A 72089-nucleotide genomic window follows, 5' to 3' on the forward strand; every position below is an offset into this window, starting at 1 on the left:
CAAGGTAGAAGCCCATAGGATATAATTCCAATCCCTACTTTTTGGAGATGCTGAAGCTTTCTGACCCATTATGACTGGTTTAGAAACTGGAGTAGCCCTAGTCCTATGGAAGAAGCTCATTGATGAATAAATTGTGATAATGACATGATCATGGAAACTTTTAGAGCACTCATTATGTGTTGGCCTAATCTCACCTGGGGATGTCAAAGGGAAGGTGATAAAACAGGGACAAATATCTTCAGTCTAGGTGTCCATCATTTCACTCAGATACTTGTTTTGAATCTAAGTTGAAACAGATGGTATGGTAAAATGGAAAGTAGATTGCAATTAGAGCCTGGAGATTTGAGTTCTAATCTCATCTTAAATAGGCCAATTCTCATCTATAGTGATAATTAAGGGTAAAAGTTTATTTTTTTACTTTTATTCTTAATGTAAGATTTAGACTGGGTGATCTCCAAAAGTCCTCACAGATTTATCATCCCAGGATTGGATTGTACAATATCAAACATGTGCTGTCCCAGGCTATGTTGTTTTCTCTATAAAAACTTGAGAACTCTATATAAGAAAAAAATCTCCTCCCACTTTTCTTTATCACATTGCTTTTTTCAATACTCATCATGTAGAAGAACAATCAAGTCTTTATTGCCATATTTAGATTATCCTTTAACAACGTTTAATCTCAGACTTGCCTTTTCCCTAGCCTCACTAGAATCGATTGATAAACACTGGGGCATAACATCTCATGTTTAAATACAACCTTAGGCAAAGAATTCATCCTGCCAAATAATATCACAATGACTTTGGAAAAGAGTTTTCGAGTGATCTATGGAATTATTTATGAGCATTTATAACCATAGGTTGACCTGATATGATTCTTATGTTGACATTTTGTCATGTTTAGGAAGATACATTGTTTTTAAAATAGATTAATACAGAACAGAAGGGCCCTAATGTATTGTCTTAGTTTTCTATATAACAAAACTTTTCTTTTTCCATCTAGAGTCATAATTATCATAAACAGCACAAAAAAACATTCCTTATTAACATCCACCTTGAATTATGAAATAAAGACCTTGCCTGTATCCCAAGAGACCCAATGCTCATCATATTGAGCAATTAATTTTGCAAAAGTTCAACCATCACATAATGCTCTGCTCACTGAGGGACTGTCAAAGCCACCATGAAAAGATTCTCTTCAACCACCTTGTGTGATATCATTGTAATTAAACACCAGCAAAAACAGAACATGTAGACCAAAGTCTATATGGCGCGATCTAAGGATATGACATTTATCACAGCTTTTCTTCTAAATTGTTGTTCATTTCAGTCAAAAATGTAACCACATAGACATTCCACTTACACAGTTTTACCAAGGAAATTCTGCACTGTATTAATGACATGTCAACTGCATCTGCACCAGTGTGAGGTGAAAAACTTCAGATTTAACAATATTAGAGTCTTGTTATCCGCATGAGTTTCTTTGGATTCTGTAGACCTTTTCTTTTTCGTTTTAGAGTAATGGGAGATGCCCGGGACAAAAGCATGTGGGATATGAGAGAAACAGAAACAAATGTGACAGTTTTCAGGAATTGCCAGCCAGTTGCTTCCCTTCCCATTTTCTTCCCTTCCTGTTAACCTTTTACTTGACAACATCAAATAAAAACTTTTGCAAACAGCATTTCAGTAAACACTTAAAAAAATCTACTTCTTCCATAGCCCCTTCAATTGATTATGGTTTCTACTTCTGGTTCAATTTTTCTTATTACATGCTAGTACAAGTCAAAAAGTTTCTAGAATCTTGTGCCATAATTGAATCTCAGGGTTTAACACTCCAACATTCACAGTTTTTTACTCGTCTTCTTCTCAATGGTCTCTTTGAGAAAGCCACTCGCAAGGTGGTATTTTTTTTTTTTATTAAACTCCTGTTCATTGTTAATAAAGTGACTATTTCTAGGGTCAAAATGTTTTCTTTTACTACTTGAAGAGATTTTTTTTTTTTTACTAGTTATATCTTTTATTTTTTATTTAAAGTTTTTATTTAAATTCCAGTTAGTTAACACACAGTGTAATATTTTTTTCAGGTGCCCAATACAGTGATTCCACACTTCCATATGTCACCTGGTGCTCATCACAACACATGCTCTCCTTCATCCCCATCATCTGTTTCACCCGACCATGCCCACTTCCCTTCTGGTAACCATCAGTTTGTTCTCTACAGCTAAGAGCCTGTCTATGGCTTGCCTCTCTTTTTTCCACTTTTCTCATTTGTTTTGTTTCTTAAATTCCACAGATGAGTAAAATCATATGGTATTTGTCTTTCTCTGACTGATTTAGTTTGCTTAGCATTATACTCTCTAGCTCCATCCATGTTCTTGCAAATGGCAAGATTTCATTCTTTTTATGAATATACCATACATCTCACATCTTCTTTATCCATTCAGCAATCAATGGACACTTGGGCTGTTTCCATAACTTGGCTATTGTAGATAATACAATATTGCTGGAATGCAGGAAAATTCTATTTTTAACTTCTTGAGGAAACTCCATAGTGTTTTCCACAGTGGCCACACAGCTTGCATTTCCACCAGCAGTATAAGAGAGTTCCCCTTTCTCCACATCTTCACCCACACCTGTTGTTTTTTGTGTTGTTGATTTTAGCCATTCTGACAGGTGTGAAGTGATATCTTATTGTAGTTTTGATTTGCATTTCCCTGATCATAAGTGATGTTGAACATTTTTCATGTGTCTATTGGCCATCTCTTTGTCTTCTTTGGGAAAATGTCTATTCATGTCTTCTCATTTATTTTTAAATGGATTGTTTTTTGGATGTTGAGTTTTAAGAGTTCTTTATATATCAAAGATACTAATACTAATCAACTAAGATACTAATCTTTTATCAGATATATCATTTGCAAGTATCTTCTCCCATTCTGTAGTTTGCCTATGAGTTTTGCTGATTATTTCCTTCATTGTGCAAAAGCCTGTTATTTTGATGTAGTCCTAATACTTTTGCTTTTGTTTCCCTTGCCTCAGGACACATATCTAGAAAAAAGTTGCTAAGGCCAATGTCAAAGAAGTTACTGCCTGTGTTCTCTTCTAGGATTTTTATGTTTTCAGGTCTTACATATAGGTCTTTAACCCAGTTTGAATTTCCTTTTGTGTATGGTATAAGAACGTAGTCCAGTTTCATTCCTTCACATGTTGCTGTCCAGTTTTCCCAACATCATTTGTTAAAGATACTGCCTTTTTCTCAGTGGATTTTCTTTCCTGCTTTGTCAAAGATTAATTGACCATATAATTGTGGGTTCTTTTCTGAGTTTTCTATTCTGTTCCATTGATCTATGTGTCTGTTTTTGTGCCAGTACCATACTGTTTTGATTACTACAGGTCTGTAATATAACCTGAAGTCTAGAATTGTGATGCCTCCAGCTTTGCTCTTCTTTTTCAAGATTGCTTTGATTATTTGGGGTCTTTGTGGTTCCATACAAATTTTAGGATTGTTTGTTCTAGCTCTGTGAAAAATGCTGTGGATATTTTGATAGAGATTGCATTAAATGTGTAGATTACTTTGGGTTGTATAGACATTTTAACACTATTTTTTCATCCAATCCATGAGCATGGAATGTATTTACATTTCTTTGTGTCATCTTCATTATTAATTTTTTCAAAGAACGAGCTCCTGTTTTCATTGATCTGTTCTATTCTTTTTTTCAGTTTCTATATTACTTATTTCTGCTCTAATCTTTACTATTTCCATCTTTCTGCTGGCTCTAGGCTTTGTTTGTTGTTCTTTTACGAACTCCTTTAGGTGTAAGGTCAGGTTGTGCATTTGAGACTTTTCTTCCTTCTTGAGGTAGGCCTGTATTGCTGTATATTTCCCTCTTAGGACCATTTTTGCTGCATCCCAAAGGTTTTGGACCATTGTGTTTTCATTTTCATTTGTTTCCATGTATTTTTTTATTTCTTCTTTGATTTCTGACCCATTCATTATTTAGTAGCATGTTCTTTAACCTCCATATATTTGTGATCTTTCCAGATTTTTTCTTGTGGTTGATTTCCAGTTTCATAGCTTTGTGGTCAGAAAAGATGCGTGGTATGCCTTCAATCTTTTTGTATTTGTTGAGACCTATTTTGTGACCTAATATGTGATCTACTCTGGAGAATGTTCCATGTGAATTTGAAAAGAATGTGTATTCTTCTGTATTATGATGGAATGTTCTGAATATATCTGTTAAGTCCATCTGGTCCCATGTGTCACTCAAAGCCATCGTTGCCTTATTTTCTGTTTAGATGATCTGTCCACTGATGTGAGTGGAGTGTTAAAGTCCCCTATTATTATTGTATCACTATCAATTAGTTCCTTTATGTTTGTTATTATTTCATATATTTAGGTACTCCCATGATGATGAATAAATATTTATAATTGTTATATCTCCTTTTTGGATTGTCTCCTTTCTTTCTATTATATAGTGCCATTCTTTGTCTCTTGTTAGATTTTGTTTTAAAGTCTAGTTTGTCCACTGTAAGTATTGCTACTCTGGCTTTCTTTTGACATCCTTTTTCCTGATAAATGTTTCTCTGTCCCCTCATTTTCAATCTGCAGGTGTCTTTAGGTCTAAAACGAGTCTCTTATAGGGAGTATTTAGATGCATCTTATTTTTTTTATACATTCTGACACCTTTGTCTTTTGATTGGAAAGTAAATATTGATAGATTTGTATTTATTGCCACTTTATTACTTGTTTTGTGGTTGTTTCTGGAGATTTTCTCTGATTCTTTCTTGTCTTCTCTCTTTCAAGTTATGCTGATGTTCTTTAGTGATATATTTGGATTTCTTTGTCTTTATTCTTTGCATGTTTATTAGTGGTTTTTGATATATGGTTACCATCATTTGTATATAACATCTTCTGCAAATAGCAGTCTATATTGATGGTTGTTCAAGTTTGAATACATTTTTTTCTCCTCTCCTCCCCATGTTTTAGGTACATGTTATTATATTGTATATCCTTTTTTGTGAGTTCATTGACTGATTTTTACAGAAATACTCATTTTTACTGTTTTTGTGCTTCCTACCTTTATACTGTCACTTTTGGTCTCTCCTTTCCACTCAAATTGTCCCCTTTAATATTTCTTGCATGGCTGGTTTAGTGGTCACGAACTGCTTTAGTTTTTGTTTGTCTGGGAAACTCTTATCTTTCCTTCTATTCTGAATAATAGCCTTGCTGGGTAGAATATTCTTGGCTGCAATTTTTTTTCCCATTCAGCACTTTGAATATATCATGCCACTCTCTTCTGGCTTGCCAAGTTTCTGTTGAGAAATCTTCAGCTAGCCTTATGGGTTTTCCCTTGTAAGTTAAGGACTTCTTTTGTCTTGCTGCTTTTAAGGTTTTTCATTTCTCACTACATTTTGCAAATTTAATTACAATATGTCTTGGCATTGGCCTGCTTTTGTTGATTTTGATGGGTGTTCTCTGTGCCTCCTTGATCTGGATGTCTGTTTCCTTCCCCAGATTAGAGAAATTTTCTGCTATTATTTCTTGAAATAAATTTTCTTTCTCTTCTTCTTCTGGGACTCCTTTAATATGAATGTTATTATGTTTGATGGAGTCATTGAGTTATCTAAGTCTATTCTCATGTTGCACAATTTTTCTTTCTCTCTTTTGTTCAGCTTCATTGCTTTCCATTACTTTGTCTTCTAGGTCATTAATTCATTCCTATGCTTCTTCTAGCATGCTGTTCATTGCATCAAGAGTGTTTCCAGTCTCATATATTGCACTCTTCATCTCTGATTCTTTTTTAACTCTTTTATCTCTGTGGTAAGGATCTCATTGATATCTTCTATTCTTTTCTCAAGCCCAGTGAGTATTCTTATAATTTTTGCTTTTTAAGTTCTCCATCAGACATGGTACTTTTATCTGTTTTGCTTAGATTTCTGGCCATGGCCTTATCTTGTTCTTTCATTTGTGATACATTCCTCCATCTTGGCATTTCATCTGAGTCTCTGCCTTCTTCTCTGTGTTAAAAAACCAGTTATGTCTCCTGATCCTGATATTAATGGCCTTCTGAAGAAAAGATCACGTAATCCCAAAGCCTGGTGCTTCAGGGAGTGTCTCTGGTGTGTGCTACATGTGCTCTGCTGTTGTGTTTTGGCTGTTCTATCCTTTAGGCAAGTCATCAGCAGAGGCTCTCCTTGCCTGCTGTGTGCAATATTTGGTCCCTGGCCTGATTGTGGCAAGTTTTAGCTAGGTGTGCTCTGGTCTGCTTGTGAAATTAGATCTGTCATCACCTCCACCAGAACTGAGGCTCTGGTCTGGAGACATGGGGTGGGCGGAGGTTTGTGCTAGTCTTCTGGGGGAAGGGCCTGCCACTCTTGGACTGAAGCATGCATGATGGAGAAGGGCATTTCCACCAGCCACAGGGGAGGGGGCTTGGTGTAAGCAACTTAGGCAGCCAGTGTAGACATTGCACTGCTTCTTGCAGGTGGTTGTGTGTTTATGCTGAGGGTTGGGGGAGGGAAATGGCATAGGCCAGCTACTTTGTTCCCAGAGAGGTGTCTCCATGCATGCTGCCTGTCAGAAATGCACTCTGAGCAAATAATCTCCCCACTGTGTGCCTCAGGGGCTCTTCAGATCACTGTTTCCATGCTGTCTGCCCCTGGGTCGCCTGCCTTCTCTCTAGGAGCAGTGCAGTGTCCTGTGGGCTCTATTCTATCCAAGCCCGCTGATCTTTAAAACTCCTGGCTTTAAGGGGCACTTGGGTGGCTCAGCTGGTTAGGTGGCTGCCTTCGGCTTGGGTCATGAACCCAGAGTCCTGGGATCAAGCCCCACATCATGCTCCCTGCTCAGTGGGGAGCTTGCTTCTCCCTCTCCCTCAGCCTGCTGCTCCCCTTGCATGTGCACACTCTCTCTGTCAAATAAATAAATAAAATCTTTTTTTTAAAAAATAAAACTCCTGGCTTTAAGCCCCTCTGGTAACAAGAATTCATGAAATTCAGCCCCTTTCCTTTTCCAAGCCAATAGCTTTGGGAAAACATTCTCCTTAGGCAGTCCCCTGTGTGTTCCCCTCTCTCACCCTTTTCTATAACCACAGCTTCATCCCCTCCACAGAAGCTGCAATTTGTGTCTCCCCTAAACCATGTCTCTGCACTTCCTCCCTTCTTTGATGTGGCCTCTTGTCTCCCTTTACACCTGTCAGTCTTCAGGTTGATTTCTGGGGTATTTAGGAGGATTTGATAGTTATCTGTTTGTATTCACGGGATGACCTGAGCCTAGGGTCCTCCTACTCCACCACTATATTCCTGCTCCACTACTTGAATATTTTACTTCTCATTTATTGTAAGAGGGTGAACTAAAGAATATCATGTGGGAACACAGTGATTAAAAAATTCTTAGTTGGAGAAAAGAAGAATAAATTCAATTTCCAAAACAGATTTTAAGCCAGTCATTTAACACAATTAAATCTGCAGTTTTGAATGTATTGAGAATTAAGAGCTTATGAAAATTACAGATCTTTATAGGTCTGCTAAATATTGCCTAATTTGAAAATGCCTTCTGGAAATGAATAAATAAATAAAACCAAATCAAACAAACAAATATCCCTCAAATCCTAGTTCTGTCAGTGTAGGTCAGCAACATTTATTTTTTTATTTCTATTTATTATTTTATTTTTGAGAGAGAGAGAGAGAGAGCGAGAGAGCGAGCATGTGAGTGCAGGGCAGGGGCTTAGGGAGAAGGAGAGAGAATCTTATGCAGTTTCCATGCTCATCATGGAGGCTGATGTGGGACTTCATCTCACAGCCCTAAAATCATGACCTAAGCTGAAATCAAGAGTCAGATGCTTTATCAACTGAGCCACCCAGGCACCCTGGTCAGCAGCATTTAGTGAATAGGTCATAGAAATTATAAAGTGGTTTTGACCAAGACAGCCTTAATATGTCCCCCAGCTTGACTAAAATTTTGACAGATTTCTTCCTGACACTGGACTCTTGGTCTCCTTTTTCTTAAAGCATTAACTTAAGAGAACTTACAACCGTAAGTTCTTTCCTCTTTTGAGTATCAGTCCTCTCTCAGCTTATTGCCAGCTTCTCAACCCCATAATTGCCTTTCTCAAGGACCTGGACATTCTTCCTTTGAGCTGTAATCATCAAGAAAGATAGTGACCCTATTAACCAGTCTAGGGGAGGATAGGAGCCCAACTTCTGTCAGCATCATTTAGCAAACACAGATGACCTAATCACAATGACCAACTTCCTTCCTTCCCAGTGCTTACAAGTTTTCCCACCTTTCATTTTAGCAGAGTTGCATTCAATCTCCCTTCCCTATTACAATAGACCTGAATAAAGTCTTCCTTGTCTGTTTTAACTCGTTTGTTGCAATTTTTCTTCAAGAGTTTGGGTGGCTATGTTGCATTTTCCTCTGTTTTGGCTTTCATTACTCCCCCTCCCCCCACATTCATTCCATTTTCGATTAATAATGAGAGAAAGGGAGAAACAATTCAGATTTGGCAAGATAAGCAAAGAGAAAAATATTCATGGTATGCTATAAAAATAAAATTGAGAACACTTCTAAAATCTTTATATAGTAGAAAGCAGGACAATCTTCCCCTAGAACTATGTTTGATCAGTCCTTTCCTGACCAAACACTTTCTTTCTACCTTAACATTTCATTTAAAACTTCTTATACTTCCTCAACTCTCACTGCAGTTATTTATTCTTCCATGTGAAGGCAGTGTAGTTCTTTTTTTTAATTATTATTAAAAATGTAACCAATCATCAATGTGTAAATTTCAATTAGTTATTTATACAATCAAGGTTGTTAGGAAATGATTTACAACACAAAAAGATTTTGATCATTCTAGTTGACCACTTTTTCGTTAGATACCAAGAGGGTTGATATGGTTCTAATTTGCTAAAAGGGAAGATGGTAAGTGAGCAGGATATTAATCCCACAAAATATTCTAAAGAACCTATTAAAAGCATGGTTGGTAGGCACAAGAAGTATCTCTCTCCTCTAGAAGGAATGGGGAAAAATTGTTACCTGATCGTTTTACAGGCAAAATTTATCAAATCTGTGAGGAACGGGTAATTCTTGTGCCATTTAAATTGGTGAATAGAATAGAAAAGAGAAAAAGCTCTTGTACTCATCTACTAAATTAGCACAACCACACCCCAAATCTGATAAGGCAGAAGAAAAAAGAAAGCCAGAGATCTGCATTTATAAGATAAATAAAGCATGAATAAAAATGGCAGAATGTTTTTAAAAATACCCATAACTAAATTCGTTTAAGAAATCCAAACATGATTAAACTTTAGAAAAAGTTGAGGTGATTTTTTCCGCCTTGTCATTTTGTCCAGAGGAGAATAGATTAATGAGAGAACAAAATGCTAACAGGGTAACAACGTCCCCAGAAAATATTCTCTAAACAAATCAGAAAAGACCTGAAGCAGGGGGAAAAGAAAGGGAAAGAGAAAAAAGAAAAAGAAAAAGTAAAAGATAAAGATAAAAACCAACAAAAACAGAACAAAAGAAACAAAAAAGATTATGATCAAGTATGATCAGGCTGGTACATATATCAATGCCACACACTAGATTTTGGGTGTATTTTGGTCTGTTAGAAGAAAGTGCCTCCCAAAATTTTAAAGAAAGAAAAACTTATATATGTACAAAAATAAAGGTTGATATGATGAAGGGATGGAATATGACTGTAAAGATGAAAATTATAAAAATTTTTTTTAAAGGAATTGATAAGAAGTTGTTTGAAAAAAGAAAAAAGAGGATTTTTAAAAAAAAGGAAAAAAAGGAAAGAATGTGATCAGGCAGGAGAGTAGAAAAAAAAGTACACTAGAAATTTAGGGTATATTTCAATCTGTTGGAAGGAACTATCTTAAAATTTAAAATGAGAACAACTTATATATATATGCCAAAAATATGGGTAACTACTATGAAGGGATAGAATATGACTCTAAATATGAAAAATAAAATTTTTTTTAATAAGGGGATTGATGGGGCGCCTGGGTGGCTCAGTTGGTTAAACGACTGCCTTCGGCTCAGGTCATGATCCCGGAGTCCTGGGATCGAGTCCCACATCGGGCTCCTGGCTCGGCGGAGAGCCTGCTTCTCCCTCTGGCCCTATCCCCTCTCATGCTGTTTCTCTCTTTCTCTCTCTCTCCCTCAAATAAATAAATAAATAAAATATTTTAAAAAAAGGGGGGGATTGATAAGATGTTGGTTGAAAAAGGGAAAAAGAAAAATTAAAAAAAAAAACAGTTAAAAAAAATTAACTTTGAAAGACTATAGAATCACAGTAAAAAAGCCATAGATTCTATGTCCATTATTCCCCTAGTGCTGGAGTTCTGCCGTTCTCATTGATGGGTAAACTTGGTCTTGGCTGGCTGTTTTCGTTGATCTTCTGGTGGAGGGGCCTGTTGCCATGGTTCCCAAATGTCTTTGCCGGAGGCATAATTGCCCCGCCCTTGCCCCCTCCCGGCTAAGTAATCTGCTCGGGTTTGCTCTCCGGAGCTTTTGTTCCCTGGGAGCTTTTGGTACAGCTTTGGAGGTGGAGAGTGAAAATGGTGGCCCCCCAATCTCCGCCCCCCCCCAGGAGCCAAGAACTCGGGGCCCCACTCCTCAGTGCACCCCCAGAGAAAAGCAGTCAGTCACTCCCGTCTCCCCAGTCTCCAGACACACTCCATGCTCACCCGGCCTGTGACTGAGCATTACTATCTCTGGCACCCGACCCTGCGTGGAGTCTCCAAATCCAGCAGATCCCTGCGGTGCGCTCCCGCACCGCTCCTCCCGGGGGAGAAAGGTGAGTCTCCCCGGATCTGCCGCTTGTTGGGTCCCTGCTGGAGGAGCAGGGGCCCGACTGTGCCGCGGATCACGGCTTATGTCAACCCCGAGCTGAGAGCCCGCGCCTGGACTCCGCCTCTGCAGCCGGCTTCCCTGCTCCGATACCTGGGAGTTCTGCCACACTCAGGCACCCCCGGTTTTTCTGTGACCCCGAGGGTCCTGAGACCACACTGTCCCACGAGGGTTCCACCCCCCACTCAGCCACCAGAGTGACGTCCCTCAGCGGAGTGGACTTCTAAAAGTTCCAATTTTGTGCTCCACTGCTCTATCACTTGCCAGAAGCGGCCAATGGAGGCCCCTCCCCCACCGTCTATCTTCCCGAATATTGCCCCGATTCACTTCTCCGCACGTCCTACCTTCCAGAGAGTGGTCGCTTTTCTGTTCAGAGAGTTGTTGCTATTCTTTTCTTCGATCTCCTATTGAGTTTGTAGGTGTTCAGAATGGTTTGATCCCTATCCAGCTGAATTCCTGAGACCAGAGGAAATCCAGGTCTCCTACTCCTCTGCCATCTTGCTCTGCCCCCAGAGTGAACATTCTTAACAGCACCTCATTAGAGGAATTCTCTTTATTTTTGACCCATTGCTCACTAAATTGGACTGGAAAAGGGCCAAACTGAGCAGAATAATGCTCATCTAGATTTCAGGTCAACCACATATTTCTCTCCTTTGGGAACAACTATCTATTTGTACCATTTTTAAGAATTATTGACTTAAAAATCCATATTTCTGGCTAGTTTTCACTAGTTAGAAAGATCATATAAAACACCCTTGCTGTTTCTAGACCTGCTCCAGAACCTTCAGACCAGTGACTAACTCTTGTGATTTTATATATGAATATTTTATATCTGTTTTTCTATTAAAAAGTATTTTGGTTTTAAATTTATTGTAGGCAATACAACAACAACCCTAAATATAAAAATATCAACTGTAGTTACTATGGTGATAATGAAAATCAGTGCCTTTCTGGACCTTTTTTGCCATTTATGTTCAATATGAATAAGGAAACTCTTCAAGTTCTTTTGCCCTAAATAACTACATACTTTACAAATGCCACCTGGGGATGTATGGACAAGTGAACAAACAGTTCATGTGATAAGAGTTTAAATTCTTAGACATCTGTTGTTATTTAAAGGCCCTGAGATTTAATTGTTTCCTTGAATTCTCTTAACTTTCAAATACTTCTAGATATTGCATGAATATACTGTTACAAAGTTTGACACCACATGTACATTTGGGAAACAAATATGGTGATATTTTGCCGTATGTGAACTCATAAGACCACAAGAGGAAAAAAAAAGTTTTGGAAACATACATTTAATTTTTAGGAATAAAACTTTTAGTGCTACAGAAGAGGGTGGTTCATCATTTTAATTTGACTCCACCTCTGTCTTTCTCATCTGAGAATATAGATTAGTTTTGAAGTTTTAATCAGGTACATTCCTTACCTCGGTTTCATTACCCTCCCTGCCCTGAGATTTTTGTCTAGTTTTTTTCATTTGGAACATATTCCTCTGTTTCTTCATTTTGTTTGACTTTGTCTTAGTTTCTATGCATTAGATGAAATAGCCACCTCCCCCAGTCTTGAAGGAATGGCCCTCCTGTAGGAGATGAATCTTAACTTTCAATCCTTCTCTAGTTCTTGGTTATTTCTCAAACCTTTGTGATTGTCCAAGCAGCCTAGGTTATTTTTAGTGACTCCCAGTAGTGGAGGGTGTGCCAAGACTGGTCAGTCTCACAGGGGAGGATCTCAGTCAGCACCTACATTCAGTCTAATTAGAAGCTAGACTTTCAAGCAGCAGCTTTTAAAAAAATGTAAATATATAGAGTCCAGTGGGACTACATGTTTAAGCCCTGTGGACTACAAGAGCCAGGCTATCTGGAGGTGCCCCTGGACAGTAGTCACAAAACTTGGGGCTCCAGATGAGTGTATAAGTTTCCTTTTGGGAGACATTGGTGAGCTATACTTGGTGGCCCTTGGCCTATGTTATTTGAGAGCCCTTCTATAGCTTTTAGATGTGTCCCAAACCTGAAACCTGCCCTTTAGGCCAGAGCTCTGGGACATGTTAATAGCCTCTTTCTCGGAAAAACTGGAAGGTGTATATCAGTCTGTTGTCTGTACAGTGACATGAGGGCGGTAGCCTGCCACAAACAACCTGTCCTGTTGTTATAGTCCCATGGAACCCAGGAACACAAGACCCCCGATCACTAGAGCCAGTCAATCAAGGGACATCCCCTGGGGGCACAGATGAAAACGGGGTCACCGGATATAAAAACTAGGACACTAGACGCGTGTAGGACTTCCCTCTGACACACTCCCCCAGAGACACTGGTGCTCTAGAGCCCAACAGAGCATACAGTGCAAATATGGCACCCTCTGGAAAAGAAAAAAAAAAAAAGAAGAAAGTAAAGAAAAACAAACTCACCAGCTTTAGCAATGCAGAGAAATAGCAGGAACATAGCACCCACCAGCCTTTGTCCTGAAGAATATCCCAGACCAGTGTTTTAAAATTAGCAAATGAGTCTCTTTCACATAAAATCAGGCACTTTTCAAAGGGTGGTTTCTGCCCTGGGCCCTGAGGTGAGTGAGAGAGTCTGCACACTAGCCCTTTATGAGCTGGTTCTCAATTTGCCACAGCCTTGCAGGTCTTGTGGAGCAGCCCTGTTGTTTTTTAAAGTCAGATGTTTTGTAGGCTCCTCTCAGGAGCAGCTCTTAAAAGCTGATGATGCTCAATGTGTGGTTCAATGCTTTCTGCCCTCGGGGGAATAAGTCCTGGTTTTGACTTCCTTCTTACTTGTGGATTGCTATGCTGTTGTGGTGTTTAAGGTGACATTGTGTCCCAACCTCTTCTGCCCACTTTGATATGGTCTTCTTCTCATTTGAATGATGTGAATGTGTCACTCTCCTGGTTTTTAGTTTTTTGTTCTTGTGTTGCTGTTTTCAGAGAAAATTTTTCCATCTATAGCTGTAGATTCCATGTGTCTATGGGAGGAAGTGAGGTCAAGATCTTCCTAGTCATCATCTTAAACTGGAACCAAATATAGATTAAAGTATAATTAGCAGAAGTATAATTGTTATTCCTATCAGAATATCTGGTTTATTGGTTTGAAACCTTGGGAGATTCCTGGGTGAAAACAAACTGGCCCCCATACACAGAGGGCAGGGAGAGACTGAAGAAAAAAGACCACTCTGGATTGTAGGTGGCAGATTTAACAAGCAAGAGAACTTAACATAGGAAGTTTGATTTGTGGCTGAAAGAAGAGTAGATCTCTGTACTTGCCTGCTTGAATTTTAAGTTTATACAGAGACTTTGAATAGGTTCACTCACATATACCTCAAATGTTCTCAACAACACATTACTATCGCAAAGCTGCATCCTGGGCCAACTTCTAGCGCAGGGCAAGCACTGGTGTACACATTATAAGGACAGGGGAGTGGGTGAGGAGCCTCTGATTGACTGGGTTCTGCCCACGGGTCACCCAGCATCACAGGTTTCCATGATCTCCTCCAATGTCATAAAATATTACAAGTATTTTTTGTGTATTTGTTTTCTTCTCTCAGGCTATCGGAACTCTGGAAATGGAGAATGTGCCTTATTCGTATTTTTATAGTTCAATACATTTAACTGCAGCTCTTGCTTTCCAAACATTTTTTTTTTTTATTCATGAGAGACAGAGCGAGAGAGAAAGGCAGAGGGAGAAACAGGCTCCCAAGGAGCAGGGAGCCCGATGCGGGACTCGATCCCAGGACCCTGAGATCATGACCCGAGCCGAAGGCAGACGCTTAACCATCTGAGCCACCCAGGCGCCCACAAACATTTTTTATATAGTTTCCAAATTAAAACTTAGTATGGGAGTTGCTACAGAACAGGTACACATTAACACTTATTGAATGACTAAAATTAGAATGCAAGCCAACAGTTATTGAGTACTAATTTGTGCCCCTCAATGAATGGTTATGAGATTTAAATATCTCATTCTAGACATTAAAGAATACATTATCTTTCTAGTAGTCCCCTAAAATATGAACTAGACTCTAAGAATTCCCACTTTTATCAAGAGGAAGAAGAAAATGTGACATGAGTTTCTCAAGGTACAGAAAATTTCCTGATAGGAAATTTCAAAAATGAAAATAAGTTATTTTAAGGTAAGAATCTTCTTCTTTAATAGGGATATTCATTCAATCATTAAATATGATTGTGTCAAGGTAGATACATGAACATTTTCTCTCACTGTCCTTTTTATCCTTTCATTCTGTTATTGCCATTCAATACTTTCTACTTAGTTTTCACTCTAGCATGTTAGCGATGAGAAGCTGATGTTTCCCATGACTTGCAGTGTGGATTGTCTCATTGAAATGTAATCCTTTGCACGTATGCAAAAAAATTGAAAAGCAAGATCTATACTCAGATGTACTGTATAAATTCCATTCAACATATAATTTCTATTACAGTAGTCCCCTCTTATCTGTGGTTTTGCTTCCTGTAGATACAGTTACCATGGTCAAAACTGGTCTGGAATTAGATGATCCTCCTCCTGCTGTATCATCAGAAGGTCTGCAGTAGTTGTCTTTTTTTTTTTTAGAATTCCATTTATTTATTTGACAGAGAAAAAGAGCACAAGCAGGGGGAGAAGCAGAGGGAGAGGGAGAAGCAGGCTCCCTGCCAAGGACTCTGGGATCATGACCTGAGCTGAAGGTAGATGTTTAGCCGACTGAGCCACCCAGGTGCCCAGGTGGTCTAATGCTACACCACAGTTGCTACATCCTTCGCCTCAGTTCATCTCATCACATAGGCATTTTATCCTCATACATCATCACAGGAAGAAGGTTGAGTATAGTACAGTAAGATATTTTGACAGACAGACCACATTTACATAACTATTATTACAGTATATTGTTAAAGCTGTTCTATTGTATTATTAGTTATTATTGTTAATCTCTTGATGTACCTAATTTATAAATGAAACTTTATCATAGGTATGCATGTATAGGAAAAAAATATGGTATATGTATCAAAAGAGGGGCTACTGTATTGACAATCTCTGTATTGACTTTCCCCAAGCAGGGCTCAAATTAAGTGAATCTGTCTTACTTATAAAATGATTATTGAACTCATTTTAAAACAGTTTTGTTGTCACATGCATTTGTACAATAGTCATAACAAATATCTTATTGCAGTATAATTACGGGCTATATCTGATAACAATTATTCCTGTATCTTTAATCAATCTTAAAAAAATAATCAAACACACACACACACACACACAAATCCAGGTTGTTTTATTCTCCAGGATAAAGGCTAAGTCAATTCCTGCTTCTTCCCTGAATTCCCCTTGCATATTCTCTCCTCTATTGCCCTCTCTTTACTTGCTGTACCCCAGCTGGTCATAGCATGGTATTTACTACTTTGCAATAGTTTATGTCATTTTAATTCTTTCCTGAAGAACCAGATATGGGATCAAGTTTAATCTTGCTAGAGATTTAGACAGAATTGAGTGGCATGGTTTAAAATTTCTTAGTAAAATAGGTAAGAAATATGCTCACTTGCTGGATGGTTGAATATGTTTGTCTGTGTATGTGAAACATCCTAAACAACAATCAGTCTCTAGTACTATGACCAATTTTACCCACAATATATATTTTAATTTTATTTTAAATACATTTCAAAGGGACATACCAATTACTTCTTTCTAACATGTGATGTTGACTGCATGTATGGCAGTGAGATAATTTTCAGGATATTCTGGAATCCTGAGAACAGTAATAATGCCACTTTTTAAAATAAAGATTTTGGTCAGTGTAAAAAATAAAGGACTAAATGCAAACAACATTCCTCCAAGGTTATCCATTGATGCATTATTTTTAATAGTAGAATAGTGGAAAAATCTAAATGCCTTTCTGTTGAAAGCTGGTCAAGTAAGCCATGATATGACATGCAGTAGAACATTGGGCAGCCATAAATGAAGAGTAAGGATGATCTGATAAGGAGTGATTCCCATTACATAATATTAAATAACAAAGTAAGAGTAAAATGCAAAGAAGTATATAGAGTAAGCTACCTTCTGTGGAAAAAAGAGAGAAGGTGACCATACACACACACACACACACACACACACACGTATATACATATATATTATGTGTGATATAATAAATACATAAATATATATTTTTACATATATACAATCATATTTATTATGTGTGTTTATATGTGTTTGTGTAGCTATACACACCCATTACCTATTTTATAAAGAAACACAGAAATGAAAACACAAAATCTATTTTAATAGTTACCTCTAGGTGGGTCAGTGGGAACAATGTAGAAGGAATAGAAATGGAAATGAAGCTTTAAAGAGTTTACCTTTTTATATTGTGTTGACTTTAGGATCAGGTAAATGTTTTACGTATTCAAAAACAAAATAAGGGCACCTGGGTGGCTCAGTTGGTTGAGCGACTGACTGCCTTCGGCTCAGGTCATGATCCTGGAGTCCCTGGATCGAGTCCCGCATCGGGCTCCCTGCTCGGCAGGGAGTCTGCTTCTCCCTCTGACCCTCCCCCCTCTCATGTGCTCTTCTCATTCTCTCTCTCTCAAATAAATAAAATAAAATAAAATCTTTAAAAAAAAATAAAAAATAAAATCAAGACAAATGCAAAAAAGGGAGCTCCTAAAATTGAACACAAACAAAAGTAAATGAGTATATATATGCATAGTATATATGCAGGAAAAAAAAATATTTCAAGTTACATTTCACCAGAGTACAGCCTTAGGTTCTTTGAAAAGAAATTTTGAACTTTATGGGGGAGGTTTGTTGTGAGTAGAGAGAATGAATATATTAATTTTGAAAATACTTTATATGAATTAAGTGATAGAGCAAATGAATAAATACATCATTTTGCTTTGGAACCAGTTTTTTTTTTTCAATATTAGGAAAGAGGAGAAAAACCTGTGCTGTTAGAATTGAATTTGCTGTGATATATAAATTTGTGTTTTTTTTAAAATAGAAGTACTTTGTAATCTTTACCCTGAAATGTCTAGGCGAAATGAAATTCAATAACAATAAGGACACCTAGTTTCCAGAACTTGATTTCTAATGTTATTCCCTGTGGTGAGGGGAAAGGGGCTGGGGATGGAAAGCATGAACCAAACCTTTTAGGGAAAGTGGTGGTTTTGTGTCTTGGACACAGAAATTACACACTGAGTCTGAATTTAGGGTCAATTGAGACATGTTCTGAGAACATAAGATCTCATTAAAAGTTACCATTACAAAAATGAATAGAAAAGCCACAGATGGGGAAGAAGTTCCTAATACATATATCTGACAAAGGACTCCACTCCAGTCCATCTATCTGACAAAGGAATATTTATATATCTAAGAAACTCCTTCAAAATAACAATAAAAAGAAGAAGAACAACTCAATTTAAAAAAATGAGAAAAGAACAGTTCAAAAGAGAAGATACAGGAATGATCAATAAGCTCAAAAAAAGAGTTCAATATCATTAGTCAGTAAGGACATGCAAAGTAAAACCACAAAAAGGTACTCCCTCATATCTACTGGAATAGCTAAAAAATTTTAAAAAAACACAGAAAACAAAAAAAAAATCCTGATAATATCATATTTGGGGAAGTTGAGAAGGAACTTGGCTCTCATGCATCGCAGGGATGAAACCATTGTTTGATAGCTTAACATGGAAAGCATCTATCTGTCCTATCCTGTGACACAGAAATTCAACTCTGAGGTATTCACCCAAGAGAAATGAAAATATTTGCCAATAAAAAGATTTGTAGAGGAATGTTCATGACAGCTTATTTATAATAATTAAAAATTAGAGTAAATACATATGTCTAACAGTAGGATAATGGATTAAAAGTTATGTTATATTGACATAATAGAACACTACACAACAATAAAAAGGAGCAATATATTGATACATGTAACTGACATGGATACATCTCAAAAACCACTATGTTGAGTAAAAGAAGCAGACACAAACAAGTACATGCTGTATGGTTCCATTTTGATGATATCCAAGAACAGGCAAATTAATCTATAGTGGTAGAAGTCTCCTCCCAGGGGAAGTGATTAGATTCAGCTCATTTAAATAGATGTACCTAGTGTTGGTTTGTTCTCTTGTTGGTGATGCTAAGTTTGTTCATTTGAATAAGTTGGTGTCTGCCAGATGTATGAATTGTAAAAGTATCTTTCCTCCTTTGTAAATGTAGTAGAATATTCAGAAAGTATGAGTTTTGAGTAATTACTTTCATTTTTTTCTGTAACGTATTCATAAATTAATATAATATTTAGTAATGATCATGTTCAACCACTCACAAAATTCCTGATAATTTTTTTTTAAAGATTTTATTTATTTGACAGAGAAAGACACAGCAAGAGAGGGAACACAAGCAGGGGGATCATGACCTGAGCCGAAGGCAGACGCTTAACGACTGAGCCACCCAGGAGCCCACAGAATTCCTGATAATTAACAACTGGGTCTCATGAGATAGTATGAACTGGCTCCAGCATACTCCTGTGCCTATCCCAATGTTGTCCCAAATAGGTAAATGAATTATATAAGAACATTGAGAAAGACAAAATCAGTAATTATAGTTCAATGGTTTAATGAATCCCACTTGGAACCTGATAAAATCAAATAGACTGAAATATGCAAAGATAGAATGTATGTCTAACATGACAAATTATGTCAGCTAATATGTGGCTACCATTCTTGATAAGTAGTCAGAAAGAGAGAGAGAGATCATTACATACAATAGTGAAAACACATTATGCCTGTAGGGACTGTGGCCCATTCACAAAAAGGCAGGCATTTAAATTTAACTCAACCACATAGAAAGTCTCAGTCAATTCTAAAAACTCAAACACAGTCATATTAAAGGTATCAAGCCCTACCTAAGATTTTTCTTTTATTTCCTATAGTAACTCTTAATAGTTCACTCACAAAAGTTTATCACTTAAAGGACTGGCCCATGAAAAAAGAATATAAAAGAGTGGTTGGGTTTGTTCCAAGAAATCATTAGTGCTAAATGTAAGAACAAGATTTACAGAATATAGTTTGTCTTTGGAAAGCATATATTTCAATAATATTATTAATAATATGATAATGATTATTATTACTAAAATTTAACCCTCCTAAACTACCAGTTTTATAGTGCTTCCTACATTTCAGAAACAGCTTTGTTTGCTATTCACATTATACATGAGAACATTGGAACTTAGTCAGATAAGGACCTTGTTCAAGATCAGCTGACTAGTTAGTGGCAGAGCGAAAATTTAGATTTATCCAGACCTTCTTAACACCACACATACTCTTTACTATTAAATAATGAGCTCTAAAGTATTATTGGACATACAAGTTACTTACTCTGGATAGACTATAAAGTTACCAATATAAATTCATAGTTCTAACATTGATTCATCTTCACCCATTTTATACTTCTTGTATTCTCTTGTTTTTCTCAGAAGGCTCAGACAATTTTGAAAATGAAATCTGAGAATTTAACATTTTTTCTCCTTAGGTTAAAAGTGTATATACTTTTAGAGAGTGATTCCTTACATAAGAATGTATAATAAAGAAATAACGATGAATATTAAAGAAAGATAATGCACACATTCTTTTAAATATTGTAAAATATAGCAAAAACATGATAAATAACAAATGTCTTAGAAGGTAGAATTAACTACAGTATTTAAATACAGTCAGTGGGATACTATGAAAGCATTAAAACTGATATTGTAGGACATAGGTAACAACATGGAAAGATACCGATAAACAACCAGGTAAATGTTTTTGTTTAAAAATATTTTTCAATAAAGTAAAATCTTTAAAAAAAAAAAAAGGTGCTCATAGCTCAGTTGGTTAAGTGACTGCCTTCGGCTCAGGTCATGATCCTGGAGTCCCAGGATCAAGTCCTGCATCGGGCTCCCTGTTTGGCAGGGAGTCTGCCTCTCCCTCTGACCCTACCCCCTCTTGTGTTCTCTTGCTCACTTTCTCTCTCTCAAATAGATAAAATAAAATCTTTAAAAATATTTTTCACTGAAATGTACACTTTAAAAGGGTGACTTTTATGGTATGTGACTAAATTTTTGATTAAAAATTCATTCTCCTATGGCACAAATTAAAATAAGGGATCATTGGTTGAAGTATATCTTTTCTTTACCTCTAAGAATCAAATATATCCTTCTCTTTACTTACACATTTTGAATTAAACATCACACAATTTCTCAAGCATTTTTGTGCATGAAACATATGCTATCCATGAAATAATGAAATACCCCAATAATGACATTGGCTGCCTGTTTGTAACCTCTACCCATGATGTCTGCTTTTATATTTCCACTTAAATGTACCTTCTAATTTTTCCGCCTTAAGTGTTGCCTTGCTTTTTAAAGTACAACCTAAAAAATTCTATTCTTTACCTAACTGCCAATCCTTCTCCCCAGAGTGCTAGTTGAGAGCAAGAGTTCTCAGCGACGGTTATTGTTTGTTTATTTTAAACTTATTTCTCCTGCTTTGCATAAAATAATAGGCAACGCTTGCTTATTTTTATTAGTGGACTCTTAATTGGCTGGTTGGTTGAGGCTCTGCTAAATGCGGTGCATGGAGGTGGAAGGTATAAGTGTGGGTGGATATGGGCAGGGCCAAGGGTGGATTCTCATAAATTGTAACAATGCATTTTCAAAATTGCCAGGCAGAGGTGCACCATTTGGCTTTCCCTTTCCGTTTGACACGTTGAAATAAAGGGCAGTGAGGCAAATTATTTCTTATTCCTGCTTGAAATTAATCAAATACACCTTTCTCCTGGTCTACAAAATGGTAATTAAGTAATATCAACACTGGACTGCTGTGAAGGTTTTATAAGATAATGCATATATGAGACACTTCTATAATTTTTCAGCATTTATGATAGAAACCTAAAATGAATATTCTGTAGATCTGAAAAGATACTCTTAAATATTTTTCTGTGAAAAACTTGGCTAGTCCTTAATGGAGTAAACATCACTTAAACCTCAGTCAGAAATGATTTGTGTCTTTATAAATTGAAATGTTTATCTACTGACCTGGTAATACTGATGCCCAGAAAATCTGGATTGGGTATGGCAGTGAGTGTTAGGATCAACTATCCGGAAGTAAACTTATTAGCTAGGTGGCCAATGCTTTCCAGGTTGCCTGAGCTAATCTGGATTCCCAAGCCTACTCCGCAATGACTGAATCAGAATCAGTGGGGAAGATTTTTTTTTATATCAGGAAAATTTAGGAAACAACTTATTCAGGGATTAAAGAGATTGACGCTGGAGTCAGATGAACAGGCTGAATGAGACTCCTTTACCACCCTTTTAATGTCTTTGGGTCTCAGATTGTTCATCTCTAAAATGAAAATTGCAAAGAATCTAGATGATTAGATAGTTATGAGGATGGAATTAATCTACATAAAGCACTTAAGATAGTACCTATACAAACAATAATTCGATCAGTATTTGCTACATCGATTACTGTTATTATTACTTTTTTAGTGTGTAAAGGCAGATTATTGTACGATTTTCTCTTTCTCAGTAGGTGTTCGGTATGGAACATGCCATAGTAACAATGGCAGTTAAAGTTATCCCATCTATGGGTGGACTTTCATTTAAGACACCCCATCAATGACTCCCCCACAGATTAACTCTTTCATGCTTATATCTTTAAAAGTTCCTGCAATTAATGTGTGCTAGGGCTGGTCCCTAAATTATATTTTAAGAATGCTTTATTGTATCTCAACTTCATCTGCAGAATCATTTAAAATTCACAAAGCCTTGCTTTATCACACATCAAATGTCACAGTCTGGCAGTTAATCTTATTGAAAGGTTAGTTATGTGTAGCACCTGCAAAGGTGTCTGAACTGAAGATTCCCAGGATTTGATGCTAAATGGGGATGAAGGTAAAATTAAATTGGGGATAGGAATGGCAGCTGCATATTAACTGACTTTTGGGTACCTCACTGTCTTAAAACTTCCAGCATATTTTTCATTGGTTATTGATGACAAAACCAACAACAAATACATAACAAATATTAACCTTCTTTCTAAAAACGAGGTAGTTTGGGGGTTTGCCTCTTTCTGTAGATTACCAGAATAAGGTTGAAAATTCTTTTAAATGTATTTGTTAATAGAATATTTGGTTCCTGTTCATCCACTAACCTAAGAATTTTGTAAAGGATGTCTAATGCCATAAATACTCAATTAGAGATATGTAAATTGTCTCCAGTGTACAGACAGATTTAAATATTAGTCTATTTCCACTATGCAGAGCATCTGTAACCAGTTTTTGCAAGGATATGTGCTCAGGGAATGTACTCTTTAATATCTAACTCAATCCAAATATAATTATGAAGGACAAACTGCTGGGAAAATGAAGTGAAAATGCAGCCTCTTTTGGATTACACACTTTTGATTACTTCTTGGACACAGATATCTAGAAGGACAGGCAAGGCAGTTAACATAAATGAGTGTAATGGGCCAGCTCAGATGTGTGTGTTCAATTCAATGGCACTGGCTGCCCCCTTTGCCACTTCTATTCATGGTCACCTAGCGGGAATGTTAGACCAGCATTACTAGTACTCCTTGATGTGACTCATTCCTTAAAAACATACCAGGGTATGTGCTATGGTGAGTGCTGTGAATTGTGTAAGACTGTTGATTCACAGACCTATACCTCTGAAACAAATAATACAGTGTATGTTAAAAAAAAAAAAAAAAAGAGAGAGAGAGAGTAGGAGGGGGGTGGAAGTCGGAGGGGGAGACGAACCATGAGAGAATATGGACTCTGAGAAACAAACTGAGGGTTCTAGAGGGGAGGAGGTGGGGGGATGGGTTAGCCTGGTGATGGGTATTAAAGAGGGCACATACTGCATGGAGCACTGGGTGTTATACGCAAACAATGAATCATGGAACACTACATCAAAAACTAATGATGTAATGTATGGTGATTAACATAACATAATAAAAAGAAAGAAAGAAAGAAAAAGAAGCGAAAAAAAAACATACCAGGAGGGCCAAACCAAAGCTATCTGAAGACTGAATGTGGCCCCGAGGCCATTCATTTATTACTTCTGGCACAGATTGTGAGGGCTAACCATTGGGCAGATGCTTGATTTTAGTGAAAAATACACTCAGAGTCTGTAGAAAATTATTGTTCTATGAATATGACCATAGCACTGTGTTCTCTGGGGGGCTATTTGCCATAAAAATAATTTTATTCCTTCATAACAATGCTTCTTATGTCTTTATGTGACAGCAAGTGGTCACTAATGGCAACATGTGTATAACAGATATTCAGAAATTGGGGGTTTGGCTTACCACTTTCTAAGGGACTCACCAATGAAAGAGAGGAATGTCAAAGCATTCCTTGTTCAATTCCACCAAGGTAAAGGGTTTATTTCAGAGGAGATGTATTTTCCTTTCATGCCAATTCTCCTCCCACCCCACACCAAACCCATGAGTCTAAAGTCCTTTATGGCAGGGTGCCTGGGTGGCTCAATTGGTTAAGTGTCTGACTTACGATTTTGGCTCAGGTCATGATCTCTTGGGTTGTGAGATCAAGCCCCATATCAGGGTCCGTGCTCAGTGGGGAGTCTGCTTGGAATTCTCTCTCTCTCTCTGCGCACCCCCCCTCAGATAAATAAATCTTTTTTTTTTTAAGTCCTTTTTTGCAAGTGTCCTAGGTCATTGAGTAGGGAGGTTGCCTAATATTTTGGTGTTGTAGACTCTGTAAACATACTACAGGGGCAGCATTTTTACTAAAAAATAAAAAAATCAGGTGCTATTACAGGGATTCCCTTCTCAGAAACCAAGGTCAGGTGTGGCCAACAGAGCTCCTCTGCTGGGACAATGTATAGAATTCACTAAAATTGTGATGGGCAGATTTTTACAGTAGGATCAGGTCCCACTGTCATCACTGACCCCAGTTTTGCTCTCTCAAGTTTCAACTTGGTTTCTCCAGATCTAAGAAGTCCTACAAGTACCGTCTTTATATTCCCCCTTCTCTTAATTCATCTAGCAAGAAATGTTCTCTTCAATCCGTTTTTCAATGTAGTGGTTATGAATAATCTTGGTGTCCTGCTACCTCAGAGTTTTCCGATTTGGACAAAAGTGTGTGTGTGGGGGGGTGTTGTGTGGGAAAGAGCACGTGTGTTGAGGAAGCCATGGATTGTGCCGCTCTGATCTCTCTGACGAGAACCGCTGTGGGGAGCACAGTAGACTGTGAGCTTGAGGCTCGCTTCAGAGAGGGCGGACACCTAGGCTTCTGGGGGTGGGTTGCTGCTGCCAGACAGCGACTGGGGAGGGCAAGGGTTCAAGTGTCAGCCTACTTCTGCTAAGCAGAAGATTCTGCTCTCAGGCAACTTGCTTAAGGACTCCCCATTGCTCTGGCAAAGAATGTCTCAGACCTCAGCTGTGGTCTGAGGCTCTTTCTACTCAATGCTTCCTCCACTTTCTGCTTCACAGAAGCCAGACCTGCTCAGTGATTGAAAGACTCTTTCTGCCTCCTTCTCCCTTTCTCCCGTAAATCTCTTGAATGAGGCATCTGCTTCTTGTAGGACATGTGTGACTGACATATGTGTATACTGTATATGTAGGTATGTGTTTATGTATGTGTACATGTGTCTTTCCGTTACAATGTATGTTTCTATAACATATGCTAGATCACATACAATTGGCATATAGCAGAAAAAAAATAACAGTAAGATGCGGAAATTGCATTCGTGTATATTTGATATTCCCAGCGTGGGGATATTTTGAAGCATCTGGGATTTGCTTTCCCAGAATTAAAGAAGTAACCAGGAAATAGGAAATGCCACATAAGTGCTTTCTGTTATGGTGGCTGGTCGAGTGGCTTCGAGAACCATTAAGGTTTCCACAATTTCTCTGCTGAAACTGCAAACACAAGTGAATCTGCAAAGATATTTCCCATGTATTTAGGAAAAAAAAACAACAACCCGATTTACCCAGAAGTCTACACAGCACATCACATTTTTAATTTTGATCAAACGGGTCTCAACTGGGAGTATATCCCTCTACCATGAAAGGAGAGGCACGAGCCTTGGGAAAAATTGATTATCATCTCAGGTGCCAAAGCCAGTCAAGATTTAACTATGTTAATATTTATATTAGGATTTTTATTGTTTTTTTATTCATACTTTGGTTACAAAGTTTAGATAGATTTTAGTATTTTGCCTTTTCTTCTTTTCCAGTATTAGATCATCTTGCTGTGTGATTCTGTAGAACACAAGGTTTCCCCACATTATATATTTACTCTATATCAGTATAGATATATATTTATTCATTTGTTTTAGAGAGCCAGGGTTTGGCAAATTAAAATCTTTGTTTTGCTAAGATTGTCCCCCACATGAGCTTGAGGGCCTATTTTGGAATTCGAAAGCTGAACACTGAATTTTTCTCTCTCATTTGTGCTCTAGCAATCCTCTTTCCATGTACACAATGGATAATCCAACTGAATTTAGGAAAGTCTGGCATTAAATTACAAGGGAGAAGCGAATAAATATATTCAAAGATAAGCCTTTACGTAAGTTTATTGGCGATGTTGACTAGTCACTATTCCACCCTTACTTACCCTTGAGCTCACAGAAATCAAGTTCACAGAGCAGAAGGGGAGAATATATACCAGTTATGGAATCAGGATCACTTGGTAAGTTGACATAAGTGAGCACCAGTAGTCTCCTGTTTTAAGCAAAGAACAGGAGGAGGGGGGAAAAAAAAACACTTGGAAAAGTGAGAATGTATTTTATCAAATGTTCCTCACTACATTTTCACAGATGCAAAATATTTTCTCCTCCAGCCACTTAAATGATGATCTTTCTCTAGGAAATTTTCATTCTGATTACCTGAGAAGTATCAAAACATAAATGTATTCTCAGGATTGCAGAAAAAAATAAATCTCATATACGGATTCTTATATCCTCAGATAAATTGCATGTCGTCTCTAGGAGGGAAGTCGGAGGTGCAACTTCATTAAAGTAAAATCTAGTAGTGAAAAATAGCTTTTCTCCTGCTCCAGTGATGACAAGAGAAATAAGAGGCATATATCATGACATGAGGGATCTGGAGAAAATATAAGGAAGCCTTTCTTGATGGGGCAGTCCTGAAATACTACAATATTAAAAAGGATTACCAAGAAACAAAGTCAGACATTACAGTCTTTAGAGCAATATGTCCTAAATGAAGATGGAAGGAAAAGAGAATGGTCATGGCTCACATGGCCCTAGCACATAATAAGTCTTATCTATCTTATCTGACTTTAATGATAGGTTAACGTTCTCAAGACCTCTGCTGTCTCATTCTGTTCATGAAATATTTGTTTCGTGATTTTATATTTTCTTATCCACATGATTAAGAAAAGAGAAAAATTAAAGGTGAAATTAATCTCCAACAGTTAATCTGTTAACAGTGGCTCTGAGACAATGGTAGACAGTAGAATCACTTGAAGGAAAAAAATAAACATATGTATAGGATGGGACCTTACCCAACACTTAATAAATCCAGTTTTCTGGGTTTGAGCCCAAGCCTCTATCTTTGTTTTTAAGGTTTAAAATTCTGTATTTTCTCCCCAAAGATTGACTTGAAATGCCTATCAAGAACAAAACAGTCATTTTAATTCCTTTATGCAAAATTAAAGAGAAACCACACTATGAAAATTCAAGGCCATCTGGAGCTTGTAAGTTGCATGATGGTCACCTAAAATCCTTAGTGGAAGAGTTAGGGCCTGAATCAAATAAAACGAATTTAAAAGTCACCTTGGTCTTTGTAAAAAAACAGACATGACAATGGAAATGTCACGAACAGATATCTTAGGAAGAAATATGTTTTTAAAGCTGTGATTTATATTCAATTAGGAGTAGGCTTCAGCAGAAGTAGTCACATCTCTTCATGAAATAGGTGAAACTAAGTGTTACATTACAAAGTACCTCGTGACTGAGTAAACTGAGGATCTCTAGTGTACTAGCAAGAATTTACAAGGTCAGTTGGAAGGCGGGGTGCGGCCGCTAATGAGAAGTCTCAGGCTCCAAACATTGTCCACCAGACTATAAACTACTTCTTCCCGCCCCCGCCACGACCTCCTCAAAATAATTCTTGAGTCACTGAGGACGATAAAGGAAGACTTTGGGATTACAAATATTTAAGTAAATGATCATCTGCTTTGCATTTCGAACGTTAGCTAGAGGTGAAATAATTCCCAACAGGTCATCGGAGGTAAACGGTACCCTAATGTATTTTTCATTTGCAGGAGGTAAACGGTACCCTAATGTATTTTTCATTTGCAGGAAAACCACTTCTGCATTCGAGAGCCGCAAGGAAGGACAAAAATCAATAAAATGTGGGATGACAAAAATCATTAACTGTCGATGGTTTTCCCATACAGGTGTCTCGTACAAAAGCAAGTGTCCGCATCGCCTTTGGTCTGGTTATGGGAAGTGCCGCCCTGCGGCCGGAGCTCGGCGGTCTCTGGCCCGCTCTCCTGAACTTCGAAAGGCGTTTGTGAAGATGCACAGTTGCCAGTTTGCAGCCTGCTTCCATCCTCCTTTAATACCAGCTTAACAACTGGACGGATCAGGCTGTTTAAATGTGAAGCACATGTCCAGTTATTAAAGAGTTAACATTCTCCTCCTGATTATTAAACCTGCATAGAAAGAGCACGAGCGCTAATGTGCAGTCAGCGCGGCCAGTTCCGCAGACGCGGATGTCACATATGCTAAATTGTTTCTATACCGTCTCGGGCATCAAAACAAGGCTCAGGAACAACAAAATCTAATGAACATGCAATTAAAACTACTGCTCAAAGTTTCCAGTGGGCACAATGGATCATTTCCAGGAGGGATGTTCAGATTATTGCTCAAGGCAAAACGACTACAGATTGTTATTTTGCCATTGATCTAACAGGAAAGCATTCCCAGCTAATGAACCCCAGGAAAGAGATTAATTAAAGGAATAAAAGGTGGAACCCACCCCCGCCCTTTTCAAAATGTGAGTGAGTCTAATAATAGGATGTGAGATTCATTAAAATTTGACAGTAAGGAAAAATAAATGTGATAAATACTGAATTTCTGTATGAGTAACAGTGTTCCATAAATACTAAGTCAATTAGCTAATGAAGTTCAATACTTTATAACCTTCATGAAATTTAAATATTCAAAGACTTTAATTAATGAGTCTTAAAATTCATTTAGTAATGAGGACTACCTCCTTGCGGTCGTTCGTTTGAGTAATTTTAGGGGTCCACCCCCCTTCCTGAACAGCTGATTGTGATCAGTGTAGTTTACCTTTTTGCTTTATTCTCTTCTTCTAGAAACTGGGAAGGGATAATAGAAAGGATATGTGGTAGAACTAGATTTAGAAATAAAATTCCTTGATGTTGCTGCCCAGCATCCAGCATTTCCTATACACAGGAGCATTCAGCTACCTGACTAAATTACTACATATATATTTTCTTAAAATAAACATTGTAAGGCCAGTAATAAATAAACTGAAGTAAGTCCAATAAAATAAACTGAGGTAAGTCCAGCAAACATGACATAAATTCGCAAATATTAATTAATGACTTATTACCTTCAAAACATACCCCTAGTCATTGCTTTAGTTATTACATGATGACTTCCTATTTGCTGTGTTTCATGATTACCGTTAGGCTGGGCCATGACATACAAAAAGTATCAACCTGAGAAATGACATCCACCTGTCGGGAGACTGTATATATAGTTTTGGGTGGGATAGTCATGTACTGGAGGCCGGTGATTCCTGCTTCAGTCCTTCTGCTGGTGTTATGTGTCTCTGGACAAACCCTGTCACCTCACTTACAAAATGAAGAACTGGACTAAATGCTCTCTATTGCTCCTTTTCACACTAAAATTTTATAATCTATAAATTAATAAAGGGGAATGTGGCTGAGATAATGCACATACCTGGAAAATAATAAGTCATTGACATATAGCCTTGGGATGTAGCACTTACAGGAAATTACTTGCATATTTATATTTTGTTTGGGTTAGTGTTAAAACCAGTCTCCATTCCCAAGTCACATCACATGAAGTCAGATGATTCAGCTTTATGCTAGGAGAAAGGGTGAGCCAATCTAGGAATAATTCACAAGGCAGGTAATGAGGTAAGTTAGAGATGGTGTTTTATGGGTAAAGAACATGAATTCCCATGTACAAAGTGGAGACTAAGATATAATCTATAAAACAAACATTCATTGAGTGCCTATTTTTTTCCTACCAATTGTGTTTGAAACTGTGCGACCCAAAACAGAAATTAAAACTTACAGTCCTTGCCTTAAGCACATTTACAAATTAGTTGAAAACACTCCAAATGTCAATACCCCATGTTATTCAAACACTAACACTACAGTTAATTAAGCAATAGTTAAATTGATAAGCCGGACAGTAAGCTCATGTTTCTTAATGAACCTATAAAACAAATACACCAAGAGAAAGTAGGAGTCATCCTATCACTATCCAAAAGGAAATATCTTGTAATACAATGAAAAATTAAGCAATTAACTGAAAATCTCAGGAAACTTGAAATGGTTGAGGATGTTCAGATATTAGGATCACAGATCTCTAGTAAGGGATAGAATCAAAGTGCCTGATTCAATTTAAAACTTACCTCTTAAAATAATTTCTTTATGTGGACTGTGGTATGAATTTGATAGAAATAGGAAGAGGCATAGTATAACCTCTACCAGAAATGGAAATGTTACAATGTCTATAAAGAACATAAACTTACATGACAAAAATCCTCAAATATTAATTAATGACTTGCTTACATTCATGTCATACCCCAGTCATTGCTTCAGTTAATACCTGATGAATTCTTACTTCATCCCCGCATTGGTCAGAATAAATTTGTTTTTGCTATGGCAACAAAACCTTAAACCTAAAATGATAGAGGTGTCTTATTTGCTTCATATCCACTTACTCTGGGACCCAGGCTAATAGGGCAACCTTAGGGTAGAACATCACTACATGTCATGACAGAAGAGAAAGAATGGCAACCACATGTTGGTTCTGAAATATTCATCTGTCAAAGCAAGTATCATGCTCAAATTTAGGGTCAAAAGCACAGGGAGGTGAAGCAAATATTTATAAACAATAGTACTTTTTACCAAAACCTTCCACTGATTTCTTCTTATACAAGCACGTCTTAATTAAAATTTTCTTCATGAAAGTAATGCATGCATGTACTTCAAAAGAGCAATGCTATGAGAGATTTTTAATGGTAAAAATAAAACAAATAAAAAAACAAGGGTTTCCTGGGACCCCTGGGTGGCTCAGTCAGTTAATTGGCTCCGTTTGGCTCAGGTCATGATCCCAGGGCCCTGGGATCGAGTCCCACATCAGGCTCCTTGTTCAGCGGGGAGTATGCTTCTTCCCTGCCTGCTGCTCCCCCTGCTTGTCCTTGCTCTCTCCCTCTCTCTCTGTGTCAAATAAATAAATAAAATCTTAAAAAAACAAACAAAACAAAACAAAAAAACCACAAGGGTTTCCTGCCCAAACTTCCCTTCACTGAGCCATTTCTCAGAGGCGAATATCTTGTTCTTTCTACCCACTTGTTCTAATCTATGTCTACATCTATATCTTTATCTATATATCTCTCCACATTTCTAAATAGTGAACATCTTAATATGTTCATTTTTAAATTGATTTATTTTATATTAAAGGTAGTGTATTTGCCTTCTATTTCACAGGCAAAGATTTATCACTTTTAAACCAGCCTGCCCGCTTTCTCTCCCCAGTCTTCCCAATCTAAGTTTACATCACAAGTATCTACTCAACTGTCAGTGCATTTTTGCATCTACAGAATTAGCATTCACTGTTGGACAAATCAGGGACCTATTATTATGTTTGTTTTTTATTTGATAATTTTTGTTTTAAACTGGAATTAATAATCACATCTTTTTTTAATTTGCTTGATGTACTATGCATTAATTGATGACTCTCCCACCCCTAAATTCTCCAGAAGATATGTTATATGATTACCAATAATTCTTTTCAAATATTCAAGACAATCAAATAATGTTTTCATTCCCTTTCTGGAGACTTTCCTCCTGGATATCCACTTATAGATGCTTCAGTTTGAATAGTTTTCCACACTGAGGCAATTCTTGAATTGTTACTTTGGGACTTGTCTTTGTTTCTCTCTTATGATGGATTGCATGTTTCCTGTGTCCCATGTTCTTCCTTCTCTTGATTTATTCTTTTGTTTTTCTGACACTCACCTTTCAGTTGTTTCCTAAAAGGGGGAGATGGGCACATGAGATTTTCCTGGTTTCTCTTCTTGCATGTCTGCAATATTTATGTAAAATGTCCAAACAATTGATTAATAATTTAGCTGGCAATATGATTCTAGGTTCAAAGTCATTTTGATCTACTGTCTTCTGCCATCCATTGTTACTCTTGGAAAGTCCAGTGCAATTCTGATTCTGGTCCTACGTATGTGATTTTTCCCTCTATGAAAGTGTATTTGAATGTTCAGGCTGCTAAACAAAATACTGTAGGCTGAGTGGATAAACAACAGAAACTTCTCTCTCACTGCTCTGCAGCCTGCAAAGTCTAAAATCAAGGTCCCCACCATTGTGGTTTCTGGTGAGAGCTTTCTTCTTGGCTTGCAGACAGCTGTCTTCTTGTTGTGTCTTCACATAGCAGACAGAGAGAAAAAGTGAGCTTTCTGGTAACTCTTACTGTAAGGATGCTAATCCTGTGAGGTCAGAACCCCACACTTAGAACCTCATTTAACCTTACTTATTGTTTTAATCCAAAGAGAGTCAAATTGGGAGTTAGGACTTTAACATATAAATTTTGAGGGTACATAATTCAGTCCATAGCAGAAAATATTTAGAATCTTTCCTTTATCCCTGGAATTATGAAAATTTCATGATGTGGGCTTATTTTTGGCTAATCCAATCAGTCCTTTTGTTCTGGAGCATTCCTATTTTATATATATATATATAAAATTTACATATATATACTTTCCTTTCTCTCATTTCCTCTACTATAATTTCTGTCCCTCAAATGCTGCATCTCTTGAACTCATCTTTCTCATATTTTTTATTCTCTGACTCTGTCTTTCTTTCTCTGCCTCACTCTATCTCATTTTGACTTTTCCTTACTTATGTGAGGATGTTAATTTTAGCTTTTGAAAACATCTTGTCTCACGTAATTATGTTTGTTTTTGCCCTCCTTTTTTTCTGGTAGTTTGTCCTTAACTCTATTCTTTTTCACATTGGAGATTTTTATTAATTATCTGGACATTATTGTAGACCTGTGAATATTTAAGAATGAAACAAGGAAAACATGATTAAAACATTGGAGGTTAGTGTGCATAGGGGAGTTTATGGTTGGTGGACTTCACAACTGAATTACTGCATGATCTGCTGGCCCTCAGTGATAGTATAGGAAGGTTGTTTTTCTAAGACTATGAAGTCCTTCCAGAGAAACATTTTGTAATTTTCAATTATGTTAATGCTTATATTAAGAGGAGGACTGTTAGCTTTTTTCCAGTATCCTGGGAGCAGGGTCCTACAGTTTGGCATTGAGACTTCTCAGGATCCTACCATCCTTGCTCTTTTGATCCCCTACTTCACTCTGGACTTCCATTGTACATTGTGTCCTCAGACCAGGAGTCTCTGTTAGTTATCTCTAGAAACTATACATCCTGCTTGCTGTTGGGCAGAGATAAGATGGATCATCATAACCTGTGGCACACAGAGTGTGGAGAAGATCACATGGTCCATCACTGGTGTAACACTCTTGAAACCAATTCTCTCCTGGCTTTACCATATCCTGTAGGCTTTGGGCTGTTACTTATTTCACCTTGCTAATTCAGGTATCACCCTCCCATTTATTTTCTTTCTTTCACAAATTTGTTTGCATTTCTTATCCATTGTTTTCTCTTTTCTCCATCCTTCTTGTAGGTTTGTTTGTCACAAAGTATTCACATAGGTTGTGGCTTTTGGAAAAGTTTTCTTCAGTGATACCAAATGAAGATATTTTCATTGTGTGTGTTACCTGAAAATGTACTGTTAGAACTAATTATTTCAATGGTCATAAAGAGCCTATCATAAAATAATCCTCTATCTGTTGAGTAATATGACTTCTCAGTATTATGCTTGTCCCTTCCTTTTCAGTGAGCAATTAACAATCTTACAAAAGAGTTACCTACTTTCATATAATATTTGACTCTTAATATATCTTAGTTATTGCATTGTTTTCAGAGATAAAAGAATTTATAACTAAATAAATTAAGGGAACCAAATAAAAGTAAATATATTTTATATTAGCTAATATTTGTGTGGTATTTTACTATCTAATTTTCTTTATTTTTAAAGATTTCATTTATTAATTTGAGAGAAAGAGAGTGAGCAAGAGAGAGAGCACAAGCCAGGGGGGGAGAGGCAGAGAGAGAAGCAGACTACCCCCTCTGAGCAGGGAGCCTGATGCAGGGCTCAATCCCAGGACCCTGGGACCATGACCTAACCTGAAGGCAGATGCTTAACCAACTGAGCCACCAGGCAATACTACTATCTAATTTTCAAGATAAGATTGATATCATATACATTGTTGATAAGTTCTTAATTATTATATGGAAATATATTTTTCATGTATTTGGAAGAAAATTGAACTTGAATACATCAGTAGGGGGAATGATTAGGAAAGTGAATTTTGGAATTAGACAATCCTGGGCTTGAGTGCTTTGCAAGATGAGTGACCTTGGACATGATACTTAAGTACCCTTTCTTTGTCTCAGTTTTCTTCTGTCTAAAATGGGGATAAATACAATAAAGTATTTTCATCATAGAATTATATTGAGAATTACCAGAGATAATTCAGGTTCATCTCAAAGCATAGTGATTGACATTAAATAAATGCCCAATAAATTTTTCTAACATTTTTCTAAGTTATTGTAATTAATATTAATGAGCTATTGATTAGTGTAAGACTCCTGGATTTTGAAAAGAAGATCCAGAGAAAGCTTAAAACAGTCAAGGGGTTCTGCAGAGTAAAACATGAAATAGAATTTTACAATAGAATGAGGGTCTGATTCTAGAGATATGTGGGCTGAAGATATACTAGATATATAATAGGAATGTCAGGACACCAAAGAAAATTCAAGAAGAAAGCAAGCCCTAAAGACAAAGTAACTTAAATTATCCACATTTTGCAATTTGTTAAAAATTTTTGAGGTCTTAATACATTCATCACTTCACAGATGTTTTCCATCTACATGGTTATTTGAGGTAAACCAATGTTAGGAGTAAGATTCAACTTTATATTAAAAAAGGAGGGCATCTGGGTGGCTCAGATGGTTAAGCATTGCTTTTGGCTCAGGTCATGATCCCGGGGTCCTGGGATCGAGTCCCGCATCAGGCTCCCTGCTCCTTGCGGAGCCTGCTTCTCCCTCTGCCTCTCTTTCTCTCTCTGTCTGTCTGTCTCTCATGAATAAATAAATAAAATCTTAAAAAAAAAAAAGTGAGGGTACCTGGGTGGCTCAGTCATTAAGCATCTGCCTTTGGCTCAGGTCATCATCTCAGGGTCCTGGGATCGAGTCCCACATTGGGCTCCCTGCTCAGTGGGAAGCCTGCTTCTCCTTCTCCCACTCCCCCTGTTTGTATTCCTGCTCTCGCTCTCTCTCTGTGTCAAATAAATAAATAAAGTCTTTAAATAAAATAAAATTTAATTTAAAAAAAGTGAATACCCACATTTCCAGCAGAACACCAGGCCTATGCAGAGTTATAACTCAAATATATATTATGTGAATAGAGCACCCTCATTGACTATGTAAAAAGGGAGGCATTTTCTTTGTTTAGTTGACACTTTCATTTATATGGAAAATTCAGTGCTAAGCTTCCATCTATTCATGTTGTGTCACCTTTTGATTCATCTCTTGTAAAAGTCAATATGTCACTATTCTCTGTATGTCAGTGGAGACTGATTGGAGTGCTGACTTTAAAGACAGGTCAGAAAGTCATTGCAAAAAAAAGGCAACAACCTTTACTGGAACAGAATAATGCTAAATGTCAAGAATAAAAGATTTAGATGCAATTTAAAGACTGACATGCAAAATGTTAAACTGTATTGCTGGGATATTAGGTTCCAAATGATGTAAAATTAACAGAAGCTCATGGGACAGCTATGCGGAGTCACTCTGGAATACCACTTCCTTCCAACTTTCTCCGGAAGGGGAAGAGGAAGGAGAAATAACTGGGTATCATTTTATGGAAGGAGCACCTATCTACCCTAAGGCAGGTGAGAAATCTCAACACAAAGGGAAAAAAAACAATTCCAAGTTCAAATTCTGGGCTTTCCATTCTGTCATCAAGTTTTATTTTTTTAATTTTTATTTTATTATGTTACATTAGTCATCATACAATACAAGTTTTAAATGAAAAATAATCCTTTCTCTAGAGGAGTGGGGTCATCGTCATCATCTTCTTCTTTTTGTGGATACTATACCCATCAAAGATTCATATAAAAGAGACATAATATCTCTAATGTGGGTAAAATTATTATGTACCATTTATGACACTTTGAAGAAGCCTACAGAAATTCATGAAAATTTCCTCATGATTCCTGGAAAAGGTGTTCAACTTAGATCATCCTTGAACCTTGACCCATTTTGTAGACTTGCCCCGTGTTGAGTAGGTAAGAATATTGGAGAACCAAAGTGAAAATGGACTGAGACTGAAGGATAATGTTGGAAGTGAGTTAATGTTATGTTGATACTAAAGCAGACTAGCCAAAAGTCAGATATATCTATTACTTACAATAATTTTATTTATTTTTTAAAAGATTTTATTTATTTGACAGAGAGAGACACAGTGAGAGAGGGAATACAAGCAGGAGGAGTGGGAGAGGGAGAAGCAGGCTTCCCGCTGAGCAGGGAACCCGATGATGGGCTCGATCCCAGGACCACGGGATCATGATCTGAGCCGAAGGCAGACGCTTAATGACTGAGCCACCCAAGCGCCCCTATTACTTACATTAATTTTAAAATTTGAAATGGGTATTCTGTTTAACAAAGTCAAGAGGATTGCCTTGACTCTTTACATGATTTATTACATTTTAACAAATATGTATTAGTGTCCATCTTACATGCCACATATTGTGCTCGGTGCTGAGAGAAAAACAAAGAACCAGACCTTTGAATTCAAAGTTAACTGTCGCATAGGAAGTCAGGCACAAACCAGGTAATAGTATCATTGTGTGGTAAGGTACAAGTAGGCATAGAATGTCTTAAAAACACTCAGCTGAACACCAGAGTTCAAAGTTGCCTTTCTCAGGAAGGCAACATCTTAGCTGGGTCTTAAAGAATGTGTAGTGGTTATTATCTAGGGTGACGTGAAGAGCATTCCAGGCAGAAGAATTACAATGAGCAAAGCTACAGAGGCATGAATATGCATGATTCACTCAGATACTAAAAGTGATGCAGCATTATTGTGAGAAAACAGTTGGATAGTAAACAGACACAAGACCACAGAACAGCAATGTTTTATGTTCTATTAGAATTTTCTACAATGATGAAAACATTCTATATTTGTACCATCTGACACATAACCACTAGCCACATGTGGCTACTGAGCACTTGAAATGTGGTTAGCAAGCTGAAGAAATGAATTTTTAATTTTATTTAATTTTAATTAATTCCGATTTAAATTATCACGTGTAGCTGGTAGCTACAATTTCATGCAGCAAAATTAGAGAAGGGCATGCTATCCATGTACAGCAGGCAAAGGCCCTTGGATATTATTCTGACAGCATTTGAAGAACCCTTGATGATTTTAAAACAAGGAGGTGGTATGGCAGAATTTATGTTTTAAACAGATTACACTGACAAGAGCATAGAGAATGGATTGAAAGGGAGAAGCCACGAGTCAGGGAGAATAATTATAACACCATTGTTTTTACCTAAATGAGAAACCAGGAACAGAGATAAATGGATTGATGTGAAAAATGTGTAAGAAGTAAGGGGCTTGGTGGGAAGGAGGGAAGACACCAAGATTCCGAGCTGGGGGACAATGTTTATCCTAGTACCAATGGCATGAAAGAACTCCATGGTGACAGTGGTAAGATGGTAGAAAGGCATTTATTTTACAGCGAGTTTGCTGAGAAGGGGAGGGGCTCCAACACTGATAACCACGGATCCCCCAAAGAAAACTCATCAGTCAAAAAATCATGGCACACTAGCATTTGCTGTTTCATCCTACCTTCTTTTGGTCAAAATATTATTTTCCTAGGGGTGATGTTATTCCTCGATTCCATGGAGAATGTTCTGAAAATAAAACTAATGTAGACAGAAGTACGGTTGAAGGAGATTTCTAATGACATTTTTTTTTTTAAATATCTGGATCTAGTATTGCCTAAAATCCGACACTTACAGAATTTTTAGTTACATGACTCAAAAAAATTCCTTTTTTTTTTTTTTTTTTTTTTGGTTTTTGGTGTCTACTTTTGGTTAGATAATCTGTGTTGGGTTTATGACACTCATCAATGAAATAATCCTGTCTAAATTCTGAACCTCAGCCAGTTGACAGCACTATTTTGTTGCCCCCATTCCCTTCAATGCAGGAAATGATGCTTTGGACACTGTAAATTGCTTCCCAATCTTTTCCATTTCTCTTTGGTGTAGGGCATTTTTGGAGCACTTAGAGATGTTATCATTTTTGATCAGGATTAGATGCCCATGCAGAAAGTTTCGAGCAAGTTTATTTCACCAACAATTGCTCAGTAACTGAGACAACCTTTGCAAATGGAGGCAGGTAATTCTCCATTGTAATGAAATTCAGCATTTTCTGTCATACTAAAGAAGAGAGTAACTACAATGAAATCTTTCTTCCTTCTTCATCTACTTTCGAAAAAGGCTCATGGGTCTTAGGGTAATGTTTTTCACACACAAAATTTAGACCTGAACAAATAAGTTCTTTTACACAGCAGCATTGATATTGTCTTAATATAAAATGGATTCTATTCATGCTTTCAAAACTGTTAACAGTTTTTTAAAGTTATTAAATGGCCAAATGAATGTTTGAGATACGTTGGTATTTCAAACGTTTAACTGTCGTGTTATCACTCATTGCTAGGTTCGGAAGGTGGGATCTGGAGTCCTAGTGCCTAGATTCACATTTCAGATCCACTACTTACTGTGTGATATTGGGCAGGTTACTTAACCACTCTGCGAACTATTTGTTAGATGAATAGTTTTGAATAGTGCCTGACAAATAGAAAGTACTCAAGACATACTGGTTCTTATACTAGGTATATTACAGAGGTTTGTCAACTAAATATAAGTTTTTATAACTATGCAAGTTGGAAGTATGTAGGTATTACTGATTTGACTACTTTGGGAGATAACAGGTAGAGGGCAAATCATTTCAGTTCCAATGATCAAATAATGTGTCTAGAGAGTTAAAAATATCGGGAAAAAATCCTACCTTGAAGTAAAAGAAGCTAAAAGGATAAAAATCTCACCGCTCATTCAGCAATTAATTTAAAAATTCATTCTATGAGTTATGGTTATAATGTGACTAATGAAATCAAAAGGAAGAGAAGATTCTAGTATACCAGTAGGTAACAGGGGGACAAAACGAGGCCTTGCCCCAACTCAGCGGGTCTAGTTTTCTGTTTCTTTTTTGTCAGAAAGCATTAGCATCTGATGATCTATGTGATGATTACTCACTGGTAATCTCAGTGAAATGTGTTTGCCGGCTTACTCTGGTTTTAATTGATTGATGTTCCTGTTATAGAAAACTCGGCTGCACTCCATCCGAAGTGATGTACTGCTGGCAATGTTTGAACAAAGGCCAATGAGTGAATGGACCACGGAGATAGCCTTTTAGTCCAGACGTTGCTCCATTCTTCTTGGGCAGGAACAGGTTCACAGATGAAGAAACAGAACACATCTGGCTGCTGCGGCTGCCTTTGATGTTTATTTTGTATTGGCAAATTTCAAATACAATCAGTGATTAAAATACTTGCTAGTGTTGCCGTTCTGTCATTACTTGGCAGGTTCCAATGGTATTCCTGGATGCCCTTTGTTCACATGTTATATACAGAAAATATGGACCTACTGAATCATTTGAAAGCAGGTTTTTTTATAATGCAATTCCTAAGTAGTTGGGCTCAGGACAAGGACTTTGAAACCTGACTCCTGGTTAGCCGGAGCATACTGGTTAATTAATTTAACCTCCTTGAGCCTCACGGAGCTAGATCATTTTTTTAAATTTAAGATTTTATTTGTTTATTTGATAGAGAGAGCGCACAAGCAGGGAAGAAGGGGGGCGGCAGGTAGAGTGAGAGGGAGAAGCAGGCTCTTTGCTGAGCAGGGAGACCGATGCGGGGCTCCATCCCAGGACCCCAGGACCGTGGGACCATGACCTGAGCTTGAAGCAGACGCTTAATGGACTGAGCCACCCAGGCACCCCCAGCTAGCTCATTTGTAAACAAGTCAAAACTACAATACCTATTTCCTAGAGTGATTGTAGAATTAAATTAGATAAGACATACAGATGACTGGCACATAGTATAGCTTAATAAATGGGAGGAAATAATAGTATCATCATAATAAATTACAGTTTTGTAAATAAAACACAGTTTTGTAAAAGAATTATTATGTATTTCAATTTGGCAGGAGTCAAATAATCTCCTTTTCTTAATGACATGGCTCAGAATTTGCCATTTTCCTTGTCCTGTTTCAGAGAGAGAATGATGTAAAAAATTAGTAAAAAGGAGAAAAGGAAGAAAAAGAAGAAGATATGACTTGGTAATTTTTTCCCAATGTTTTATTATAAAAAATTTCAAAATTCAGTGAAGTTGAATTTCTCAATGAACGTCAAAAACCACTACCCATCTGTTTTGTTAGAACTGAAGTATTTTAAAAGGTATTGGGGGAGCACCTGGATGGCTCAGTCGTTAAGCATCTGCTTTCAGCTCAGGTTCTGGGATCGAGCCCCGCATCGGGCTCCCTGCTCAGCGGGAAGCCTGCTTCTCCCTCTCCCACTCCCCCTGCTTGTGTTCCCTCTCTTGCAGCCTCTCTCTCTGTCAAATAAATAAATAAAATCTTTAAAAAAAAATTAAAGGGTATTGGGATTGGAAGGCTCATTCTAGTCAAGGAAGAGCTAAGTCTTGCAAGTTAGAAAAGTCAATGCCAAAACTGCCTGGCCAAGTCCAGGTTGAAGAGCATGCGGTGGCAGAACCTTGGGCATCCACGTTGTTAAATGTGGGGGACTTGCCATGTTATATCAAACCCAGATCCCCGAGACCACCAATGGAGGGGGACTTCCAGCTGTGTGGGTGTGGAGAGTGAGGGTCACCTACATGCACACTGGAATAATGCAGTATTTATTTGTCTCTGGCAGGAAATAACAGATGAGTGAACAAGAGAGGGCAAATCACAGTCACTTTGAAGAATGAGAGAGCAATCAGTCTTACTTTTTATTTGTATTTTTGGAGGCATCTTCTCCTTATACTTCTCAACTCCTGCTTACTCAATTCCTGGTTACTGCCACTACTTCCTCCAAGTGGACATGCTACTTAACCTTTGAAATTCTTGTCCAACCATAAATAAGCCCTGTCCCTTACTACTTTCTAAAATAGGTTGGTATTTTCATGTCTATATTTATATCTGTCTATATCTATATATGCATATGTGTGTACGTATGTATCTACATAGCTATTTAATCTATCTAGACACACACAGTTGTTGTTTTTTAAATTAAATACTAAGGGAGAAAATTAAAAATGCAAAGAGCTCATATGCAACAAAATAGTTGCATTAAGTATGAGCGCTGGTCCTACAATAGTAACCAAGTGCCAGGATAAATCACAGTCATTCCTGCTCTGAGTTTCCTAAAATAATTACTCTCCCAGATCAAAACCTTAGTATGTTTACAGCTTACCTCCTTCTACCTTTCCTTCCTGTTAACCATGAGAGACCACCGCTTTCTTACCACTTGTGATGGTCTAAATTGTTTAAAGGACACACATTTTTTTTGGACATGCTAGAGGATTAACTTTGTAGAAGATGTCACTTACAGATTTTCTTTAATTTTCAATTTCAATTTTGAAAACTGAGTAAATTTCTTTAAAAATTTTTTTTAAGATTTATTTATTTTAGAGAGAGAGAGTTTGGTGGGGAGGGGCAGAGGGAAAGGGAGAGAGAGAATCTCAAGCAGACTCCCCGCTGGCGTGGCGCCCGACATGGGGCTCTATTTCATGACCCTGAGATCATGACCTGAGCCAAGATCAGGAGTTGGACACTTAAATGACTGAGCCACTCAGGTGCCCTGAAAATTGAGTAAATTTCTAACAGTGACAAAGAGCAAGTACAATAATGAGTTATATTTCACCATTTGTATAATTTATTTCATACCCTTTTAGCAGTTCTATGTCATTTTTCTGAGCCTGCACTTGTTTCCCTTGAAAGGTGCTGGTGAGTGGTACCCTAGACCTTATGCATGGACAACAACCTATTTGTTCCTTCACTGACAACTTCAAAAGACCACATTTCAGCTCAGTCACGCTGCAGAACCTTTAGCTGAGTGTGGGTTTCTTGGCACCATTAGAATTTGCACAGTAATTGAAGTGGCATTTCAAGTTCTCCACCTTAATCATTCTATATATAGGAGAGCAGCTTTCTCTTTAACATGTCCCAAATATCTGTCTCCATCACCAACACAAGGATAGTACAGCCAAAACACATGCTTCCTGAGTGCATAAATGTGTGTGTAACAATAGCTTCAGCATGACCTTTGTAAATCCATGTAGTTCATGCTATCACAGATTGACATGAGGTCATCTATTCAAAATACTACTTGGGGCATCCCAGATTTCTTTACCTTTTTCACTTTTACCACCTTCCTCTTCTCCTTTTCTTTTACCTTTTTTTCTGCTGTGTGGTAAATATGTCTCCCTGGTGGTTCTGTGGAACCCCTCACTCTCCTTCCCCAATCCTGCAGCAACACTCCACCCAACCGTTCTTTCTACTCTCTAAGATTTCATAAGCGGTACCTGTGATCTTTGTGCCCTTGAGCTCCTCAAAGTGCATCATGGTGTTAGCAGCATTATCTCCACCTCAGTCCTGTGTGTGAAAATGAGGAAACAATACTTGCTGTCATCCCTAGACAGATGATGGACTCAGGGTAAACAACAGCCACTTTGTACCCAAACCATGATAAACCGGCACTAGTCTAATTGGTCCTCTCCTCTGACCTTAATTCTCATCGATTTTTCTCTTGCTTTTACAAATAACTGAAAGGACTTCAAGTAGTCTTGAAGATAAGGGGCATGATCTGGACATGGTTTCTCTTTTTCCTTTTTTTATCTTTGATCTTTTTCTGAGCCTGACTGAATATCCTGATATACAATTAAGTGGATTGGAGGAGAGTGTCACTATTTTCTACATTGCAAAGTCAAACTAGATAATGGACACAGACCCCTCCTGCATGGGGTTAATAGAGGAACAGAGGGACACGCGTGCCTTTTATATCCTCATGTGTATTCTGTAGCCTCATGTCAGATAAATTTTAGCAGACTATAGCTTTTAGGACAAGGTAAGAAGCAAAACTTGAAAAACTAAAATTTAGTCAAACTAGACCAAAGGAGTTGGTTAGATGTACTCTATAATCTACCTCTTTCCCATCTTAATCGTGTTGAATGAATAGTTTATTCTGATGATTCGTTAGTTAACAGTTATTGAGTAAATGTCTTATATTAGTTATTTCAGTGGATTTCAAGGTACAGAAGACTTAACTTGAATCACCTTATATTATATAATTAGAAGGTCCAGAGGTACATCTAGCTTTAAGCCAATCTGGAGAAAATGGTTCCAGATATGTCCCTCATATACAACATTTCTTCATCTCTTAGTGTTACTTGAGACAGTTTTTCAGTCATGATTGCAGGATGCTTACCAGGTCTACATCTACATCTAAATTCCTAAGATTTAGCTTATGAACAGCTGAGGTCATGCACCCAACCTAGAGCCAATCACCATGGCTCAGAGAATGGGACACACAGGATGACTTAGACGGAGTCACATGCTCCATCTTTAGGGTTTAGGCCTCCTAAAACCATGTGGATTAAGACTGGGTGGCAGATTTTCTCAGGGGAGAAGGCAACATTGAAATATTCATACCATTACTTACTGTGTTTTGAGATGTGTGGGATGTAAAGATGAATCCAAAATAGTCCCTGCCCTTAAACATAATGTAAGTTACAAAAAGAAAAACTCCATCAGAGAGATTAGAAAAATGTGCTATGGAGATCTGGGAGGGAGACATTGAGAGGAGAAAGGCATCAGTGAAAGCTTTGGGGGATTGTATTTCAATGGCCTTGGTAGGATTTCTACATTCAGGAATAAATAGCAAAGATAGGAAAAACAGAACACAGCTTGGACTTAATCACAAAGTAAATGGAACACCCACATAGCGAGGTGAAAGGCATAAGCAAAACCACAAAGGATGAAAGCAGCCAACTTTCAGAAAACTATGGAGTTGTAAGTCTCTTTAAAGCATGTAAAATGAGGGTGGGTTCGTCAGAGGTAAGTTTAGGAATGTTGCTGCAGACTTAGTTATAGAGGTCTTGGTAGCTCTGGATACAGGGTACTTAACCTTAGTCTGTAGGCAGCGAGGATCACTGAAGCTCTTAACACAAGAATAGCATGATCAGAGCGGTCAGTGAGACTAATCTAAAAGTGGAATGTAATAGCTTAGAGGAGGAGACAAGCCAGATAAGAAATAAGAAATCAGTGAAGAATTAATGAAGGCTTGAGAGGATTATTTCTAGTTTTTTTTTTTCTTTTTTTCATAGCTACTAGTGTATATTTGAGACAGAGTATGCCAAAAATATTAGAAAGTATTGGGTAAAGAAGTGGGAGCTAGAGGGGCACCTGGGTGTCTCAGTCAGTTAAGCGTCAGCCTTTGGCTTGGGTCATGATCCCAGGGTCCTGGGATTGAACCCCACATCAGGCTCCCTGCTCAGAAGAGAGCCTGCTTCTCCCTCTCCTGCTTCCGCTCCCCCTGCTTGTGCTCTCTCCCTTTGTCAAATAAATAAAATATTTTTTTTAAATTAAAAAAATAAAAGAAAGAAGTGGGAGCTAGAAACAATGCCACATATGTGTCAGGACAGATCTGAGTTTAATTAATTTGGAAGCAACCTGGTAGTGTGGCTGTTTTTGTGAAATGATCCACTTTGCACCATTTGGGTCAAGGTCAGTGGTTCTTAGCATTGATACCTTTGAATGAGGAAGAAATAATTAGTCTGGGGGAGGGCAGGTGAGTGTATTCCAAGATGCACTCCCCAGGTAAATCTATTGTGTGGCCAGGGATGAGAATCACTGATCTAGCACGAAGAATATTTAACTGCTCGCTTAGCAACTCCAGTTCTAGTCCCACCTCTGCCTAAATTTGTTATAACAGGGCATGAGACATTTAACTTGTTTCTTCACTGACCAAAAGTAATACGTCCAGACATGCTACATAAAGCAACTTCTTGACATTATAGGCGGACAAAACACTCATCTTAGAATCAGACCTACTTGAGTTGAATCCAAGTTCTGCTTCCTAGTTGTGTGACCTTAGATAAATGACTCAATCTTTTGGAGTCTCTCCAAAAGATTTAGGAACTTGCACCGAATCATAAAAGAAATGAGAGGTAGAGCTGGAACTTGAACTCAGGTCTGCCAAAAATGCCCCTATACTCAAACTTTCTTCAGTCAAGGGGAAAGTAGAAGTGGACTCTAACAGCCAGAACATGTAAGTTGGTTATTTTATGTTTCAGCCTCAGCTTACCCATTTGCAGAGTGGTGAAGCGTGGGTACATGATCTCTTCCAGATTTACAAAAGCAGCAGTAAGCCGTTATGGACGGCTCAGTGTGTACCAGACGCTATTTAACATGGAAAACATGCATAAACTTGAATACTCATGAGTTACAAGCTTGACGTTATCACTATCTCCACGTTAAACTTAACACTTGAAAGAGTGGTCAAATAACTCACCAAAGATCACACAGCATTTAAGTACAGGTTTTGAAGCTATGTGATCTATTGCCAGAACCTTCACTTTTAATCACACACTTTATTTTTAAAGCTTTTGTTACAGCTAATATGCTGTATCAGGTGAAGTCCATTTGAACTGGGAAATGGTATTAACAGAATGTGCTTTTGAAGTGAAATGCTACTGTAGGCAACAAACGCCTCATGAAGTATCTTAACACAGTGTAGGCTCCTGACATGACAAAATTTCAGATCATTTTACAGAGTAACCTAATTCCTCTTCCTGGAAGGCAGCCTCTCCCTTTAAAGGGTCGTGGAATCAGAGTCTAAACTGATATTAACAGAAATGTGTAAAGGACAATAAATCTGCCTCCTGTGCACAGGTACCACAGAAAAGGTTAGTATGCAATGGCAATCTCATAAAACCATTATTAGCAGATAAAACAGCTTTATGAAATCTGGTGGGATTAATGGATGGGCAGTAAATCTGACAGATCTTGAATGAGGAGAATTTGGATTTAATGTCATTTAGAATTTGCCTACATAGAAACAGAATCCCTCTGATAAATTATACTGATGCTAAATGAAGTTTATTCTCCTCCTCTCTAGGAAAGGGACAGACGGAATGCTCTGTAGGGAATTGTTTTTGTTTTTGTTAGAGGAAACAGAAAGCAAACAAGATGAGAGAAGAATAGAACTAATTGCTTGTTCCATCTTTAGGCTAACTGACCCCAAATAGTCTGTGGCTCAGGAAATCCTCTGGTTTTACAAAGAAACAGATTCACTCATGTTCTTTTAGGGGTAGAGACAGAGCATCTAAAAGACCTCATATAAATTCCCTTATTGACTTTCTCAGTTAAAGAGAGCTGAGTCATTAAATGGAATTAGATGTATGAGGCAGGTGCTACACACACCTAACAAAGTCAGGGCAGGAAACTCAACTCTATTCTTCTAAGAAAACAATGTTTATCAGCAAAATCCACAAGATCAGTATCTTAATAGTTTACCAAAATTACATTTGGAAATATGTCATTCATTACTCATGTTATACTTTTGAATGTCCAAAAACACATAAGATGCTTTGTTAAATAATAGGCATCTTCTCAGATTCTCACTATTAGTGACACAGAAAAACACTGCAGAGGTGTCAAAATTATAATCATTTTCCCCAATTCCCATCAATTGATGGAAGTGGAAGAGAAAAAAAAATATGTGTATTTGTAAACATATTATTTATATTATATGTAGACATAACATGAATTATACCACCCCACTTAGAAAACAGGTGCATACCAGGTATTTACCCCAAAGATACAAATGTAGTGATTCGAAGGGGCACCTGCACCCCAATGTTTATAACAGCAACGTCAAGAATAGCCAAACTATGGAAAGAGCCCAGATGTCCATTGACAGATAAATGGATAAAGATGTGGTATATATATATAATGGAATATTACTCAGCCATCAAAAAGAATGATATCTTGCCATTTGCAGTGATGTGGATGGAACTAAAGGGTATCATGCTAAGCAAAGTAAGTCAATCAGAGAAAGACAATTATATGATTTCACTCATATGTGGAATTTAAGAAACAAAACAGAGGAGCATAGGGGAAGGGAGGGAAAAATAAAACAAGATGAAATCAGAGAGGGAGGCAAACCATAGGAGATTCTTTATCATAGGAAACAAACTGAAGGTTCCTGGGGGGTGGTGGGGGGGTGGGGTAACTTGGTGCTGGAAATTAAGGAGGGCACAGGATATAATGAGCATTGGGTGTTATAGAAGACTGCTGAATCACTGAACTCTACCTATGAAACTAAGAATACACGATAAGTTAAATGAATTTAAATAAAAAATAAAGAAAAAAGAAAACAGGTGCAAACCCTAAATTTAAAATTTTCCTTTCTAAGAAAAGAAGGAATATGGATACATAATTATTTGCAATTATAACTATAAGCACGTCAAGTCAGAGGTGCATGTCCTATATATCTTTAGGGCCAATTGTCCCTTTGCATAACAAGTTCTGAGTAGATGATTTGGAGTTTTGTTAAGTGGAGGCAGTTCGGAATTAAATCTACAAGTCAGTGTTTGATGACTCATAATGAGTAAACAGAAGAAAACTCCCAAAGTTTGTACTTTTATAACTTGACAAGGGTAAAACATTATAGATGATATTAACATACATTTAATTCATTGGGCCATACAAAATGTAAATCAATAAGAGAAAATTTTATATACTTCCTCTGACTCCTTCCTGCTATCAGTGCTAGCCAAGTGCATCTCTACTGAGCAGACTTTATAGCATTTCTACTCTAATTAGACTCTCAATTTCCTCCCGCAGTGAAATGACCTTGAAACATAGAAAGCTCTTTCATTGCTAGTTTAAAAAATGCTTTCTTGTGAGATTTCAAGTCCTTCTTCATTTCTCAGACCTAACATCTTTCCAGCAAGGGCATTCTTAAGAATACTCTTTGGAAGGAATATGCCATAAATAAACATGTCTAACCTTCACCTCTTAAAAAAATTAGAATTTCTGAGAAAAATGTTATGTTTTTTATCTGAACACTAGAAATTTTTGAGAGGGAGCCAGGAGGTAGTTATTATTTCGTCTGCTCTGATTGACCTAATCTAAATTCTCTCAAAACTGAGAAGCACAACATTATAAAATGTTGGTTTAAAATGAAATCTACATTTAAAACCATGATCGAGTAGTGTGACCTTAGTGAATCTAAAGACTAAGATTGATTACAGATTATTTGTTTCTTAATTCCTGGAAGAATACATTTATTTTTCAGAAATATAGTATTGTGCTTTGTTGCTAGAGAGACAAAACTTTAAAATTCTATGAGTTGTAAATGCCAAATGTCCACTTGTCTTTAAAAGAAATCCAAAATAGATTATTTTCAAGGAATAAATTGAAGAAAACACCCTACATTCTTAAATCTACTTTTTTCTGAAATATATAATTTTTATGTTCCTTTGTAAGTCAATAAAATAAAATGAGACTGAAAATCTCTTGGATTTATTTATACAAGTATAAAATTAGTATTTATTGGCTTATCAAAATATGGGTGATTGAAAAGCAGACTTTGCTTTGGTTTTATATGATAATATATATGGATATAAGAAATCATTCTTTTAAAAAAGAACAAGGACATCTTTTCCCCATTTTTCAAGAAGGGACAATACCACCTGGTTCCCCACTGGATATACGCTATCACAAGAACCCATGTGCTTTTGCTGGAACAAATAATTGAGAAAGAGTTCTTAGTACAGCTTGACATAGGTCCTTGAATTTGAGAGACAACAAATGGAAACAGAGACTGGCATCTGCTCTTGGTCTAAAGATTCCTGAAAGTGAGAAAAAATACTGGAGTACTTTGTTCCAGCAGGATATGAAAAGGCCCTGTGTGCCTGGGAATGGAAAGGGAATGAGACCCAACACATCCCAAATCTTGTAGGCATTTGGAAGGTATGGAGGGAATACCTAAGTGGCTCCAGTGAAAAGATAGATGAGGGGTACAATCCAGGTATAACCTGGAAGGAAAGAGAGAAAATACCAATGTTGAGGCTAAAGGGAGACATGGCTGCCCATTTCAGAGCACGCTGTATAGTGGATAAAGCCAAGAGAAGCTAAAGACTTACTGTTAATTAATAATATCATTATCAGGGGACGCTCAGTGCTCCTACATACTATTTCTTGTCTAAGAAGGTAAGCATATCTTTCACCATCATTTTAAGATAACACAGTATGAGAATTATCAGGAAGCTTAGAAATAATTTAACTTCACTTTTTCCTAAATGTCTTACATGAAAAGGTTTTGGGTTACAAGATGTAAACAATTGTTTCAAAAACAAAATAGTTAATTTCTATGATCAAATAATCCCACTGAACTATGGGGTAAGCAAAGTTAAAAAGGATTCTTAAATTATTAATTTAAAATTATTTTTTGCTAACATGCTACTACGAATTGGGATCCTCCATGGTATTGATTATTAAACTGTAGTGTACACAGGAATCACTTGAGGATTTTGCAAAAGTGAATTAGTGTGGGGTGGGGCTTGGGATCATGCATTTCTAACAAATGACCAGGTTATGCCGATCCAGTGTCTGGGAGCTACAGTCTGAGCACCAAGGCTCAGAGGGCTTTGAAGGAAATGGTTGTCTATTAATCACCATTTCCCAAATTAATTTCAGCACAAAACTCATTATTATTATTTTTGTGAACATTAAAGTTCCCTCGTACGCAATCTGGAAGATATCTATAAATCTAATCTCCTGGTTAAAGTGGAAGCTAGTAAATCTCTTTTACACCATTTCCAGTGCAGTTTTAAGTTTGGGTCTAATTCTGGTGAACGTATTTTAATTTCCAATTAGTAGAATCTGAATGAACGAGGTGTTCTGTATAATTAACTAAAGACAGGGCAACAAGAAACATTATAACGTTAGACTATTTTCTATTTTATTTTTTTAAGTAGGTATTTTATTTTTTATCAAATAGGAAAGAGTTAAGCTCTGTTGAGGGCTCATTCTTTTCTCTGATGGAAAATAAATAACTAGTATTCCTCACGGCAGAAACTAAACTCTAACAAGGAGAAAGAAAGGACATGCTCCTACTTTCTCATCTATGTAGGCATTCTGATTGATCCCTGGGGACTTTGCTTCATCTGGGCAACTTTAATTGGCCTCACTTGGAAATTCTTTTCTCTTCACCTGGAAGAGAAGTCAGATCTTAAAAAAAGGAGAGAAAACATTTTTTAAAGGAAAAAGAAAATAAAAAGAAGGGAGAGAGAGAGGAAAGAAAGAAAGAGCAAAGGAGAGAAAGGAAGGGAGATTGAAAGAGACAGAAAGAAAGTATATGATTGTCGTTTTCCTTAGGGAAGTGTACAGCTTTCTAACTCCCCAGGACTACCAAAAGATAAAGGATTATCTCAGGTTCTCTCGGAAAGAAGTAAAAAAAAAATAATAAAGAAGGTGGGGGAAGAGGATTATATATTTGGCCTTGTTAATGATGGTATTCTATTCTGTATTTTATGATTTTAGCATCTACATTAGAGATTTTTTTTTTTTCAAAGAATCCCTCTGCTCGTTACTATTAAGTAGAACACTACAAGGACCCTTAGGTTCTAAGCTGAAACCCTTGGCCTCATTGACTTTTCATATGTACTTTTAACACCAAAAGGCAAGGCAGAGAAAAATGAGCATTAGAGAGACGTGATCAAGTAGCCATTCTTAGAATATGTTGCTGAGTTTTTTGCAGAAGGCAAATAAATGTGATCACTCGTGAAATATTTACTGTCCAAAGCACTAGTTCTCAACCTTAGCTGCAGAGTAGAATCACCTGGGGAGTTTTTAAAGTTCATGATGCTCAGACCACACCCGACTTATTAAATCAGAATCTCTGAGAGCAGACCCCAGGCATCAATGTTTTTAAGCCTCCCTGCCCCAGTATTATTGTGTAGTCAAGGAGAACCCCTGAAAAAGAGAGATGGAACTGTATCAGCTACATATATAATGCATATAGTGTTAACCACTGTGCTAAGCACTTTACATAAATTATTTTACTTAATTCCTCAGAGGATCCTAGAAGACAAGTATATATTATCTTCATTTTAGAAATTACAAAGACTGAAAAAGGTTAAATCATGTATCTAAGTTTACACACTTAGCAAACTAGGATAAGGACCCTGGTCTTGTCTCTCAACATGACATACCCCTCTCCATGGTTCCTGGTGGCCATTAACTTCAAACAACAATCTGGAAGATGATGTAGGATAATCACCTTGATCTCCGTTGGTACTTCTCTATGTGTGATACCCCTGTCTTCACATTTTGACTCTCATGACTATGCATGTCAGTCATGACTTTTCTGAAACCTCAGTTTTTCCTGAAACACGATGTGTCTTATGAAAAGCCTTCAGATGTCACTGTAACATTGATCCATAACCAGAAATTCCATATGGAAAATTAAGTCAGCTAACGTGTCATTTTAATACTTTAATGGTACAAAGTTTGTATGATCTTAATGTTAGTTCATCACTAATGATTTTCCTATATCCCTTCTCCCCAACCCTACACATTAAATACTTTCTTTAAACTTCACAGAAAAATAGTGACTAAAATATAAACTCTGTACACTGTCAAAGAAATTTCTTTAGCCTAGTGATGAACTGAAAGGAATTTTATAAAATTGACATCAAACCACAAAATTTCATCTCTAATTTTAATCATTTACTTTGAAAAGGAGCACCAGAGAAGAATCTCAGTCTTTATCCTGAAGTGTTAGCATATTTGAAATACCTTGAACTATCTAGTCTCTGTGCAATTTCCGTGATTAAAGAAAAATCATTCTATTTTCCAGGGTTTTAAAATATAAATGGCCTCTTCTAAAAACCCAAGCAATATTAGCAATATTAGCTTTCAGCTATCCACCCTAGTGTCCTCCAGTGCTTTGTTTTGTAGTCAATTCGGTCTTCAAGGATGTTAACAGACTTCTGTTATAAAACAGAGCAAATCTCTGCCATCCATCTATTTAAAGACTTAAGGAAAAAAGAAGATATTCCAGAAGTGAACACATTTAGCCAGCGATAGCAGCTCCTGTTGTTTAACTAGCGTTAACATTACCTCAGCTCTAGGGCAGCAGAGGTAGTCTGCATGGCAGCTAATTGCCTGATTTTAATTTATGCACCTGTGTATTTACAGACTCCATGGCCATGTAGGGGGGCAAATGGGATGGTGACTAGAAGTGTGCCAGGACTGAATTTTCCCTTTTGGCTTACTTTTCTGTTTTTTTCTTTCCTGCTGTTAGCTTCTTTCATCATCAACCTGGATTCCCAGCCGTCCTACTTAGCAGGCATTCATTTAACATTTGGCCCTTTGCTTGATTCTGCGTTGGCCAAAGGATTCAGTTGTGGGAAATAATGGCCAAGACATGTATCAAAGTTGTTTTTCAGCGATTTAAAACAGAACCCCAAGTTTGCTAATAGTTGAAATATACTTGTGTTGAAAGTAGGGATTCTCCACCACTACATTATACACCTTTCGCCACAGGGCTCTGCAGAGCGTCCCTGAACTATTTTTTTTTCTGTGGATGACTAGTGATGGAAGGAGAGAAAGGTAATGGGATAATCCCATTATCAAGCATGGGTGAATAACTGAAACCCTGGTAGATTTCCTAAGGATGAAAGAAAACAAAGTTTCTGAAGGTATAAAAGTGAACCAGACCTGACCGCATTTTCCTGCAGTCCCCACACAGGTGAGCTGGAGACCTGCCCGGGACATCAACGGGGAGGCTTCATGAATGTGTGACATATGCACTTGTGCAGGACCCACATCAGTTTAATGTCCTGCTGTCGCCATCTTGAAATTCTTAATAACTTTTGAACCAGGGTCCCCACATTTTCACTTTGCACTGGGTCCCCAAATTATGTAGCTGAATACAAAGAGTGCTGAACGATCTCTGAAATAATTCACAAATACAGTGTCAGTTCACAGGTTTCAACACAGTCCTTATATAGTGGGTGGAACAGAAGGCTTTGGGAGGTAGAAAAAAATAAAAACAGAAACAAATACCTCCTTGCTACCACTGACCTATCTGACACTGATGTTCACATTGGGATTCCGAAGGCTGGATGGTGACGTTATTGGGCACAACACTGCAAATGTGTCAATCTTGAAGTCGTGTCAGTCAAAATTTGGAAACTGAATAATATCGAATAGTCTATCATTTGCTAAAAGGGGTCATGACCCCCATGCTTCCCTAGTTTTTTCAGTAACCCCTGAACCCCCCTTAGCTTCCCACCAGGGTCCCCCAGATCCCTTAAACTCTCCCCAGACCCTCCCTCCATTGACTCAATGCTCCCGTAGTACTTACAGCACCTCCAAATCCATCATCTTCCCCTTTAGCCTCCTTCATAGCTGCTTAGCTCCCCACAAGGTACCCCAAGTTCCCTGAAGGCCTGAAAAACTTCCTCAGTCTCCTCTGGGCCCCAGGTGCCCCTGGTCCCACAGCACCTCCCACACCAGGTGCCCCAGGCTCTCTTCCTATATAGAAACTGTATAGATGGGCGCCTGGGTGGCTCAGTCGTTAAGCGTCTGCCTTCGGCTCAGGTCATGATCCCAGAGTCCTGGGATCGAGCCCTGCATCGGGCTCCCTGCTTGGCAGGAAGCCTGCTTCTCCCTCTCCCACTCCCCCTGCTTGTGTTCCTGCTCTCGCTATTCCTCTGCCAAATAAATAAATAAAATCTTTATAAAAAAAAAAAGAAAAGAAAAAAAAACTGTATAGATTATCCCCAGGTGAGGCATCCCAGGTAGGGCAATGAAGTCCTTGGGCTTGTTAACAAGGGAATGACTATTGGCTGCTTCTTGTTTCCTCCAGGAAATGTTGAATGGGGAGGAGGGCAATTAGAAAGGGTCACTGTTTCTTAGGGCTTATTTGGGCTTGGCATGTGGAACAAAAAATGTTAAACTGCTGTTGAGGAATTATGGGCTTTCAAACGCAATGTGGGCTCATTGTTGCCTGAATGGAGTGTGTTTTTCTGAATCCCCAGAAAACCTTTCTCATGGAACAAGATGTTAAGGAGTTGGAGACAAAAGGGAATTGGGTCAGAAAATCTTCAAGCGATCTATATCTAGATTTTTGATATTTTTTCCCAAACATTTTGTCAATTATGGGTATGTTAACATATTTAACACAAACACTTAAAATACTTAATTGCTGTGACCCAATTTTGTTATTTCTTCATTTGTAAATCTATGCTGGAAACCTCGAAGCTGGAAACTGCAGAATTTTTTGGCCATTCTCCACATCTGAGGGACTCCGTCAGCAAATTCCAGTGCTAATTACCACTAACTAACACTTAAGAGCACCAGCTCTAACCACTCACTCATTTACTCTTCCTTTCAACAGGTAAGTCCCGAGAACACACTGTCAGCAACAGTAACAAAGCCAAGAAAGGATGCCGGCATCTTTCCACACATAGCACTGTGGTTGAGACATGCAATTATATGCTGTACTGAGAATGATGAAAAGGGGTGCAGAGGGCTTGGTGGGAGCCCTTAGAAAGAAAGCCAACCTAGATTTGGCATATCATGTCTTACCAGAGAAAGAAAGAGATGCTGGGTCTGAGATCTGAAGTCTGAGTGAGAGCTTCCCAGGGGAATTGGGTGGGACAATTACAAGTGAGAGAAAAGACTGGTGTGATTCATACTCAAGAGAGAGCATAACACCTTCATAAAACGAATTGTTCATTATGTCTGGACCTTGGATGTTGGTTGGTTGGGAGGTGAGAAAAAAATTGGGATAGGGCCATACGCCAGTAAGAAGGCTTTATTTGAGGGCAGTACCCAATGTATTTCGTGTTAAGCCAGGAAATGAAAATATTCTCGACTCTTCAGCAACCAACTCTGGACTCAGAATCATAATTGTAAACACTAACAACCACAAAATAATAAAGTGGGTATTTTACTCAATCATTTGCAAAGTTGTATTGCATGCTTGCTTTGGGACAGAGAGGATGCTAAATGTTGGGGATTACAATGGTGAGCCAAGGAGTCCTATCTCCTGGCCCTCATGCTGTTGCAGTGCAGGTAGCTTCTGGGTCAAGTGACAGTGGAAGAAAATTGAAGCCCTCTCAATGTCTTGGTGCTGATTGCCCCAGCTGGCTGTTAGTAGCCAATTTTGCTCCCCTGTGTCACACAGATCAATGGAGACCGGGGGACCTTCTGCCTCAGTTACCATAGTTCAGAATAAACTGAAGAACAAATGGCAATCCCTGCTGCCTTTTTCAGTGTAGAGAAAAATTTCCAGTGCTGAAGAACAGCTAAATGATTCCTTTTGTGTTTGTCTGATTGTGGACAGCAGTGACAAAAGCTGTGAAATCAAGCCTGAGGGAAACAGGCAGACTCACCAGTGAACTAACGAAACATTCCCAGTGGGTGCAGTTGACATGGCACATTTTCAGCACGAAATGAAATCCTTACATCCCACCCAATAGGGAATCTTATCGAATCCCTGAAATGTTCTGTCTCTTATTTCCTTTTGATCACACTTTGGCAATTTAACTTTGGTAGAAGGATCCCTGCCACCTTCTGAATTTCTCAAAATATACTTCTCGGGTCACCGAGTGAAGAGGACCACTGGATATACAACAAACCAACTTTTCTACACTTATATGGATTTTTACTATAGTTACAAATATTCATTAAAATACACCAACTTAAATAGAGTTCTACTTATTTAAGGTTGAGAAAATAATACTAGGCATATACAGTGTAATGATAGATGAAGTAATTGACCAAGCTTTGGATTTCAAAGAAACCTTTTCAGGCTTTTAAAAAAGAGAAAAATTATTGCAATAATACGTAAAGAGACTAGTCACTGAATTGTAAATACAAAAGGCTTTTGGGATTCCAAGTTTCAAAATGCTATTTTCATTATGATTTTGGTGCCAGCCCGTAGCGATCTAGGTATGTGTGTGCACGTGTGTATGTGTGTTTGTGTTGAGTGCAACTATTTCTCAAGTTGTAAAGTACTAAGCCTTTTCATTCTAAATGGGACAGTGGAAGAAGTTATCTGACAAGCTGAAGGAGAAATGTACTTCATCTTAAAAAAAAACAACAACAACAGAGATTTCCGTCTTTACACTCAGAGTATATAAACTTGGATTTCAAAAACAAATTATCCACGGGGCACCTGAGTGGCTCAGTCATTAAGTGTCTGCCTTCGGCTCAGGTCATGGTCCCAGGGTCCTGGGATCGAGCCCCGCATCAGGCTCCCTGCTCCGCGGGAAGCCTGCCTCTCCCTCTCCCACTCCCTCTGCTTGTGTTCCCTCTTTCCCTGTGTCTCTCTCATTGTCAAATAAATAAAATCTTTATAAAAAAAACTAAAAAACCCCCACAAATTATCCACAATTTGCTTTGCTTGAGTTACCAGGATATTGAGAGAGGAGAAAAAATTAAACTGGATCTTACTACTATTTATTAATATTTCAGATACTGAGGGAAAAATATTTTGATCTGCATCTTACTTCTATATCTTGCTTTTCTAGTGAGTGGACTTAATGTTGGATTGATAAAGTGTTTTAAGTTCTCCACTTACAGAACTGCATGTATGCAGCTTATGCATCATTATTTTCAAGAAATGATCTTTTTAATAATAAATAACACAATTATATTAATAATAACTGGTATTGACTTCTATAAATGAACTACTCATTTTAATTCTAATATATCGTCTTAGTTACCCAGACCACTGAATCTTAGTCTCAGCAAAAATGAAAACATTATGGGCGCCTGGGTGGCTCAGATGGTTAAGTGTTTGCCTTCGGCTCAGGTCATGATCCCAGGGTCATGGGATAGAGCCCTGCATCGGGCTCCCTGCTGGGCGGGAAGCCTGCTTCTTCCCCTCCCTCTGCTTCTCCCCCGGCTCATGCTTTCTCTCTCTCTCTCTCTCTGTATCTCTGTGTCTTGAATGAATAATAAAAAAAAAAAAAAGGAAACATTATTTTTTTTGAAAACCTATTCTGAGAACATTTGCAAACATGTCATACAGTCCAGATAAGTCAGCTCTTGAAAAGCCATATATAGAAATACCAGCTCTTTATTAGGTAGGGCCTCCTAATGAAAACTTTCTATCCTTTACTGTATTTCTTCAATAAAGACATTTATCAAGAAAATGTTTCCAATTGTTTACTACATTAACTAAAATTGACAATCTACAAATATACTTTCATGTCTCTCTTTGTGTGTGTGTGTATATATATATACACACAATGGACAAATATTTATATTTATATATTTGTCTGTTGTGTTTATTTGACATACAGAAAAACAGAAGTTAAGGGTGTATTTCATTGAGTTTTGGTCAATATGTATTAGTGTATTGCTAATTTGTGCCCAGTTACTTTTGCTTAACACAATATTTTAAAAATTCCTCCATATTGCATGGCTGAGAAATATTTTCTCTATTTTCCTGAATAGTTTCCTACTTTATGAACATACAACAATTTATCTATTACATTGATGGTAATCTGGGATGTTTCAAACGTTGGGCTTTTATGAATGAATCTCCTATCAACATTCTTGTACAAATCTTTTATGCACATATGCTTTCAAATTTCTTGAGAATTGTTGGATCGGAAGATATTGTGTATTTAACTATATTAGAAATGGAAACAGTTTTCTAATATTGTATTATTTTACACTCCACCTTCATTATCTAAGTTCAGTTTTTCACATCCTCCTTAACTCTTTTAATTGTCAGACTTTTTTACTGTTAACCATTCTAGTGGATGTCAAGCAGCATCTCATTTTGGTTTTAATTTATATTTCCTTTATAACTAATAATGCCAGGCACCATATGAAGTGTTTGTCAGCTTTTTATAATCTCCACGATCTATTTATAAGTGTTTTCCCCACTTTTTAAGTTGGGTTACTCTGTTACTATAATTGGTTTGTATTCTGGGTTATAGTCCTTTGTCAAATGCCTATTACATTTTCTCCCAGTTTGTGGTTTACCCTTTTATCTTCTTAACTGTGAGCTGAGCAAAGATTCTCATTTTGATGAAGTCTGATCTATCAAAAATGTTGCACTGTTATTGTTTACAGAAATCTTTAGTCTCTGCCAACGCTACAGTTATGAAGATACACTTTCATATTTTCTTCTAGAAGCTTTATAGGTTTAGCTTTTATGTTTAGGTTTATGGTCTAAAATTTATTTTTCTGCATAGTGTGAAGTAAGATTTAAGATTCCCTCTACCCCCAATCCCCATAAAAGTTGCTTTGGCATCAATTGTTGAAAAAACTTTTCATTTATCCGTAGAATTGCATTGACATGTCAAAAACCAGTTTACCATATGTATGTGTCAATTTTAGCACCTTAAATTAGACATCTTTGATTTATTTGTGTAACCTTTTGTGAACACCACACTCTCTAATAATTGCAGATTCAAAGTGAGTCATGAAATCAGTTATAGGAAGTCCTTCAGCTTTATGATATCTCTTCAAGATTGTGTCAGATATTCCAGGTTCCTTGGGCCTTCACATAATTGCTAAAATAAACCTGTTCATTGCCTAAAAAAAAAAAAAAAAAAAAAAAAAAAAAACCACCCAAACAAACAAAACTTTGGGGATTTTTATTGGGTCATATAGATTCTGTAAATCAACTTGAGGAGAATCAGTATCTTAATATTGTATCTTCTAATTCGTGTCCAGGGAGATTCTCAACTCTCTATTTGTTTTGTCTATCAGTAATATTTTACAGTTTTCTGTACAAATATCTTCTTGCACATATTTCATTACATTTATCCTTGGTATTTTTGTTTCTTTTTTGATGTTATTGTAAATGATATTTTGAAATTTTCATTTCCCAATTGTTCGTTAACTCTATGTGTGTGTGTGTCTCTGTGTGTGTGTGTGTGTGTGTGTGTATTTCATTGCCTTGCATTCTGTGTCTATGCCAGATTCACTTATTAGCTCCGTTAGTTTCTTGGTAAATTCCTTTGGATTTTTTAATGTGCACAGTCATGTTACTGTCTTTTAGCATTATTTATGTCTTCTATTTCTTTTTCCTTCTATTACATTAACCAGGACATCCAGCACAATGTTGAATAGAAGTAGTTTGAGGAAACATCTTTGTCTTTTCCTGATCTTTTTGAGGGGAAATACCTGATTTCTCAAGTTTCAGTATGATATATGCTTTAGGATACTTGGGGGATGCACTACATTTGAAAGATGTTCTATTTTTTGTTTGCTGAACATTAGTATTTAGCATGAACAGGTGTTGAATATGTCAAATGCTTTTTCAGCATCTATTGAGATGATATGGTTTTTCTCCTTTATTCTATTAGTGTGGTGAATTCCACCGACAAATTTTCAAATATTAAATTCAACATTGCATTCCTTACTTGGTTATAGTGTATTATCTGATGTATGTATCACCACATTTGATATAAAAACATATATGTATATATGTTTATTTATTTATTTTAGAGAGAGAGAGGCAGCACAAGAGCAGGGAAAGGGGCAGAGTGAGAGAGAGAGAACCTCAAGCAGACTCCCTGCGGAGCACGGAACCCAATGTGGGGCTTGATCCTAGGACCCTGAGACCATGACCTGAGCTGAAATCAAGAGTTGGATGCTTAACCAATAGAATCACCCAGGTGCCCCTATATGCCTATATTTTTAAAGGAATTTTGTGTCTATGTCCATAAATTGTATTGGTTTGTAGTTTTAAAAAAATCTGTTATATTTTATTATAGCATACATATTTGTATTATTTATGATGTATTTATAAACATATATTATTTATTACATAAGATATGATGAATCATATATATATGTATTTCCTTTAATTCTTTATTATTGAGTGTGATACCTTTATCAAATCAGGTGAGAAATTTTCACTTTTATTTTATTGTCTGAATAAAGTTAAAAGTAGTATCATGTCTTCCTTAAGTATTTGGTGACTTCAACAATGTAGTCATCTGGACTAACAGAAAAAAAAAAAAAGAAGAGAGAAATAAGCAACCAGAATGATAGGAGGATACTAAACAAAGCAGCTCAGGAGGTCAGAATGAAGGTCTTGGTTGCAGAAAGCCATAAGCAATCTCAAATCTCAAAATAACTCTACCCATTTTTAAATTCTGTGTCCCCTTTGCTCATGGTCTAACTTTCTAAGTTGTTATTATCCATGTTTAAGTCAAATGCCAGCCTTTTGGCCAAAGGTTAGGAAGGGGGGAGGGGGAGCAAAGTGACTGAGATTGGTATTCCCAAAAGGAAGACTTTGAAAGATGGAAGGCTGTTCCCCCCAAAAGTAAGTGCTATTACAGAGATGAAAGAGGGAGAAAGGAGTGAATGAGCAAAACAGTAGAAGTTCATTATAAACCCCAGTTAGTCTGGAGTTCTTTTATCAAGGTGCTTGGTTTTCACTACTGTAGGATCTGAAAAGAGGTTGAAATCCATGTGTTGTTAGGGGAGGGGGGTCGTTTTCTTGTATCTAAGGTGTTAATATTACAGTATTTCCCGAAAGCAGTTTTGATGAGAAATAGTTTTGGGTCCCCAAAGACAGTACACTGGCAGTAGCTATACATCTCGAGTAGATGAGTTTCTCTTAACAACCTGTATTTTTTTAAACCTCAAAGTAACCTACAAGCATTTTAAATGCTAGAGTTGCTGGAGTTAATCCTCCAATCACTTTCTAGCCATTGCTGTAAATAATAATCTTCATTAATGCAATGACACTAAACACTAATCTTCTAATTTGCAGTAAGAAGTACAAGGAAAGCATAAAGATCATTACTCAATAGAATAAAAAAAAAAGGAAAAAATGTCATGCAACTTAAAACCTTAAAGCTAAGAGAACCTCACACATTATTTACTATACTTAATTTTCACAACATGCATGGATGCTAATCTTTAAAACTCTCATACATTAAATGGAATTTTAACTCTCTTTTTCAGTTCTTTCTCTCTGAGACTGTAAATTAACTTTTCCATCAAGAAATGGACCTTATTTTCCTAATTATTTATTTTCTTAAGCAATTTGGATTGTTCAGCTTTATATGAAATATGAATTAATAGTCCTTGTATGATGAATTAAAAACCTTAATGGTAATGAGAAAGACAATTGGTGATGGCAACAAAGAGTGTTCTGATGTTTGAATGTAATTGTTTGAAGTTCATATGTTACAGAAGTTACCGACTTTACTAGTCCTCAGTCCAAGATTCAGAGAAAATTCCTTCTAAGTGAGATAAAATGCTTATTGTGGGAAAGCACAGATGAGAAAATCATTTGTTCAGTGTCCCAGAATCAGAATTTGTGAGTGAAAATGGATCCTAGTGATCATCCTAGGTCAAACCTCTCATATCATCAATGAGAAAATATTTCCTGAAATAGTAAATGATTTTTCCATTTTACCCAGTTAGCTACTGGATTGAGAACCAAGAGCTTTAGATTCTCTCTTCAATATTCTTTCCCCTTGATCTTTGTATGGATGATAAATAATAAAAATGACGTCTATAAAATGCTTTTACCATGACAGGCAATGTGCTAAGTGGTTGATATGAATCTCTAAATGAGTCCTCACCATAAGCCTAGGACATGGGAATGCCAGCTTTGCAGATACACGTATTTGGCACCCTCCTCTTCCTCTCAAATGAAATTCCTCTTCCATAGCTCAGTGCCATCCATTTTCCCCCACGAAGTCTCTTCTACTCATCCTAGCTGAAATTATCTTTTTTAAAATTCTGACCTGCTATGAATGACTCTTAACAAATTTTGTTGTCTTTTGAGTATGAGGTTATCATATGAGAATAGTATGCTACTCCATCTTTTTACAGGGGTCCCTTTTCTGCCAGCTCGAGTGTAAGCTTCCTGAGAGTGACGGACTATTTCTGTATCTCATTAGTGCTCTGCACAGTGCTTTCCCTGCATGTGGTAGATGACTGGCAATTCCTCTTGTGTGGTTTAAAAGATAGCATTGGCAAGAAAGCCAATAAAATTAAACTAGTCCTTTTAGACACAGTAGTTTGTTACCTTTCACATGTTTGGTATGTGGCTCAGCATTAGATGGGCTAATTTCTAAGCTCAACTGCACTTATTTCCCAGCAGCTACTCCAAGGACAACGAACAGACAACTGGGGAATTGGGGTGGGATGAGGAAGAGGCTTTTTGGTCAATACCAGTGATTATTATCAAAAATTTTTTTAAAGTACAGTTTAAGGGCACAGTTTTAAAAAACACATTCTGGAGAGCTGGGTACCATAGTACAAACCACTTAATGTTTATTACCTAGTTCCACCTACATGGACTGGGAAATAATGTCTTCTACGTCCAGTTTTAGTCTCAACACTAACTTTTTGTCACCTTGAAGAATTGACTTGCCTCACTGGATCTTAGTTTCCTCTGCTGTTAGATTAGGCATGTGAACAAGTGAATCCAGCCTCATATGGCTCCTTTGAGCCTGCAGTTACAGATGAAAGCAGGCACTGCACTGAATGGGAGACCTGGGATCATACTATGCTTTGAAACCTTTCTCCACACCTTCACACCTGGCCCGATGCTGCTTCCAACCTCTCTGGCTGGCACCACTGCTGCTTGTTTTTCATTCTGCAGCACAAAGTTGAAGCCTGATCTGTGGTAATTGGCACTGAGTTGAAATTTAACAGGGTGAGTGATTGTGTTCCAGGCTGTTATCTGAACTTCAGACAAGGAAGCCAATATTTAAGTAGAATCTCTTTGGCAGCCACTTACTCTCATTTATTCAAACAAGGCACCTCCGAATTGAAGCTTCTTTGAAATATCAACTTTCACATCACCTTGTGACCATCGGCACTTGGTAGGAGTAAGTGTTTTATCATGTTAGCTAATACATCATGGAGCCACGGGGGAGATAAAATCTGCTAAGTGGGTAGGAGTTCTGTTTTAAGTATAATTAAACCTTCCTTCATTATTATAACATATGAGAATACAATGCAAATTTGAATTATTCCTCATGAAGTGATTTGGAGTGTGTCAGGACAATACCCCTCTTCCATCCCCACTTCCATCTTAACATGTTCTAAAAAATTTACTGTCTTTTTTCTTTCTTTCTTTCTCTGTGATCTTTAGGAAAAAAATGTTCTGCTTGGACTTAAGTTCTCAAGCTTTAAACTCCTAAGACAGATGAGCAGTTGAACAATAAGACATCTGGTAAGCAAGGATGCTGCTAGCCAGGGAATCACCATGGAAACCACCAAAGACATGGATTATGAAGATGAACAACTGTGAGTTAATTTCTTCTCAGGGTTGTGGCATTTTGGTTCATTGATTCATATGTTGAGGTGTCTTTTAGAGGAAATGCTGTCAGAGACACAGAAGAATCTCTCATGATTCATTATGGAGTAAAATTCAGAACAAGTCAGACTCAAGTTCTTCAAGTAAGAAAAATTAACATTCAAAATATCCCAAAGAAGCATAAATTCTTGCTAAAATATAATCATGTATGACTTGTAAATTGAACCACTAAGTATATCCCAAGGAAAGCATTATCGTGGGACTGCAATGATTTCTGTCATTTCAGATGTTAGATCATAGAATTCTTCCATTTAACGAATCATCAGATGGAGTCCCCTGTCCAACTCCCCATGCTTATTAAATAGCAGTTAATGCTAAATGCAGAATATAGGTTAAATCCAGCTATAGAGTATTATACCTATTTTTTATTTAGATTATATAAAATGTAATCAATGGCAATGACTTTAAAGTTTAGAAATAAGGTATACTTTAAGAATTATAGGGAGTCCCTTTTGAAGACTGAAAAGTTGTCAGATGGAATATAAATGATTAGTAAGAAAACGAGCTGGAAGGGACCTTGAAAAATCATCTGATCCAGCTGGAAGTCTTTAATCTGCACTCTAGCAGTTAAATGTCTAAGCCTTCTAGAACAGAGAGATAGATGCCTGGTCTCTACCTGACGTTCTCCAGGGAGGGAGTCTCGACAACTTAATTCAATAACCCTGCCAAGGTTTTATCACCTTGACAGTCTAGAAGTTCTTCTTTATATTCCACAGAAATCTCTCCTGGAGCCTGTTTGCTGTAGGTGGGTTTTTGGTGGACATAAAACAGAAAGTGTTCTGCGTCCTTCTCAGAAACATTGCTCACATAGCCAAGTTGTTGCCTCTTAATATTATCTTCTCTTGGCTAAATTACAACCATTCTCTCATGCTTTGAACACATAGGATATATTCCTGGGTCCCTTGGAGTTCCTTTTTCCCTGACCATGAATTTTTGAAATAGGAAATAGCTTCACTCTTTCTTATGTGAAGCTCCAGGGAAAATAATAACAGCTTTGCAATGTACAATCCATTTCACGTGCATTATTTCATTAGATCTACAACATCAACCCTGTTAATTAGGCAGAGAATGAAATCCTCATTTATATTCTCAGGATTATGTAAACTAAGAGTCATGTGAATTAAAGTACTGGTAAATAAACCCAGCTGAAAATATTGGGCCCCTGGAGCATTCCAGACACAGAGCTATCTGCTTTGCCATATTAGTTGAGGTATTCACATGCTATTTCATGTATTCATCAGAGACCATATGTGCATTTTATACTTAGCAAAATCAATTTTATTGTATTTATGGTATATGTTTTTATAATATTGTATTTATAGTATATGTTTTTCCTAAGGCCATATAGCTGGCAAGCAGCAGAGCTGGGATTTGAACTTATGTTTCCACAATTAAGGGGCAAAGATTTTCTTGCTTTTAAACAGCTGCCTCTTTCTTGGCATTTTTTCTTGGTAGAGAGATATAAAACATAACAAAATAATAAAGTACTATAATGAATATATTAGACAATGTCTGAATCAATGCTTACCACAAGACATATTACATAGTAAGTGTTCAATTAACATTAATTCTTCGTATTATCAGAGCTAATGCACAATAGAGGAATAAAGCAGTTAGATCATTAAAATCAATAGAAGTGATTACATCTAATGTTAGTCCAATAACACTTTAATAAATCCTTTTTACAGAACATTACTTATAATGCAATTCATATTACTTAGGAAAAACTTGAGATTGACTTAGAAAACTAAAAGTCAAAATGCAACACAGGAATTCTCCAGGAACTGAAGAAAGCTTGATATTAGTAATAACCATGAGTCTATATTTCCAAGTATAAGGCTACAGAAAAATTAGGTAAATTATTATGATGGACATTAGATACAAATGTCTACTGCTGTGAATTGTCTAATATTTCAAAATCAGTTCTTTGATATTCTCTCAAAGAGAATAATGAATAATTTATTCATCTCTTGACTATTATCATCATTATGTGATGCTTCTGAAATAGAGACTTCTCATTTTAACCCCTTTGCTTTTAAAGGTACTCAATCTAATGTGATAAGAAATTCTTTTCCTTACCGTTAAAGAACTGCAACTGCATTATTTCTTTCTCCAAAAGTAGGACAAAGACTTCTTTCCTAGTATTGAAATAACTAGTATTACCTAGTATAAGTAGCTCTTTATACTGTATCTACTGAGAACAATGAATCGAGGTTTAAGGGTTAAGGGTTCTGAATTCTAGTTCAGCTTTGCTATTGGTTGTTCTACCAACAACTTACTTAAATAGTGTCTCAGTCCCTGTGGTGCTATGGACAGAGTGTTTGTGTCCCCCCCAATTCCTATGTTGAAACTTAATGCCAAATGTGATGGTATTAAGAGGTAGCGCCTTTGGGATGTGCTTAGGTCATGAGGGTAGAACTTCATGAATGAGATTAGCATCCTTGTAATAGAGACCCAGAGAGTCCCCTTGCCTCTTCCTCCGTAGAGCACACAGCGAGAAGCTGCCATCTAAAAGCAAGCAAACTCTCACCAGATACCAAATCTGCTGGGGCTTTGACTTTGAACTTCCTAGCCTCCAGAATTGTGAGAAATAAAACCCTGTTGTTTATAAGCTACTTAGTCTAAGGCATTTTTTTATAGCAGCCCACATGGACTAAAACATTTGCCAAATAGCAATGCTTCTATACACAGGGTTTTGTGAATCAGGTAATACAAACGAAAGCACTTTGAAGATAAAACATTATCTTTCCCTGCCCTCCCAATAGATGGAGCTTTATATATATAAAGCACTTTTTTTTTTTATCGTGCCTTTTATTTTTAAGCCTCCTTATGGTTTTTAAACATGTATATTTATGTTGATTAATCAGCACCATACTCCTTTTCTTTCTTCCCCGTCCTTTATTCAACACCTTCTGTCTGCAAAACTCTTATACAATTTTCAAGTTTTAGTCAAATGTTTCCTCCTCTGAGAATCCTTAATTAAGTTTCTATGACTGAGATGGTTATTTCCTCTGTCGGTGATCTCATCTCTGGCCTAGTAGTTACCCTGCTAGAGTTCACATCATATATTTAAATATCTGTTTCTTTTACTATACTGAATGCATCATGTTGATCAGGTCATGTTCCTATCAAATATATCTATTGTTACAAGGGCTTATAAAGAGTCATTCATTATAAATGCTAACCACTATACCTACCTTCAGGAACATAATTTTGAATTTGAATTTGAATCTCCTTCTCATTCCTCCCTGAAATAAGTGTACAGTCATGTTATCACAATCAAAATTATGCATATGTTGTGCAGAAATTGTCCCACTGCCCCACTCACCTAGCTTCCACTCACCTGTGCCTACTCAAAGATCTCCCAAAAAATTCCATCAATCCCTCTCCATGTCACTAAATGTTTTTTTTCCCTAGGCAACAATGAGGCTCACATGGGCTGCATAGGTAAGGGCACACCTTTTCTGGTCAGATGGTCTTAGATTTCAACCTTGACTCTGCCATATGTTTTTGTAAAACCTTGAACAAGTTAACTACTTTGGGTCCCTGTTTCCAGATCTGTAAAATGGGGATAAGGACACCAGAGTATTGAAAGATATGTATATCTTTGCAGTGGGCTCAATACATAATAGTTTTTTATAAATATGAAGTATTATTATTATGGGCTTTCAAGTCTGACAATTATGAGATCGAACTGACATCCCCAGTAATCAGCTGACTTTGGATAAATTTAAACTTCTGTGTGTGTGTGTCTGCGAAACACACACACACACCTATCTTCTGAGCTACAATACAAAGAGGAATAACACCATTACAAAGGAGGAATTTATCTTTGAGTGTATGGGTACAGGGTACCCCCCAAGGTAGGAACTGCAACTTGCAACCCTTCTCTCAATGTTTGTCCCCCTAAATGTAATCTATTTAGCGTCTCATTGGATCCAGGCCCGCTAGACAGAGATGTTTGATTAATAGGAATCTGTTGTTCCACTTCTTGTAAGTAGAGATGCACCTTACTTGGAGCCTTAAATACCTTTCAACTCTGTATTTCCTGCAAGGTGCTTATTTCTTTTGAGCCTCCCATCCACCAGCAAGGTGAAGGAGAAAAGGCAACACACTTATTTATGTTCATTTAAATAATAAAGTCCCCAGAGTTCAAGTAGTTTAGAAATTTGCCTAGGGTCACAGAACTCATAACAAAATAATAGCAAGCAACCTCAATTAACATTCATTGAGTTTTTACTGTGAGCTGGTCAGCATAATTGGTGTTTCAAAGGTTTTGTCTCAATAGGAGGAGATAGGTATTATTTCCATTTTAAAGCTAGAGCAACTGAGGCTGACAGTTGTGAAGTGCTCTGCCCAAAGGCCCAGAGACAAGATTCGAAACTAGAACTGATCCCAAAACTTATGCACCATCAAGCATTCTCACAGGCAGCAATGTCCCACAGACTTGTGGGCTCCTGCGTGTGGCTGGAGTGTGGCTGCCATGGTTTGAGTCCTGACCCCATCACACAAGCGGCATGACTATGGGAAAGTTTATCCAATTCTGCACACATCCATAAGATAGCAATATGGTAACAGCCTCAGTCTCGAGGTTTTGGAATAATTCAACACCATAATATGTGTTTAGTAATTAGTAATTTAAGAAAGTGTTTAGTAATTTAACAAAGTGTTTAATAATTAGTAATTTAATGGAGTGTTTAGTAATTAGTAATTTAATAAAGTGCATATTGCATTCTGAATAATGCCTTTTATTATTATTCTATCTATTGCTACACCAATTGTCATCCCCATTTCTCGTTCATTTTCTTTCTCGTAGACAAATGGTTTTCCAGTTCCTTAGATTAATACCCTTGTAGTAAGGGAGAAAATCGTGCTATCATACCTCTCAAGGAGGAGGGGGCAGGTTGCTTTTATGCATTGTTCTTCCCAGCCTGCCCAAAAGACCACTGCTTCTCCCCAGAATTCCTCTACTTCTGCACAGATTTGATTGTTCATTAAAGTTACCTTCCTCTGAGGGAAACTTGCTCCTCTTAAAATGGAAAAGAGGATGTCTATAAGAATGATAATAAAAATGGAAAAGATTATGGACCGTGTCTCAAAGGAAGGTATCCCTTTTATTAGAAACAGATTAAAGGAAAGGAAATCAATCTTGTGAGATCATGAAAATCTGGAAGAGTCTAAAGTTGATTTATTTATTTAAGATTTATGCCCAATCTACTTCCATAAAGGATTCAAGGTAGTGGCAGACTGGGCTAAAATCATTTTCTTGTAATATGTTTCAGACTGGAATTAGAAGTTCGTTTTCTAGCAGATGAAGTTAAGCTGATTATACCAAATGAGCTATTGAAAATCAATACCGTAAAAACATTCCATTAGTACCTGTACAATCATCTCAGGATTATAAGTAATATTTATATTCTCAAACATTGACATTTTCAGGAAATGAGATGCAGAACATTTGCACGAGGCACAGCCACCTGTGGTTGCTTGGCTTTGATGATTAAAGCATGTTGCTAATGAGGCCAAGGTCATGGGCTCGCTTCCTACATAGCCCAATTATCTCTCCTCTGCTCCCCCTCTGTTCAACTGTGAATGGAATCCGATTCCTGCAACAGCTGCCTTGCTATAATGTGCAGGGGGTCACTGAAGCTAAGAGAGCATTCCTGGATCATGACAAATACATCCCCACTGTTGGATGAGCACTCCCAAGTATGTGGCACGATGGTTATGTTTTTCCTACAGAAGAGACTGAGTACACACACACACACACACACACACACACACATACACCACCCTGGGAGAGGCAGGGTGATACAGAGGAACAATACCTGGAGAAAAAAACATTCACTTTGTGCAGTCACAGGAAATTCAGATCAAGTCCCAGCTTTGACACATAATGGCTGCAAAGCTTTGGATAGTGAACTTGACTCAGTTTTCAAAATCACAAAAATGGGTGGTATATTTACTTCAGAGGGATGAGGGAGTATTAAAAGGTATAATACATACATGACACTTGTATTAGACACACCAATGATTAAAAAACTTATTTTACTTTTAGTAGAACCAGCTATTCTAGTAAGTTCTTTACATGCATTATCTCATTAATCTTCATAACACCTCATGAGGTAGGTTATTGCTATCCTTTTTTTTTCATAGTGAATTAAAGCAAGAGTTAGATTCTCAGTCACTTGCCCAATGCCACAGAATGAGAAGAGTTCATAACTAGCATCCAGATCTAAGCCAATCTCAGTCCTGAGCCCACATGCTCAAGTACTATTCTATATCCATGCTGTTCTCCCGAAGGATGAGCTGCTATTATTATTCTAGCCTCTATTACCTGGCCTATAATGATGTGGTCCATTCTTTGACACAAAAATATAATTTTGTCTTGTCTGGGCTGCCTTCCACTTCAGCACAAATCCTTTAGTGGGTACCATTCCTATCACACTCAAGGAATCTGCTAGAGTCTCTTTTGGTGGTCTATTCCCTCAGGGACCTATGTGACATAAATTCTCCATCTCAGGAGACTCTTGCAAGGAATCTAATGTTAAATATTTAAAATAAACCAGAACCATAGATTACTCCCTGCTCTATTTGTATACATCTGTTTTTACCTCTGGGAGGTCTACAAGATGAATTTTCTAAAGCAGATTTACTGGGAAACTCGCAGACCCTAGGCCATGGCTCATTATCCAGCTGTACCAATGACTTGAAATTGCTACTTTTTTTTTTTTTACATAGGCCGCATGGCCAATGTGGGGCTCAAACTCATGATACTGAGATCAAGAGTTGCATGCTCCACCAACTGAGCCAGCCAGCTGCCCCTGAAATTGCTACTCTTGAAGGCCAAATAAGTTATATCCACCTGATAATGTTGAAATATGTTACTGTTGTGAACATAATCCTTTTTTTCTTAGAAAGAAGACATTACAGCTTCAGAAAAACTTTCATAGAATGGAAATAAAAAAAAAAAAAGAATGGAAATCCAGAGATTCCCAAGTTGACAGAGTTTGTGCTCAAGAATATTGTTGGTTAGCTATTAGAACTAAAATCTTGATTTCTGAGATAGATTGATGAAGTGGAAAGAACATGAGTGTTGGAGTAAACAGAGACCGATGTTTGAATTCTGAACCTGCTACTTACTAGCAGTATACTGAATTAATTGCCCTACCTCTTTTAACTTCTACTTTCTCATCTACAAAATTGGCCTATTAATATGTAACTCCAGTCCACAGTGACAGTTATTAGAAGTAATGTAAACAACATGTTTGATGCCAAGTAATTGTTATATATAACTATTAACCATTTTAGTTAGAATTTCCTAGAGAATTATGTCTGTTGATTCAGGAGTATGAGGAGATAGAGCCTAAGCCAGTCTTCTTCCGAAGAAGTCTCTGATTATTTTTGAACTGTGATGGTAGGGGAGTCAACTAGGGTCCAGATGGCATACTCAAAGACAGATAATTTGATGAGGGTTTATGTAAAAATGAACTATTGATAAAGACATGGGGCAGGTCAGTTACTGTATTAGCTATTGCTGCATAACAAAAATACCTTAAAACTTAGTATTTCTTTTAAGATTTTATTTTATTTGAGAAGGAGAGAGAGAGAGAGAGAGAGATTGAAAGAACGAGTGGGAGGAGGAGCAGAGAGAGAGAAGCAGACTCCCTGCAGAACAGGGAGCCCAATGAGGGACTCAATCCCAGGACCCTGGATCATGACCTGAGCCAAAGGCAGACACTTAACTGACTGAGCCACCCAGGCACCCAAAACTTAGTGTTTTAAAACAACCATTTATTTGTTTGTATTTCTGTGTAGCTATTTAAACTGGAATCAGCTAGGCAGTCCCTAATCTGGTCTTGCCTGGGGTTACATATTTAGGTGCAATGATATGGCAGATTGAATAAGATTAGATGGTCCCAGACAACCTCATTCACATTTCTGAAGTTCAGTGCTGGTTGTTGGTTGGGTCAACTTCTTCTTGTGGCCATTCATGTTCAAGTAGTCTAACCAGACTTCCACATGTGATGCTGTCAGGTTTCCAGGAATAGACGGGGAGAAGCTACAAGTCCTCTTGAGGTTGATGCTCTGGGACTTACTTTAAGAATGTCACTTTTACCACATTCGCTTGGTCAAAGCAAGGGACAGGTTCAGACCAGATTAACAGAATGGAGGAGAGAAAGTCACATTGCAAAGGGGTATTCATACAAGGACAAGAGGAATATTGTAGCCAATTCCTGAAGCAATCTAACACACAAACCCTTGGCTCAAAGGGAAAAGAAATCATAAGAGAGAAAATCACATAGAATCAGTTTCCTTGAGAAAGACAATGATGGTGGAAGAACCTTCTTCCATTTTCTTATGGTGTC

Source organism: Mirounga leonina, unplaced genomic scaffold (assembly GCF_011800145.1).
Source record: "Mirounga leonina isolate KUSES-001 unplaced genomic scaffold, KU_Mleo_1.0 Mir_94, whole genome shotgun sequence".
Classification (NCBI taxonomy): Eukaryota; Metazoa; Chordata; class Mammalia; order Carnivora; family Phocidae; genus Mirounga; species Mirounga leonina.